General features: G+C 42.4%; 1 pseudogene; it reads right to left on the minus strand.

Moving 5' to 3' along the window:
* Positions 1–24,306: 24,306 nt before the first annotated feature.
* Positions 24,307–39,360, minus strand: LOC104862494 (annotated as a pseudogene).
* Between the last annotated feature and the right edge of the window lie 32,729 nt (positions 39,361–72,089).

Genomic DNA, 72,089 nt, shown 5'->3' on the forward strand with positions numbered 1-72,089 from the left:
GGAATTTACAGCTCCCTCATACAATACAGATACACATCACCCCTCAAGGCAGTGAAATATTTGCTGCTTCAATGATGACAAGAGGCCCTGAGCCCACTCGGTTTGCAGAGAAGAGGGAGCTCATCAACAAAGCGGAGAACTGGAGCAGGAGGCGAGGCCCAAACCAGCTGGAGAAGTGGTGAGAGAAGCTGGAGTCTTTCTGTTGTGCCGTGATGAGGTCGACCAGTGTGGGGTTTTCTACCTGGTCACACATGCTGTTCATTGAAGAATTTCTGCTCCACCATCCTCAGTGGCAGTCTCAACTATCTCTTCTCGAATCTAAGAAGGAGTCACTACCACTGGAGGAAGGGCTTTCCAATGTTGAGTATGTCTAAGGCTTCACAAGTTTAATTTAGAATTTTCCCAACTGGCTTTTTTATTGGCCCCCAGAGTCGTACGCAGTCCTTCAGCCTCTGCTTAGAAATTCTTAATTCTGTCAGATAGCTGAAGATGCAGTCCCTCTCTTCCTGGATTTTCCTTATCCTCCCCATTTACAAGTTGTCTTTTTTGTTGAGTAAGTAAAATGCCATGGAATTTCTTCAGTTCACTTTTATTTATCACTTGACCCATAAATAGGATAGGTGGATCCTGAAACTTACTGGAAGGTGGGGGAAAGGGGAGAGGAAGGGAGAGGAGGGAAGAAAAGGAACGGAGGGGGGCAGAGGAGGAGAGAGGAGGGGAGGAAAAGAGAAGGGAAGGGTAGGGAAGGGAAGATAAAGGAAGTCAGCGGAGGGGAGGGGAGGGGAGCAGAGGGAAGGGAAGGGAAGAGGATTATGAGATTCTAATTTACTTCATCTGGGGAATTTCTTTGCTCTTGTACAAAAGCCAAGTAAAAAAGTGTTTTCACCTCTTTCCTTTTCCAACTGTCCAGTTGGATATCTTTCCAGGGATTTGGTGTCGGAAATCAAATCCTGTCCGTGGGAAGTATGACAAGATTCAGAATAATCTTGCCAATAGCAAAGCAGCAGGGTAAAGTTAGGACAGCTAAAAAGGGCAACATACATGAAGTTTGTAATAGACACACGGCATATTTAGAGCAGGAAAGGGCTTTCATCAATAGCAATTGATATGAATGAAGCAAAACAAAACAAAGAAAGAATAATAATAATGATGAACAACCAGGAAAACCCCAGGGAACTTTTCTTTTTGTAGATAACATTCAAGCAAAAGAACCTGTTTTATTTCACAGAGTGAATGTGTCTATATTTGCATGAAAATCATTACACCTAAAAAATGCTGCCAGTGAACAAACAAGCTTACCCAAACCAGAGAAAGAATCATGAAAAATGGAATCACCCCACTATTTTTGAAACATTTTACTCGATACAGAGGAAACAAGGGAGACATCTGCATAAACACACATTTGCCCAATGATAAAATTCATTGTTGCCTAAACAAATCCTATTGCGGTGATCTACTTCAGAGGATGCAGAAAGTCTTTAGCACTCACCTTAAGAGTTTAGACTAGAAAAGCTGGTCTTTACCAGGGACATAGACAGTGTATCATCAGATCAAATAAACAAGCAAGCAAAAAGAAGCAGGTCATTTTTCTCCTTTTGGCACTGTGCGGGACCATATGTTTCCAGAGATGGGAATTTAAAAATAGACTGTCACACAGCTCACATTGTAGCCCTGGGACGTGACGGGGGCAGAAAGGATTGCTTCACACATAATAATAGTGACACTTCACTTTTATAACCAGCCCTTTCTTTTTAGAGAAACCAAGTGTCCTCTTCAGTTAATATTATTAGTTTTTTTCTTTTTAAAAAGACTAATCTTCCAGACACCTTTGTAAGTGGAGCAGGAGATGGTATAATTCTCCCCATTTTACAGAGACAGTGGTGGGAGGACCCAAACTTAAGATCGCAGAGTGATTAGATTATTTTTTACTCTTCAAAAACACAAGGTTGCCAGCTGCAGGGATACCCTCGGCACACAAGTGCATAGGTTGTTGCTCAAAAAAAGAGAGAGTGTTGCTTCCCATTGCCTCTGTTTTGAAACACACTGGCTTTCATGGTAAGCTTTTCATCAGTTTCTAATTTTAAGGCAAAATGCTTATGAGCCGTGGTGACCTATATTTGCTGACATTTGAAATCAACATCTCACACCAGCAAATGCCTTAAATTTGCATTTGGTGCCACCTTACAAAATCATCATAATAATGTAATTTTTCACAGCTCCATAATTCCTTCCACTTAAAAAAGGTTTTACATTTGTCATTCCCATCAGCTCTGGGTAACAAGGTGTAATTTCAGCCAGCTAGAATTATAAGAGGCAACAGAGGCTCGTGGTGTGAGAGAACCTTCCCATCTGTTAGGTGCCACAGAAACTGACCACAACCCAGCTCTTCTCTCTGCATGTCTGGGATGCTTTCCTTTCAGCCACTCTGCCCGCTAGGTCTAAGTAATGTGTCAGACTCGGCTGTACAACATATCTGCTCAGGAGTGTCTTGTCCCTCCGATTTGGTGCTAGATAATCAGATTCTAATCAGCTGTGTAACCCTGAAGGGCAGACTCTGGATCTGGGGAGAACCAGGGAGTCAGTAAGGAGCTTCCTCATTGGGGAAGGAAAGCTCTTGGCATGTGGATGGGTCTGAGAAGATGGTTTAGACGTATGGTGATGTTGAGTGAATGGCTAAGCTAAACCCTATTCCAACCCGAGAGCTTCTGCTCTGCTTTGTGATGCTTTCCCAAATCCCCAAGTTTCCCCATGGCTTTCCCCGTTTAATGTACCTAATCTTGGTGAAATGTAATGCCTCTTACTGCTCCTTTGCTTGCACCCAGGCCACAGAATGTCATTAAAACCATAGCAGACCACGCTGACTAGTTTCCTTTAAATCTGTGATCATGAACTTCTGAAAGACTCTGCTGGAGGACCCTACAACCTTTCTAGAAAATTCTGTGTTCATCTCTGGATAAGCTCTTGCACATCTTTGACTCTCTCCTTAAATGCCCACTCTATTCTATGCTTTCTTTTTGTCAGCATGGTGATGCTTCTTTCTTACTACCAGACATTTCTTTCATCTTTCCCCCAACAACTCCTTAACCACCTGCACCTGTACTCACACTGCCTGCGTCTTATTACAGTGTGGGAAGTGCCATAGCTTCTAAGACCAACCCTTCTGTTTGTCTTGTGAATCCTCTCTCCTTTTCTGTAGTTCTCCACTGCAACATCAGGTTCTCTTCATCAAGTTCTATTCCATCTGTCCAATTAACATAGAAATATAATAACCACTTTTTTAAAATAATAAAAGCAACTTCTTCTTGACCCTACATGTTCCTCCAGCCACCACCCTGCTTCTTTTGATCCATCAGGAAAAAAAAACACTATAGAATAAAAGCTACATTTCTTGTGTCTACTTCTTCAGTTCCCAATTTCTCCTCAACTCTGCTCTTTCTTTTGACCTGTCACTCCATTTAAATAGCATTTAATAAGGTCACCAATGACCTCTATGTTTCCAAAGGCAAAGTGTAGTCAACTGACTATTCAGTATAGATTGGCACGGCTCTTACTGTAAACACTTTCTTTTCTAGGCTTCTGGGATTGCACACTCACTCAGTTTATGCTAACCTTTCTGTCTCCAATGTAGCCCTTCTCCCTTTACATCAAATTATGGAGTGCTCTGGGGTACTATCTCTATTCTATTTATACTCCCTGATGAACTCTCTGAATCCTATGGCTTACAAATACCATCTATATGCAGATAACTCCAAATCTCTGTCTTTAATGGATATATCCCCTGAGCTCCAGACTTTATAACTCTGCTTTATATATAATAGGCATTTCATATAAACCACGACCCAACTAAACCCTTGATTACTCTTTGTCTAACTCCTCCTTTACAAGAGTATTTATTCTCCATCCTCAATTCCTCCTGTCCATGTCTTTCCTGTCACAATAAGTGGTACCCAACCTTCTAGCTACTTGTTCAGGACAAATAACTATGAGTCATTTTAATTTCTTTCCCTCAAATCCCATTATGTATTCATCCATCAAGTTGTATGACTTTACATCTAAAAACTAGTCAATTTAGCCTGGTTTTCATCACTTCCTCTGGTAACTATCTTTTTCCTATCTATTCTGTCCACATTTTTGCCTCTTGTAGTCAGCTTTTCATGTAGCAGCTGGACTGATTTTTCTAAAGCCATAAATTGCAATGTCAACCTCCCACCATGAGCTATAATGCCCTACATGATCTAGCCCTAGCAACCCTCCTGGCATCACTTTCCTCCACCCTCTTTCTCATCTACAGTGTTCAGTAGTTTTCCTCTCCCTCACACTTGCCAATCCTTTCCAATCTGATGAACTTTGCACTTGCTTATCCTCCTGTTTGGATGCTTTTCTTCTAGATCTACAATGGCTGCTTCCTCTGAACAAAGGCCTCATTAGAAATGTCATTCTCTTACAGCAAATTCATGTGATCAGTGTTGTTTGTGTATCATGTCTTTAGGACCAAGTAAGTACCAACTCTCATTAGAGAAGTGGTTTTCAATAAGTTGGATTTTGGTGGATTTTGGTCAACTCTTATAGTGAGGCAATTTAAAAATTGAATTTGAAATTTGTTACTAAATTGTCTCTTGTGGTTGTGGAAGACATTCTTTGATGTGTCACTAAGTGGCCTTTCCCATAAAACCCCATATGGGGAATTCCTTTAGGTGTTAAGTGTTAAAAGTTTTGCTTCCCTTGAGGAATTAATAATGACACACTGATTTCTTTTGTTTTGATTTTGGCTTTACTAACATAAAGCTCAGAGACAAAATTTTAGCTGATTTACTGCAAATGCATAAGACTGTACAGACTTGTTTTCTGTCTAGACAATACTGTCGGATAGAACTTCCTACAATCAAGGCAACCGTCTCTATCCACAATGTTGAGTAAGTACCATTAGCTACATGTGACTGCAAAGCTCTTAAAATGTGGGTAGCAATCTGTGGAATTAATTTTAAATTTTATTTAATTTTCATTAATTTAAATTTAAATAAACACATGTGCCTGGTAGCTATCAGAGCAGAAAGAATGAGCCTGATATCCATGGGTCTATTCCTCCCCCATGAGTATATTTTTAAAATATTGGATTGATGTCCATTTTTATGTACTCTTTATTACTCATTATTGTATTTTCTATAAGATATCCCAATCCTTTGTAGCTGGAGGGGAATAAAAGAAAGCAACTAACCAAGCATATTTAAGCAAGCAATTGACTGCAGGCAATCAGCATGTTTATAGCTCGGGTAAAGTAGGCAGTTTATGAATCTTAAATTCAGTGAAGCTCTGTGGAAAGCCACCAGCATTGATGCTGAGCTCTAAATTCTAATCTTCACTTTGCTATTAATGATGTGGCTCTGAGTGGATCAGAGATTTAGTATGCTCATGTGTAAGATAAGACCTCTGCATGCGTCACCTGATGTCTTTGGCACAGAAAGTGCCAGATGTGCAGCCACTGTTCCCATTCCATGCCTTCTGAAGTTCAGAAGCCTAGCTGTTGGCAACCTACTTGAAATATAAGGCAGACAGAGCAGTCATCTCCACCAAACCTGTGCTCTAAGTTACTGGTCAATTAACTTAAAACCAATAGAAATAGTCCTATCTTCCGGAATTTGAATGCTTCTAAAAAAGAGTGGGATATCATGCTCTTTGACATAAAAAACACAACACTGAAACTACAACACTTGGGTTCTAGCCCTAGCTCAACTGTTAGTTTGTTGTATGACATTGATCAAAGTTCCTCTTCTTTCCAGTAAGATGATTGGACAGGATGACCTTTAATTTCCCATCTGATACTGGGCTTAGAACAGCTAACATTAACTGAGTGCTAAACAAAGTGTTGAGCTGCATTACCCTGCTCAGTCCAATGGAAGTTGAGAACAGTTTTACTTCCATTCCAAAGACAGAAGAAACTGAGCTGTTGTGTTTCCTGAAGACACACAATTGGTAAATGCTGGAGTCTCTATTCAGATCCCAGGATCTGGCTTTTGGATCTGCTGCGCCATTTCTAGAAAAAAAAAAATCTTTTTTTTTACAGGCCTGAGCACCATTTATTTTTGTCTGGTTAGATGAGAAGTTGCCCTGACTCTGTAAACTGTAGCTTTCCAAATTGTCTCGATCCTTGAAATGGCCAGGAAGCTCTCAATACAGGCGGAGTCAGTGGGTAGGATGTCACCAGGCAAGAACAGCGTCATTCACTTGCCCAGTGTGTTATACAAATAACATCACTTTCTAAGTGTGCTGTGGCATGAAAATTACTGACAAATATGTAGGCTTAGGTATACACCATGACTCATTAGTAGGGTTTAGCATGGATTTTTTTTCACAAGTCATAACACACACATCTCAGAAGAATCTGTCACAGAGGGATAATTTATCCCACAGATCTCAGATAATCCAGAGCCCCCCTCCTTCATCAGATTGGTAGTCAGAGCCATTTCCTTGGAAGAAAGGGCAAAGGAAACATAACTGGAATTTCGTCTTGGCTCTGAGGATGTCAGTAGCAATGGAACACCATGGTGGGAGAATCATCCCCTCCTGCTCCTTCAAAGGCCACAGGCTCATGAGAACCATCCAGCTTTCTCTGAGCCACAAGCCTGGAGGTCACAGAGGCATGCAGGACAGTGAGAGGAAGTGGAAACGTGCAAGCAGAGGTCTCAAAGCAATGTGCTCACCACCGGAAAAAAAAAATAAAAATAAACACATTCAGAAATAGTGTAACTGATATGCAAAAAAGATCAAAACAAAAGTTTTAAAATACCTCCGGTGGTAAATGAAGCAAGGTTGCAAATGCGTTGGGGGTGGTTAGGTGGACGCCACACTGTTGCCTGCCAGCCTTGGCAAACCCGGAACCCAAGCATATTTTGTGTGAAAATGCGGCTCTTCTGTAGGAATATTAAGAAGTGGAACTTGGCTGGGGATGTAGCACAGCGATACCACACCTGCTGGTAAGCATAAGGTCCTGAGTTTGGTCTCCAATATTAAATAAATAAATAAGGAGCTGAAATCATACAAACAGAGAGTAGAACAGTCAGAACCAGAGGCTGTGGCGTAGGGAGATTGGGAAGATGTTGGTCAAAGGATAGAGAATTTTAGTAAGAAATATGTTCAAGAATCCTGTTGCGCACCGTGGTGGCTATAGTTAGGGCCAATACATTTTAGTCTTTAAAATTGCTCTGAGAGTAGTTTTTCAGTGTTTTTGTCATAAAAAGGTGATGCACATATTAATTAACTTGATTTACCTGTCCCACAATGCATACATATACCAAAACACTAAATCATATGCCAAAAATATGTACAATTTTAATTTGCCAATTTAACAAATTATACATAAATAAAGCAAATGTAAGTGGTGAGTTTCCACTGTGGTTCAGAGGTTGATACCAGGACTCAGGAGCAACAACCTGAGAGACCCTCACCCCTATCTCTTTCCTCCCTACCTTGCTGTTCTTTAGGGTTCTGCCCCCTTTGGGGTCATGGATATTTGTGCCCAGGCAGGGCCCTGAGGCTTGGATAGGCCAGCACATGAGGCACCAGGAAGTCCACCCAATTTGGCTGAACTGCAAGGCTCAAGTTCTCTTTTGGAACAAATATTCCAGGGTTCAGGGCCAGGGCTGAGCAAACACAGGAAAGACAAACTCCCCAATCTTGCCATGTGAAATTTCCTTTCCCTTTAGTGTGTTGTAAAGAACTGTAGAAGTGCACTCTCTTTAAAGGAAAAAGATTTTATTTGAAACTGGTTCCTGAAATGGGAAACCAAAAGGTTAGTGATGGCTATGCTGGCTGGTTTTCACCTCTGTCTGCCAAGTTAACCAGTCCTAATAATAGTCTAAGGATTAGGGGACATTTCCAGCACCAGAGAGCTGTCTGTCAACAGCATAGGTACCAAAGAGAGCATTTTGTCTCTATAGATCCCATCGGTCTCATGTGCTTTACCAAGAAATACACAGCTATGAATGGGGGTTATGTGGTAGCAGGGTGGCCTGGGTTTTGGAAATTAATCATAGGTCTTGCATTCAAGTTTACAAAGCACTTTCACACCTTTATACAGTGAGACAGGCTGGGCAGAGACAATAATCAACATGTTGCACTGGAGAAAAGTGAGGTTCCATGATGACAGGGCCAGAGATGGAAATGTTCATTGTAGAGTCCTGAGGAATGGGAGAAGAATGAGGCTCCTTCGTTCTACTCTGAGGCGTTCCGTCCCCTCCTTATTCCTCCTCTTTTGCTAAAGAGGGGTGCATTTAGTACTTGAGTGATGGAACACAAGTTTTGTAGTTTTGAGCCAGTAGTTTTCTTCTGTGTGTCTTGCTTGTTTAATCACAAGAAGGAAAAATCCTACCCTAAACTCTTCTTGAACCTGATGTTTGATTGATTGCTACCAATAGATGCACCTGACCAATCCCCCCCCCACACACACTTTTTTGGTACTGGGGATCGAACTTGGGTCCTTGTGCTTGCAAGGCAGGAAGAAGAAACACTGAGCTAAATCTCTGGCCCACCAATCCCTTTCTAACACATGAAACCCAGCCCTGGACCAAGGCGGGAGATGATGGGTAAAGGCAACCTCACTTCTCCCATCACAGGTCGACCTCTGCGCCCAGAGAGCAATGTGGGTGACAAAACCATTGGACTTTTTTAAGACTGTGCAGTGAGGGTCCTCCCTCAGGGGTAATTTGGAAGGAAGAAGCCTTCATGAATTAATACCTTGAAGGACAGATCTGTGTTGAGGCATAAGGAACCAACAAGATAAAAGGCCAGAAATTTAAAAAATGTACAGACATTGTGAAGAATTCAGATAACACCATCATGGTGAAGCGGTGGAAATAATGTTGGGGAGGTGCTTTGGTATCTTTTAAAGTGGAGGGCTTTAAAAGACATGGAAACGCTGGAATTTGATCAGCGGAGTTGCTGGAGGTGTGTGAATGGGAGAATGATCTGAGAAGAAAGGGATTCTAGAAAGCTCCCTTTAGCTGGAATTACAAGATGGATAATGAAGGGAGGAACTGGCAAAAGATCACAGAGAGCAATGAGCTTGGCTATACTGTTTGCTGACCTGTGTGTCCTTGGTGAGGTCGACCGCAGATAGAGATACAATGAGGTGATTATCTCTTCTCTAATGTATGCACCTGTCCCGCCTGGCCTTCAGAGAGATCCTGAACGTGGCACGCAACGAGGGAGTATGGCATAGCTGGAATAAGCCGAAGACAGAGGTACAGAGAGCTAATAGTCAAGCGTTGAAGGGCAGAGTCTCCGAGGTCTCCAGTAACTTCCTCAAGGGAAGAAAAATACAAAGCCAGCTCTTCAACTTTGAGCTTGAAACCAAAATAAACAGTTTTGCAGAGTTGCCGAGTAACTGTGAAGGGCAAGGAAGAGTCAGTTTGCACAAGGTAACTGTGAGTAGAGGTGTCCCACCAGGTGCAAGCAGAAGCCAGCACAATCATTCCAGGGGCTGCTAGGGGAAGATGGGCCTTTTGATGGACAAGGGTTAACTCAGGCAGCAGGATGAAAACTGCCAAACTGAGACTAGGTTAGGGGGTTGGGAGAGAACCATCTGGGCTCTTAGCCAGCCCCGGGCTTCAAGTGGGAGCATTTCACAACCTCCTTTCTTCACGGGTTATATCCTTAGATTGAGTAAGCAGCAAGGGCATCTTGGGATAGTGGAAAGTGCATCGGAGTCAGGGCCCAAGCCCTGCACTACAGGCCTGCATCCACCACTGCCTGGTGTGTGACCTTTCCCCTGGGGACCAGGGTTAGACTAGACTGGATGACCTCTGGGATCCTTTCAGACCTCCAGCCTTGGGAAATGTGGGGCAGGCCCAGCTTGTCCTTTCAGATTATAATACAGAGATGACGGCTATTGTGAGTCAACTGACCTACACCCTAGAGCAACTGACTTCTGTGAGCAAGATTTAGCTCTGGCCAGCAATGGCAACACGGGGAATTTCAAATGAGGTCATCTTAGGGCAGAGATAATTGTGCATCTGTTGACCAGGGCTTGTGGATCAGATGAATCACAAATCTGGGACCCTTCAGAGTTCGTCCTGCTCACCAAATCATGGAGTTCTGTGTAACTAAGAGAATTCCCCTAATCAACATGGTGTCCGGGAGCAGCATCTTCACTTTGAGCCTAGGAGAGCATAAAGCTCAAATCATTTCCCTCCCACTGCATTGCCCCTCCTCTGGTTTTAGAAAATGGGAAAACACACACACACACACACACACACACACACACACACACACACACACACACACTATCTCTTTTACCAAGTAGACTCTCAGCGATAAATACGCTTGGATTCAGTTTCAGTTGTTCTCTTTGATGAATAAGAACATTCAGAAGGGGCTAAGGATTTGGCTCAGTGGTTCTGCCAACTGCCTTGCAAGCATAAGGGCCTGAGTTCAATCCTGGGTACCAAAAATGAAAAAAACATTGCAGGGGGTATTAGCTCATGAAAGCAAAGCTCACCAAGGTGGAGTTCCCTAGGACCTGCCTTGCAAGCATAAGGGCCTGAGTTCAATCCTGGGTACCAAAAATGAAAAAAAACATTGCAGGGGGTATTAGCTCATGAAAGCAAAGCTCACCAAGGTGGAGTTCCCTAGGGTGGCCCAGGCTGGGCTGTGTGTCCACGGAAAGACCTGCTCTATCCTCCTTCTGAAGAGGAGATCCATTCCTCCACAGCAGTTCGGGATTACCACAGAACACTTTGTCTTTCCTGAAGGGTTTAGAGAAACACTCCACTGAAACAACACTTCACAACATGACATGGTAAAAATGCATGGTTAATGTTTAATTTACAAATGTATTGCACTAAATGGCACATTTCCCTTAATCCCACTAAAATACTGTGCCGCACTTCAAACACATGTATCCCACCATCCTAGCCACTTGGTGAAGCATTTCTGGAGTCCTCTTTCATGAGACTCTTTAGTTACACCATCCTGGCTGCTTCAGTGTCCTGAACTGATTAAAAATATTCACATTTCCTGGTCATTTTTATTTTGGGGAAGGGCCAGAAGTCCCACAGCACCAGATCTGGTGAACGATGCAGATGAGGACCCACTGTAATGTGTTTAGTGGCCTGCCTTTCCATTGGATGGCTCGTAGCAGCAGTGTCCACTGTGTTTTCTGTTTTTATTTTTTTTTAACTACATCCAGTAAAGATGCTCAGTAAAGGGGACTTCCACGATTGTTTCAGAAGGTGATCATAATGATGGGATAAGTGTGTTCAAAGTGAGGAGGAATACTGGGGGGCATGGTTCGTGGCAATGTTTACTGTAATTAATTTTAAAATCACTTAATATCCACCATTGCATTCAATTGCAAGTTGTAAGCATGAGGATCTATTTCCAGATGATCAGTGAATCCAGAGGTAGATCAGTCATGGTCATGGCTTCCCATGAGAGAGCCAGACTGAGGGGGCAAGTAGCTGTACTATCCCGTGGAATGTGGGAATGACCAAAAACAGAGCAGACTGCAAAGGAGGAGGGGTAGAGCTCAGATGGGGGTCAGGGAAGGCTTTGATGGAAGAGACGATACGAGATAGAACAATTGCCAACGTCATGACTATTTTGATGACTATCACTAAAGCCAACTTTACTGAGGTTTCAAGTATTCCCAATACTGTTTTGCCCTTGCTTGTTATCTTAGTTCCTCTTTATGAGAATCTTCTTAACTAGTATCATTTTTGTAGATGAAGAAAGTAAAGCTCTGAGAGGTTAAGTAACTCTCCTCACACCACCCAGGAAGTAAATAACTGCAGTCCATGATTTCTGCGCAGGTATGGAGGTGGATAATCTTAGCAGGAAATAAAGAGGGACAAATTGACATGGAAGAGCAGAGCATAATTTTGATAGAATGAGAGAGCTGTGGGAGGGAAGGTCAGCAAGGGGCTTGATTTGTCCTGGAGCCTGGAGAGAGCCCAGAAGCACTTGAGTAGGACAGCGATGAAACCAGAAGCAGGCTCTTGGAAGAGAAACGACTGCAACCGCTGGATGGACTGCAGGGAGGACTGGGTGGAGATGGGCAGAGCTGAGGCCCACCTAGGTGGGCAATAACCTCAGTGAGAGGCAATAAAGCTGGAGCTGGGGGCACACATGGGAAGGAAGGACAGGGGAGCAGCCCAGTACCAATGGCTCAGTAATAAAAGAATAAGTGTGAAAGGACAGTCTGCGTTCTGGTGTTGTGACAGCTTTCCCGCCACTCGGGCCTCATGTCACGAGGCGGCTGCCACTCTTTCCTTGTTTTCCATGAGCAGTGCACCTTAAAATTAGAAGCCTTTGTGCCCATCCAATTTGTAATTTTTCTCAGTCATTCTTGTTTCCCTACTCCCCAAACCTCAAAAAAGCAGAATTAAATGAATCATAGAGTTGTTTTAATGGAATCAGGATCTGAAGGAGAATACCTGGGTGGAACCAGAGAGAGGATGCTCTGAGTCATCAGCCACCCTCGGAGATCAAGCATGAGATGGATCAGAGAGACAAAGAGGGAGGGTGAGGAACATGGGTGTCCAGTGACCGCGTGGTGTGGGGATGTCAGACTTGCCTCTCAGAAGCTCTCTGCTCCTAGAACCCTGGGGAGCCTCCTATGATGACTGCAGCCAAAGCCAAAGTGGACACTGCCAAGGTTTTTGACTCATCCAGAAGAGGTTAGACTCTGGTGACGATTTTCTTCCTTGGTACTTCCAGAGGGCAGCTTGGATGACAGAGCAGGACAGAGTGGTTTCCCCAGGGTTACCTTTCCCAGGGGGAGTGCCATTCCCATGGTACTGACAGAAGGGGGCTCTAGAGTCCGTAATCATACCTGTGAAGGCCAGGCTGGGCGTGTACCTGAGACTCCGCTCCCATTCTTGTAGTTTCTTACATTCACAAACACAGTACTTATTACATGCCAAGCACAATAAAAGTTTTTTTAATCTTACTTCATTCTTCCAACAGTCTTAGAAGGCAAACACATGACCCTGTTTTACAGATGAGAAAACTGAGGCACAGAAGATGTGACATCACAGGTCCCAAGACCTCACTGTAATCAGTAGGACCAAGATTTGGTCCCAGGCAGTTTGGCTACTGAGTCTAGACTCAACTCCTGGCCTCTGTCACTCCTTGTCTGAATTTTTTCTCTGAGAATCTGGTATTGCTTGTGAAAGGAAGATCAGAGCAATTCATTCCTAATGTTGGACACACTTCAGAATCTTGAACTCGCGCTTTGGAATTAGTCAGTGGTTAGGCTGTGACCTTGAAGTACACTGTTCTGTATGCTTTGGTGTGAGACAAGTTCACTGGGTTGCAGCAGTGGCCACATATCAACCCAACAACAAGTTGAATGGGTCTGCTGACCCATGGCAGGACCTACGTCTTCCATGGGGCACTCAGTGAGTCTCTATTAGTTGGCAACTTCTGTTTGATTAGGCTGTAAAAACAGTGCTTGGAAGGTTAAGTAACTTACACAAAGTCACATCGTACACAGTGGAGTTGGGCATTTGTCCCAGAGTCTACCGGTCCCCATGCTCACAGATACTACAGACAAGGTTAGGCTCTGCGTGTATCATGTATACTTGAGTTTGTTCAGTCCTGATATTCTGTACGAAAGTATGGGACATTCATCAGCCATCTCTCGAAGGCCAGCTCTGTGAGCACAGAGCTCCAGGGCTGGGTTCCTGGTAAGGTACTGCGTGACTTCAGTGGGCATTTGAGGAGTGAATGTATGGAGGAGTGACTGGGCTCTGTACAGCAAAGGAACAGAGATGGAAATATACAGAGGCAGAATGGGTGGGCTCAGTGGAGCATGACCAGTGCCCTGCTCGAGACAGCCCAGAGATAGAGATCTTCACTGAGAGTCAAGGCTTTGGCTCTTAGTTCAAATGTTGCAATATGGCGTATGATCTCCCTGTGACAAGTTAAGCACGTTCTGGTCTCTCCATTGCGAAGCCCACATTTGAGAACATCTGCTGAAGGCTGGCCTCCAGATTCTTGCTGCTAGAGCTTTAAGAGCTGAATCTAGTATCACCAAGTCTCAGGGAGGCTCCAGCCAGCCTTTTGCCTCTCTGGGTTGGAGTTTTCTCGTCTATCCAATTGGGGGTTTGATTAAGTCCCTCTCCAGTTATTATGTCCCCACTGAAATTTTCCTTTGCAGAGAGAACGTACAGGACTTGCCTCTCCTATGTCCTGTGCATCCGGGATCCTGTTATCAGCCAGCGAGATGTATCATTAGCAATTCCAATGGCAATACCTCTTGGTGCATTCTCAGATATTCGTGTTTTTTGTCCTGGTAAAATATTCATATTTTACTCAGTACTTAAAGACATCATTAATAATAAGATTTTAAGGCTTGGGACTGGTTTGTGGAAGAAAGATTAATTTTAATTACAGTTGACAAATGACAAGACTCCCTTGCCCTTTGTCTCATTTGATTCCTCTACTAGTAGGTCCTGTCACTTGCCAGGGCAGGTGGGAAGGGTGCTATGAGTATAAAATGAGGTTGGAGAAAGGCATGTGGTTGCAGCTCTGTCCTCATCTGGGGAACTTCTTTCTTGCCTTCTTTTTATACAGGAGCAGGTTGATGAGACATTTCCAGAACTTCTCTGGCTTTAACTTTCCCCAGATGTAGGTGTGATGAGCTATGTTCTACGGAGAACAGGACATCTGGAATCCACAGCAGTCGGTTCATAAGTAGCACCTCCAGTGTCTGCATTGCCAGCCTGTCCTGAGAGGGGCAGCACAGAAGTTAAGATTTTTTTTTTTTCATTTTCCTGACTAGGACACAGAGAGTCAGAGATGAAGTGACCGCACTATGGCACAGCCTGCAACTGGGTAGAATGGCGGAACTGGGCTTTAAACTGCAGACCAAGATGGCTGAACCTGCTCATGGGGTTCCTGGAACTTCTTGGTCTGGCTTTTCTTGAGATTCCCAGGAGGCTCAGGACCAGGCTAGTTCTCAGAGTGCCGTAGCTGAGCTCTGGGGTGCCTCCTCCACTCTTGCAAGACAGGGATACCCCAGCCCCACAAATGCAAGCCCCTCCAAAACTCTGCTACCTCCCTCTCCCCAGCTACCTTGCTCACAGCAGGCAGCACTCTGCTAGGTGTTCTCTAACCTTCCTAACTCCTTCTTGTCCTTTCCTCCCATCCCCTATAGGGGGCTGACCTTTACGGATGTGGTGGGTCCTCTTGTCCTCTAACTCTTGGCTGTGGTCAGTGAAGCACTAATTAGACAGTTGGATGTTGGGAGAGTGGTGGCTATTTCTTCCCCCAGGGCCCCTTTTGCTGGTTCAGGCTGGCAGTGGCTGCTCCCTCTGTGAAAGCCCGTAGCTGCTATTGGGCAGCACTTTCCTACAGGTTACTGGCACATTCCAGACTCTGGAGACTGCCTCTCTCTTTCTCCTTTCTGGCCAGTGAGGGGTAACAGCTCCCAGTTATTGTGAGCCTCAGTGCTCTGCACCTCTGTAAACCACTGAGGTCTTCTCTCTCCTCTTGCCTTCTTCCAGCATGTCCTCTGCTTCTTGCCAGACCATGGGTGACCCCTTTGCTTCTAGTCATTCATTTCCTAAGGACAATTATGACCCCACGTTTTACATCTGAAGGTCTCTCTATACTGCTTCTTGTGATTTTTAACCACAGACCCAATAGCAAGCTAGAGGGAGAAGTAAATGATTGTGGTTGCATGGGGGTGTTGTAAAGGGCACTGAGTTTTGCTCCCACTAAGAAGGTGAACTACTTACTATCTGTGTCATCTTAACAAGTTATTTGACCCTTCCATAGGTATGATTAAGAATAGTTTGTGCCTTGTCTTTCTTATGTGCCTCTTGGCAAGATCAAAAGAGGCTAAGCCAGAGCAAGTACTCTGGGACTGCTGACACATTTTCTGAGCTGTAGGTGTGACTGTTTTTGTTTTTATCATACACGACATTCAGACAAAATCCTCCAAAGGCCATGCACGGCATTTTCCAATGCACTCAGATTTCCCTGTCACCTCTGTTCCTCCTGGATCAGGAGATCTGGCATTTGTGGAATCCAAGATGAATGTCCAGGGAGGGTTGGCTAAGCATGGATCCACATGGCAGAGCTAAAAATACTCTTGACCTCAGCGGGAGCATCTCAGTCCCTGAAGGAAGTGGACCTCGGAGACAGAGGGTATATGAGGAGAATGACCTCCATCAGTGGGGTTAGGAGAAGGCAGGAAGAAGGTGGCTGTCACAAGGACTTCCTATTAAGGACCAGCACACTGGCAGCTCCCCCACCCCATTCTTGGTTTGTTTCTCTTCTGTGTGTGTTAGTTATAGTAGGAGGCAGGGGTGGGGTCAGGACTGACCTGAACCTTTTGTACTTTTCTGATAGAGTGAAGTCTATGTCTTAAAGCTCTTCCTCACGGCCAGGCCTCTTAGGAATTTCCCCAGTCTGCCAGTGGAAATGATAGACACCTAGATTCAGAAGGAGGTAATCTTAGAATCTTGATTTAGAGTCAAATGTAGAAGCTGACTTTAGCCCAAGGAAGCAGAATTCAAGAGCTTTGACTCCTTACCTTCAGGGATGGAGGTGGGAAGACTCTTACTGATAGGGAACTGTCCCAGTGACCATTGGTTTTCCAATTATAATTCAGAGACCTCCAGACTCCCATTACTTATAGATCAGTGGCATTGACATCAACTAGAAACTTACTCAAAATGCAAGATTTCAGGTCCTGTCCTAGACCTCTATATCAGAACCTGCATTTAATCTGATCCACAATGTGTTCATGTGCATATTAAAGTTTGAGAAGAATTATTCTAGAATTCCTCTGAAGTCTCTAAGGGGTCACCAATGGAAGGCTGCCACTTGTACAATGGAGTCCTATAAAAGGCTGCATCTGAAAAAGGTCTCCCTTTGCATTTAGAAAAATATAAAAAAAAAAATTGAAACTGAGATGATCTTTCCCTTTCTCTGGTAGAGAAGGAAATACTGCTGATATTCGAAGCCTGTCTCCCTTCCCAGGGCCAGGTGCCACATTGCCCTGCCTTGTGCATTAGCCCCATGGATACCTGTGTCCTTTGTGCCCAGCACAAGGCTCACACAGGGAAGGGCTGCTCCATCCGTGAAGGGTTGACTGTGTTAGGAGACTGATGGGACCTTAGATTATTACTAGCCTTGAGCTTAGACTCTTGGTAGGGCTGCTTGGTGAGATGCTGATGATATCAAAAAGCCCTGTTGTGATCTGGGAGTATAGGACTCAGCTTGGTTGGCTGAGTGGGGAGGGCAGAAGGGTGCAGAGCTTCTTCCTCTGTAGGTGGAATTATGCAGGGAGCTTAGTGTTTGTTGTATGAGGAACATCCTGGCAGGATCGGAAGGAGCGCCAGGAGCTGAGAAGAGATAAGCCTGCTTCCAGCTGGGATCTGGGCACAGCCCGGTGGCAGCAGGTTTCAGGATTTCCAGAGGGAGTGCTTGGCGGCTCTCAGCAATGTCTTTTGAGAGCTTCAGTTTGCTACCATTATAAATAACTGTGATTTGCATTCCTTTTGCATGCAAACCTGGAGGAGCTCACAGTGTTCACTATCAAATCCCTTTGGCCCAACCTCACATAAATTCCCTTGTAGGCGACATTCATGGCTTCCGTTTTATATAAGGGGAAACTGAGGCTCTAAGAAGCCATACATCAGGGATGAACTAAGACTGGCAAACTCAAATACCAAGTACCTGAGCACAGCCTTGGACCTCTCCAGATGCTGGCTTCAGAATCCTCTTGAGTAAATTCTATCCTATCCTCATCCTGCATCCCGCTCTGCTCAGATCACCCCCCCGACCCACTGCCTGCCCTGGACCCTCTGGGCCCTCTGATTTGGGGAGCATGTTCCCTTCTCTACTCTTCTTCCTCTACACTCCTGGATATGCATCTTTGCCTCTTCCTGTGTGACATAGCTGCCCTCCTTTCCGTAGATTTGAGTTATCTGGCCATATACTCTGCTGCCACCTGCCTAGCTTTCAAACCTTTTAAGACAGGAGTGTCTTAAAAGAGCTCCAGCTTCTTGGACCCCAGCACAGAGCTGTCATCTGTGTAATGATGAATTAACAGAAGATCAGAACATATGAGCTAGTGGTTGAAACAAGGAGAGATTCTGTATCTATAGAACTCATCAGTGAAAGGGCCATGCCGCTCAACCCTTGGGAGAGTGGAGGACCCACTCTAACGAGGTTTGAATTACAAGCTGCAGTTCCCTAAGACAGAACTTTCTGGAGTTAGAGAGGCCTTAAAGAATATAATCAGGCCTGGTTCATGATGACACAAGATACTTGGGCTCTCTAAATCTTAGTTTATTAAAATCCTGAAAATATGAGGACACTAAGATAATTTGCCACCTGGATTGATAAGAAGAAGAAATAAGGAGAGGTACGATTGAACTGTTTTTTATTGGAGGATTGGCACCTACAAGACCTTTGATGATTTTAAAAGAGTAGCTAGTAGGAGGAATTAACCTTTCTGTCCCAATCTTACCAAATAGTGCCTGAGGCAGAGGAGAGAAGGAGACAGGAAACCCCATTTTTAGAACTGATACTTTCTTTTGAAAATGTGAATACTCTGGATCTTAGGAAATGCTTATCTAGGATTCCAAACACAATGATTTACAGAAATAGTGAGTAATCCAGCCACAGTCCAACTCTTCCTTCATTCCAGTTATGTAACTAATTGGACAATAATTCAAGGGACTTAGGTCCTTGAGCCATGGTCTCCAGTCTGGAGATCTTCATCTGGGAAAGCCAGTGGAGTGTGCAACAGCAAGAAATAGGAAACAGAGTGAGCCACTCTCTTCCCTTCATTGAACTGGGAGCCCAGCACTGCTCTGGTGTGATCGGGATGCTCAAGGCAGCAGATCTTTCATTCTTACACCACGAGAGGCACCTGGATAGAGGCAGAGGTGTCTGACCACAGAGGGAGGCAGCTGAAGTTAGGAACGTCCGACCCTTTAGATACTGGAAGCCTGAGTTGTGAGGGAGCTCTTTGAGGGTGCCTCTCCCTTCTGCCTGTTCCATCTATTCTATGTCGTGATCTTCAATGTCGCTACTTATTAGTTGCTGCAAAGTGCACCCTTGGTAATTCTTTCCTTGGCACACACAAGAATCTGGACTATTTCGACCAATGCGGCTGTAACAAGTGTAGAGGAGAAGGACCAGCTGAGGTCTTCAGGGTTTTGCTTTAGCCTCTGCCTCTGCCTCTGACTATGGACCTTCCATTCCCTCATGGGAATTGGGCCTCTACTTCCTCGTCTGTCAAACGAGAGTACTGGACTGGATGCTTTGCAGAGTCAGAGAAGCTGAGAGATGGAAGGTCTTACTGCTTAGCAGAGGCAGGCAAGCAGTGCTGCCATCTTCTCTGTTCTGATTTTCCAAACCACCAACTCCCAGGACTCTTGATGATACCAGGGTTGGGTCGGTTTCCTCTTTTCCTCCTGATTGGCACCACTTTTCTAGGGTTCAGTCGTCCGAGTCCTTCTCGCATGGCTCCCTGTAAGAGTAAAATGTGGTAGGATCGAGTCCAGAATGTGTCCACCATACAAAGCCTGGCGAGGACCCTGTTCCCCTCCCTCCACTACTTCCTTTCCTACTCTTTGTTCCAGGCTTTCTTTTGGTTTCACCTTCTGAGCAAGCCTCCAGGGGAGGGCCTGGAAGGCTTAGAGAGAGCTGTTGCTCTCTGGGGACTCCAACGTGGGAGTACTGACGACAGAGACACTGCCCTGGAGCAACCTAAGCCAAGTGTGACAGTGAGACTTCTGAGCTGCATGGCTGACCTGGTCTGATGGGTTGAAGACAGGTAATTGGGCAGAAAGTCACGCACCTGGAAGATAAAGTGATAAGCTTGCAAAAGGAGTGGGGGCAGGGTAAGGCAGTGGGAAATGTGCAATGAAAATAGGTGCATGAGCTATGGAGAATTAGTTAAGGAGACGGGGAAGAGTTTAGGCATCTGTGTTGAAACCTTTCTCACGCCCATTCCTTCCCTCCATCTCCATCGCCACCACCCTCTCACTTCTCACTTTGGAGGTTGCAAAAGCCTCCCGACTGGTCTCCCTGCTCCAGTCTCCTCCTGCTCCAGTCCACCCCACCTGGCTCCCAACCTTCCTGTTTAGCCGTTTTCTTCCATGCTCTCATCTGAGCATGTAGCGCTGCAGTACGGGTGAACTACTGACTCTTGCTGGTCCTGTACTTTTCCATCTTCAGCCTTTGCTTGTTTTTTTTGTCCCCCCCCCCGCCGACACCCCACTCCTGTTCAACTCTCTCAGCCCAGCAAGTGCAAGTCCAACTTCCTCCTTTCAGGTCCACTTCAAATGATGCTCACCCTGTGACCTTTTTCCGATCCTACGATCCTACCTTCATCCCCTTTCCCTAGGGGAGTGACCTCATATTCCCTGGATGGAATGGTTTGGTTTTCTACTTTAGGGCATTTATTGCCACTTACTTGGTAGTATAGCAATTTATCTGTGTGTCTTACCTCCCCTGCTAGACTGGGATCACCTTGCAGTTAGGAAAACAGGATCACTTTCAAGTTCGTATTCCTCAGTACCTTTGCTGCCATTTAGTTATTTGATGCATTAATACATGAAGGACTGCTTGTTGAGACAGGAGACAGAGGAGCTCTGGCAGCTCGGCTTAGAATAAAATTAATACAGATTAAACTGATGGAGGTGTATCTTACGAGAAATGCAAATAAATACATTCAAAGAACTGTGGATCAGAAAGAAAAGAACTCAGCCAGGGAGTGCAACCCAGGGGACCTAGAAAGTAGGTACTAGGGAGATGGAGGTGTTTGTTTTATGCTTGGTAACTGGAGAAGTCAACAGAAGCTGGAAGGAGCCGCTTAGGGTGGGACCCAATGAATCATAAAGCTTCTCTTTAACCCTTAAATATCACTGCATATCTTCCCCAAGATAGAAGTCACAGGAAAGAAAAGTGCCCGAGACCTCAGTGAGCCTCAGGAGCACTGAATTAACTCACTTTAGTGTTTGCTTCAAGCCAGGCCAGTGAAGATTATCAGCAAAGGCAACATACAGTTCTTGCTCCCAAAAGTTCACAGCCCACTTGGAAAAAGATGACTGTGTTCCAAACAATCCAGACTCAGCACACTGTCAAATGTGCCTTCAGAATGTATAAAACATGGAAGGAAGAGAACACAAATATTCCAAACAGGGAAGTGGGAACAAGGATACACTGGGGGACAACATATGGAGAATAGGTTTTAGATGCAGCGACTTCACTTGTGGGCCAGGCTCTCTCCAGCCTCCAGAGTGGGCTGAGAGGAGCCACAGATTGAGTTAAAGTGGGAGGTTGGCCAAGGTGGACAGTAATGTTCTTTTGTGCTAAGACCACTGTGCACTGATGATGAGTGTCTGTATAGTAGAGTAACTGGGGAATCCCACACTGTTTATTATGTGTCTATCCGTGTGTGTGTGTGTGTGTGTGTGTGTGTGTGTGTGTGAGAGAGAGAGAGAGAGAGAGAGAGAGAGAGAGAGAAAGAGAGAGAGAGAGAAAGAGAGAGAGAGAGAGAGGGGGAGATTGAAAAAGGAAGGCTAAACAGAACCATAAAGCAGAAAACTCCTCTGAAGATAGATAGCAATTGTCTCTCATCTAAACCCAGTCCTACCTGTGGACTTGAAAGCAGGGGTGAGACCCGACGGCAGGAAAGGAAAGGAAGCCCTGTCTGGCTCACTCCCTTGGCTTAGGGAATGTGAAGGCTAACAAGAACGGGAGGACTGAGGACCTTGGCTCATTGGCAGACCTTGCTTATTCACCGCTCCATCTGCGTAGATAAACCGGAGCAGTCAGCAGTCAGAGTAGGCAGCTGCACTTACCGAGCTGCGTGGACAGACAGATTCTCCACAGGTAGCCCGGAGAAGCCCTCGAAGCTGCTCTCTTCCACTAGCACCCATACTCCTCGGGGCAGGGTGCGAGAGCATAGGGAACATGAGTGGGAGGGACTGTCAGAGAGGAAGGGGGTCCTGGGTGTCTACACCAAGGGACATAGAAATCATAAAGGGCTTATTGGGTACGAAAGAGTAACTGGTAAGACTGTACTGAAAACTGCATCTCTGACTTGAAGGCTGTGGTGTATTCTGTCTCATGGCAAAACTATAACGGAGGAGAGGGACAGAGCCTGCACATCTAGGGGGAAGAGCCTCTGAACCCCACAAACAGGTCGGAACTCAGTCTTTTAGTTCACTCATGCAAGCTTTTGGGGCCATAGGAAGTTCAGAGGGGAAATACGTTTTCTATGAGAAAGAATTTCCCAATATCCCTGAAATTTTCAAGTTGCCTTTGTCGCTGCAGTTGTTTGTTTAGTGTTATCCTCTTAAATCTCTTCGATGTTACATCTTTGGGCAGAGAATTAAAAGTCACTTTTTTTTTTTCCTGAAGGTTTTGAGTGGTGAAAACAAAACAAAAACAAACCAAACATTACAATTTATTTGTGTCACAAATTTTAGTTAATATTTTTGAAAGGATTAAAGTTTATTTTATTTTAGGTTTTGAAGGTGGTTAAACCAAGAGGTGTTTATGTTCTTTTGAAATAGAACTACTGTTGAGATAAAAAAAAAAAAAAACCCTAGGCTTATGTGGAAACTCCACTATTTCCAAGCCTTTTTCACTTTGGTCAAATTCATTTCTCTCTCCGAGTCTCAATTTCTTCATTTTTAAAATGGGAATATTAATACTATCAAATAAAACTGAACAAGACAGCTGAATCCCCTGACGCCTCAGAGCTTATAACAGAAAGGAGATAACATGTATTGAAGAGTTTACTACAGTGCCTGGCATGTAGTAGCTGCTTACTTTAGTACATTAGGAAGAGAACAGTCACTATCCAAAAATTTCAGAGAGCTGATTCATCCCAAGGTGGTATTAACCAGTCAGGAGACCTTGGGAATCTCGACACTGCTGGCTTTCCAGCATTGTGCCCTGACTGTTTGAGCTGCTTCTTCCCAGATATGTGGGGTTGCATTCTTATAGGATTTCTACAGATTAAAAAAAAACAACTCCTTTTCTCATGTAAATTCCATTCAGGCAGGGACAAGACCAAGGTCACCGGTCTGACCATATCCATGGAGTGGTTCTTCTCATGCCACGGATTAGTTTCAAGTTCCAAAACTAAATTTCTAATTGTTCTGTTTGTTGACTGATTTCTACTTACTAACCTTTCTCAGGGTGCTACTAAGCAGCTTTGCCGAAACAAATGAAAAATCAGATGAAAAAAATTTTTTAAAAAAATTTCTGGATGAAACTGCTTCCTTAGAAAGTGGAGATGGGGAAGTTACTGACTAGACATCATGGTCAGGGAAATTTCCACCTGCGAATGCGGGTTGATTTGAGGGATTGGTATAACTCACTTCCTCTGATGGTACATCAGAGGGAATATCGAAAGGACTGATTTGCGTCTCAGAGTCCCCAGTGGTTAGCTAGGTCCAAGGCAGAGGATTGTGGACAGAAAGGAGAATGAGCATTATATTTTTCGAGTTGATTTTACAGTTATCTGAACTGCGGTTGCTGCCCTGTAGGATCTGCTCTGCCTTGGAGGAAAGTGAGCTCTTGTCCGTTGGAGGGGATCCAGTGGACTGCTGCTGCTTGTGAAGTGCAGGCTTAGGTCAGCTTCATGGTCTCACATACCTTTAACAAGCCAATCCGGAATTAATGAGATCTGGTATTTAAATAATCCTCTTTGAATCCATTTGTGCATCTGTGCCACCAGCCAGTTACTATGCATTCAGCTCATTAGATTTGCTATCTGCTATGCAAAATAGCAGTTCCTTTTATTTGCTCTCAAATTAACTCCCCCAAACTGGGGTTGAAGGAGGCCAGGATAGTTCTGTTTTTCTGAGATTTGCTGATTAAGTGCAGAGTTCTACACTATAAACCCTGTCATATCACCTCTCAGCGAGCGCTCTTTTGACGGGGGGAATCTAGCTTTGTTAAATCTAACTTTATACCAATAGGCGTCCAGAGTATTTGTGATTTGAATAGTTTTCTGTCCTTCTCTGGTCTTCCTGTCTCTACACATTTTTCTTTTGTTTTTTAAAATGAAAGAATTCTTTTTTATTCAGAGTCGGTACAAATACAGGTACCTTCATAAGTGTAATGTTACTGGAGAGAGAAAAGTTGAGTGGGCACAGAGAACAAGTCCTGCCCATCTTTCCTCACAGGACAGTGGGTGTTATCCAAGCCAGTGTTTACATTCTCTGATTCCATCAACAACTAATAGAAATAAAATGGTAGCAAAAAGAAGACAGAAAACATCCAGGGAGTTGAAATGAATACACCTGCACCTCTCTACTGTTGCTTTCAGGACCATGTCTTATAGTTGATACAAGGCATTTTAGAAAAATCAGTGATGTGAAAATGGCTGGGAATGATCAAGAGGTCTTCACTTTCACATTGGGCCTCCTTCTTGCTGCTTTGTTCTTTGAACTCTTTCATAGACTTAAAGTATAGTCTCTGCTTTTCTAGCAGTTCCAAGTACTGGTCATTCAACTGGACTCTTTTCATTTTCTTCTCTTGCTGCTTCTTCTCCATCTTCATCAAACTTTGCTTAATTCCTTCTAAGATCTGTTCCATCTGACATAAAAACTCATCCTGGGCAGAAGAAGAGGGTATGACTTATGAGAAGTTCTCATGAACTGAATTGAGTAGACTAATCTCTTTTGCCAAATATACCTTTTTGTCATCCTGGGTATTATATAAAGTGAAGAAATACTTTGTGTCTTTGTTCACTGCTGAAATCTAGTGGTAGAGTTTTATGAATCTCTTCTGATACTATATTGACTAAGCTTGGCTGGGTACTTCATCAATCTTTCAAAGAAAACTTGCTATTTCTTGATTTCTTCAAGCCTGTAGTAAAGTTTCTCTTTCTCCACATCAGACTGCCTGTCTTGGTCTTCACTGTGAGTCATCATAGAGGTCAGCGCACCATGCAGCTCTTACTGAAGAGAGTCTTTTCATCTGGTGCTCTCTCAGCTTTCAGGTTTTAAATTTCCTGCTGCAGCCATGTTATGTCTTCTTAGCAATGTGCTTTAAACTCCTCCTTCTGACTTTTCAGATTTTTAATTCATGGCTGCAAGTGCTCTCAAGTTCCGCAGAATGCTTGGATCTGCTTCAGATTCTCTCTTCTCAAAGGTCGCTTGCTCTTTGTCCAGTTTCTCACTATGACTCTTCAGCTCTGTTAGTGTTTTCTCTCTTTCATTATATCTGGCTTGGAGGTTGGTATGATTTGCTTGCAACTCTTCCAGATGTTTGGTCTTTTGTAGAATCTGCTTGTTCAAGGAAATAATTTTCTGATTATGTAGCTGAGCGATTCCTAATTTTTTTGGACTTTCTCCAGCTGACAGCTCAGGCTGCTTCTGAATACTTGGATACCATCTGCTTGATCTCAGCAGAGCAAGGCCCATGATCTGGCCTCGGTGCTCGAGGTGAGACGGCTCTCCTCATTTGTCATGGCACTCATCTTGATCATCAGTGACGGAATACACTGCTCTTCAGCTGCTTGAAGCTCATCCTCCTCATAGATACCTGCTCTTTCTGCAGTTGACAGTCCTGCAGGAAGTGGTGTTATCTTGTCCTCAGACTTCTCTGTTTTATTCTGGTGGCCAAATCTGTATCTCCTGCCATATTGCAAAACTCTAGCGCAGACTTGAGATGCTTCCTTAAGCAGCTCTTCGGACCCTGTTGGCATTTATACTTCCAATGGGGCTTACAAATATCTGAGAGGTTAACAACTATCCTGATGGTCTTGTCCTTTCTCCTTACGAAGTAACCACCCTCAGGGAGACTGTAGGTTTCTGGAACTGGGATATATGGTAGGAACGGATGAGATCACCCATCTCTTCTTCTATTTCTATAGCTCATTTCACCAGCCACCGCACAACAGGAAATACATGAATAAAATCCATCCTTTGGATCTGATGGGGTTCCAGCTAGTACGGACATGTCATCCTTGGAAGGATGGAGACAAACTTTTCTGACAGAGCTATTTTTGACCCATTGTAGGATTTTCCTGAAAGAGCGAATTAACATCTATATCAAAGGTATAAGTGGTGATGCACCAAGTCATTCATCCCTCCTACTACCTTGTCAAAAGGTGACAAGCCTTTAATTCTTGCCCTAAAATACCCACCTGAAACCAAGAGTTCCAGAATTTCAGTCAACTTGATATTTCATTCTTTGCCTTCTCTCTTGTTCCTACCTCCAGGAGATTCTGGCCCTCCTGCCCCTTGGGCTGCCCCGTGATCTGCCTGGGTTGATCTGGAGTGGCAGCAAAGCCCTCTGAGTGTCCAGTGGAAGCTGTCCCTGCAGGGAAACTGCCACCAGAGTGGAGTGCAAAGTAGAAACTTCCTTTGCCTCCAGTGCAGGCTCTAGGGCACTAAATTTTTCTTGAAGGAAAGCCTGTGACTAGAATTGCTACATTTTTTTTTTCCTGAGTCCACACATTGCTTTCTTGTGAACAGGGGCCACACTTTTTCTGTCAGGGCCTAAATATTTTTTCTGATGAAGCCCAATAGTCTGGTGAGTGTTGGAGTCTTAAACTATCCCTGGGGTTCAGATTTGTCCATGCTGATCTCAGTCTCTGCCTTGTCCTTAGTAGCTGTGTGATGGTCTACATCACTAATTTAATTTTTATTTGCATAATATGGACAGCAATACTTAAAAAAAATAAGACCAGAAAAAAAAAAGGATGAGACACGTGGTTCATAATCCAGAAACAGTACCTATTGGGAAGGGAAATTAAATAAATGCATTTCTTATTTGTGATATACTAGAAACCATCATTTTATAGAGATTGGAGTATATTTAACCTAAGAAAACTGCTTTACATTTGCCCAAACTGAAGTTGAATTGCTATCGTTTTCCCCACTTCTGAGGTCTTTATGTTCCTGAAATTTAAAATCAGGTTACTCCCATTTGAATTCTACTCTCTCTGATTTATTAGCTTTTCAGTCATTGCTTATTTACATCTCTAAATCTATTTCCTCAACTGTAGCATTGAGATAATAGAAATACTTGACCTGGAACACAGGCTTTGGCCCTAAATTAACTAGAATTCAAGACCTGGTTCCATCCATTTCTAGCTTTGTGACCACAGACAAGTTACTGAACGTTTCTCAATTTCCTCACGTGCAGAAAGAAAGAAAATATGCTTGCCTTGAAGTCTTTGTCATAATTCAATGGGTTAATTATGTACCGTTTTTAAAGTTGCCCCTGGTAATTTACCACAGGTTACTTAAAACAATTAGCTGTGTTCCTCCTCAAGTCGTAGAACTGTGTAGATGCTTTGCAACTTCGAAAAAGATGTGGAGTTTAAGTGATTATTGTTTACTCACATTGTATGATGGAAAGATTTGAAGTCCAGTTGGGATTCCAGTGCTGTCAGCTTTGGAAAGTCACTGCTCCTTGGGACTTGGGTTCCTTGTGCCCAAGGGAAGTGACAGACCTCTCCTTTTTGTCTCACCAGGTGCCTTAGGCATCATTGCTGATGAGACCATTGATGTAGCCTGAAAATGAGTCACTAAGATGCCTACAAGTCTTCAATGACATTTACAAAAGTGGGTATCTCATGACTTTGTATTCCCCCCAGCATGTCTTTCAAGAAAATGTGAAATAAGATTCAAGTCAGGATCAGTAAGATCAAGAATTATGATTTCGGGAGATCATTATGTTAATATCCGTTATTCAAGAAGGTTGGTATGTATATTTCTATATTGTGTCTGTGTTCCTTTTCAAAGTTGACATAGTACCATGCCAACCAATTCTTCAGCCTTTTCATGTAAAAAATCTAATCAGATGCCTTAGATCTCTGAATATGGAAATCTTTGTGTTTCAATGTCCCCTGCTTAGACCCTAGTCCTACTTTTGTGAAGAGCATTGGTTTGTTAAAATCCTTTTCATTTTTCCCCCTCATAATAGGCCATGTTTTATCTGTAGTAACACTCTCTATAGTGAATTCCAAACATGGAAGTGAGATTTAGCAACTTATAATTTCCAGGTAGCCCTTCATTTGGATAGAATCCCATTGTTAGTGTAACGGTCCCTTTGGTTCAGTGGTCATTTAAAATAACAGGTCATGCATTCTAGACAAGGGCTCCACAATTTTCCTCATGACTTACTCTAGAATTCTGGAGTAAATACCACCTGGTCTAGGTGATTTATTTACTTAGTTCTTCCACAGTATTTAGTTGGAGAGAAGGACATGGCGCGGTGTCCTGATTTGAGAGAGGAGCAACTTGAAAAATTGTTCCAGGTCTTCTGCTAACTTGTTGGATGGATCTGAGTGTATTATTTTGTGACTCAGTACCCCCATCTGAGACTTGAAGGGGTGAGGTGAAGTTATCTATGATGTCTCTTGGAACTTTGTCATTTTCTGATTCTAAAATGTGCTAGTATTTATAGGTCTTCCTGGCATTTATAGGTTTTCTTGGCATGTTCGTTGATGGACAAGGATATGGGGAACTGAAGCACCTGAGAACAGACCTCCTTCTTCTTTTTAGCACTCAGAAACTTCCCTTCACATTCACTGTGGGAAAAATATCCCTGATTAAGCATGCTAGACCGTGGATTTCAGCAAGTTTCTTGGTAACTTACATCAGATAAGAGCTCAAAGGAGATGATGGGAAGTCATTTGTATTGATTTTCTCTTAGTCAAATAAATTGAAGAAATACCCATTAATGAAATTTGGAGTTAAAACAAAAAGGCGAGAGACTGCCTTGTATAATTCAGAGAGCTGGCATTAGCATCGGGCCTCTTTATGAAGACCTTGTGCAGAGGGAAGAGAAGGGCACAAGATCTACTGCTGGGCTCCGTCTTCATGCCATGCTCCAGCTGGTGCCTGGACTTGCCTGATTCTCTCTTTGGGACTTGATTTCTTTCATCTGTTAATGAGCATCTTGCGTGTACGGTGATACACCATCGATATTATTAAACTTGGATTTTCACAAGAGGGCAGGTGGGCACCAAAGAGGCCCTTGGCCACAACGTGCGACAATATAACAGGGCATTAGTGTTTGAAAGGGCAGAAGGGAAGTGAGGCAGAAAGTGTGCCTGAGGCAGGTAGAAGCAGGGGATCGTCATACACAGAAATCACAAGCGATGGTACTGAGAGTGCCATTGAAAGGTAATAAAGAGCCTCCCGCCAGTTTTGCAGAGACGCGTGACTGACTCTGCATGACACGGGAATTGTTCCACGTGTCTCGCAGCATTCCTGCCTGCAAAGCTCCCTGCCACGTGGGGATCTAGGGAGGAGGAAGAAGTTGCTGTGGTGAGAACACACAGAGGGGAACCTCTGGGCCCTGTGGAACCTCAGCTGTGTCATCCGTCGAAGGGCGAATCCGGGCACCTCTGCCCCCACACAGTGTGACCTGCTGAGCTCTCCCCTGGCTCCCCTCTGGAGCAGCCCCGGGCAGCCGTGTGGGAGAAGGAAAGTGTCTCGGTGCAACCTTGGTTTCACTTCCTGCCTTAAACCCGGAGAGTCATTATATAAATATCACCCTCAGCAGCTGCTACTCTCACCCTTCTTCTCACTATTACTCCTAAGGCCCAGCTCACAGGCAGGGCGCCTGCAGCCTCTCACTTTCCCTGGTCCCACCCCACTTGCACTAGGCCTCACCAGGTGGGCGCCTGGGGCCGAAATGAATCACAGCCTCTCTCTGGCCCTCCATCCAGCCATGCCCAGCAGGCTTTGCCTCGCTGAGCAGGGAGGTCGTCCTGACCGGTGGCTCACGTTAATCAAATTAAACCCCATTCACAGACGTGACAGGCCGTCAGCCCATCCGCAGAGGCCACAAACAGCACCTTCGGCATTCATGCTGCTAGAGGTGAGGCAGAGGAGAACCCTGCGTGTCTGTGTATGTTCTGTCCTCGGAATGAGCTCAGGTCACTCAAACTTTCCCATGTGCCCCGGGACCGAAAGGAATAGAGTCCTCTGAGAGGCCAAAACTGTATGCCAGTCTCCACTCCACCACAAGTGAATAAAAAATCCTACTGATCTTCAACTATAGGAGCTCCCTCCCAGAGCACTGGTTCATTTTTTTGGTGTGTTTATTAATAAGGCTTCTTTTAAAAAGCAAACGAAGTGGGTATATTGGTTAACCTCCTTGGTCTTCCATATTTTCTTTATAGTAATGAAAGCAGTGCTGCTTCCTTGTAGTGGTCACTGCAAAGAAGCTCTGGGACATCTGATGTTGCCCTGTCCCCCTCCTGGGCACAGTGCTGGAGTTGTAATAATGCGAGTGTACGTACATGCATGTGTATTTGTCTGACAGAGGTGAACAAAGAGCTGGTGTTTCTCTTATAGTCCCTCATTATCTCAACAGTGTTACAACTGTGCTCATTTTGGAAACAGAAAAGCTCAGGAGAGAGTAGTAAGATGGCTTCACTGAGCCCCAGAAACCAGAAACTGTCGGTGGAAGGTAGAATTTGGGAATCTCAACATCTTCACCGCTACTCAACAGGTCAAAGGTTGTCAGCATGGTATGTGCATTCTTGCCCTTGATCCACCTGACTAGATATTTGTGACTTAGGAAATGAGAGTAGCCAGGTTACATGCTCTTGGCATTTCCTTTTTCCCAAACACCTAAGACAAATACCAAGTGAGGGGAGAACACAGGTGAGAGAGTTAACGGGGTTCATCCTGGGTCCAGGAACTTACTCTTTCAACCCTCTCCCAAGAGTGCTTGCCTGAGTGCTCTCTGTCAGTCTTTTCTTCACCCCTATGTCCCATGATCAGCCATTCACCTCAGGCAGCTACTAGATTGGCTGTGCAGGGAAGAGGAAGGACAGGGGCTAGTGGTCTGATCAGAGTTTGAATTCCATTGTCAGTTTTCTGAGACCATGAACCTTATGCCCCTTTGAGCCCAATGAGGCAAACTGGTTTGTAAAAATGAGGCTTATGGTGAACACGAAAGCTCCTTCCATCTGTAGTGTCAGGCAGAAAAGGAATTTCTGTGATGTGCAAAACACTGATCTACCAATTGTAAAAGAGAAGCTTGTACTTACACTCCGTCAGGCTGCTGGCTTAATGCTGAACCCTGTAGTGCAGTGCTCAGAAAGAACCTCCTAACTAGTTTCTAAGAAACCTGGATTTCAGGACAGTGTGAGTCACTGACATGCTGTGTGACCATGAGCAGTTTTCTATCCCACAAAGGATGAGTTAAGACCAATTCTCTCCAAGGCATCTTCTACCCTGGACACTCCATGAAGTAAGCTAAAATCAAGAAACATTAGAAGCATATTAAGATACCTAGCAAGAGTCAGTATGTACAATGTGCTGCTTCCTTTTTGTACAGCAAGGACACAGGTACATTTCAGACAGCATCAGCATTCCAAGGAGCAGTTCCTGAATCTGTCAACACTGGTCTTTGGGGACACTCTGCTTAGCTTCTTTCACCTCAGGAGAGAGGCAGAGAGGAAGCTCTTCAACAAGACAACTGGGAATGAACTTGTGAATAAACACGCTGGAGATGGAATATTTGTCTTGGTCTTGTTTATTAGCTGCTCCTCCCACCTTACTCTGAGTAAGGTAGTTTCTCTAACCTTAATCTGTTTCTCAGATCTTCCTACAAGTCTAAATAGGGGAAATAGAAAGTGAACGAACAGCAGTGAGCCCTGGCATGATGATTTATGGCTCAGGATTTGAACCAGCTCAGCCAGTGACTGGCTGGGTTAAAATCACACATTTATTCATTTACTCATTGGCACTAATGCAGCACCTTCTGTGTGTTAGACATTGGAGATGAGATGGCCATAGTTCACTCGGTGAGGTGCTTTTAGAGTGCAAGTGTCTTGTCCTTATGTATTCACTGCCAGAAACCGGCCCCTCCCCACAGGAGCAAAGAGACTATTGGGATCTCTGTGCAACTTGGACTTTTGCTCCAAAAAATGTTTCTGGGGACTTGAACCAAATCAGCTCCAATATCCACCCTTCCTTAAGGGCTCTGTTCTATTGTTACCTGGTGCCCTGCAGTGTGGAAAGGGTGCATACCGAGTTGAAGCAAAGTGAATAGAACAATCGCACTAGCAGAGGTGACATGAAACCACAAAGCCTCCAGGGAGCATATGAACCAGCAAGTCCCTCTCACTAGAGAGAACTCTGAGAGGAAGCCCGGGCTTAGGCTCGGCATAAACAATAGCCGGGCTTTGGGTTGGGCTGGATCCAGGAGGATTCTTCCAGTAGAGATGAGATTGACCCTGAGACATGCAGGACAGTGTCCCTGCTGTCCCCCTGGTCCAGGCTGAGAATGAGGCCCTGTACCTGATTGCACTTGAGACAGCAAACTGGAATCTCTTGTCTCCTGCCACTATTCCTCCTCTTACACTTTACCGGCATCACTGAAACGCTCATGGAGTGGCACATTCTACCTTGCACATCACTGTGATTATTAAATATGAAAACTATCATGTATTTTGTACGTGGAAAATAGAATTTATATACATGGAGGAAGAAAAGATAAATGAATAGGATCACTTAAACAGATAGCTGTATGCCCTGCCCAGAATAAGCACATTGTAAAAAATCAACCCATGAGGGGAGGAGGGGCTGAAGGGAGGGCAGGGGTAAGGGGAAAAAATGAGAATCAAGACTTGTCATGTAGAGGTACAAGATCCCAACAATGAATGTAACTGTACTGTATCCATAAAATGTACCAATAAACTCAAAGCTGGAAAAAAAAAACAACCCATGTAAACTTTGAAGTAGGGACTTCATTACTCCCATTCTACAGATGAGGAAACTGAATAGCAGGGCATGTGATTTGATTAAGATTGGTGCATCAATAAGTAGCACGCCAAGGTAGCTGGACTGCAGAATCTGCCCTCTTAACTGATATGGTCTTTTGCTTCCCTGCAAGGAAAAAAGTTTTCTTATTCCTGAAATTCTACTTTTCTATTTCCTGAGTACTGGGTGCATGTGGAAGAAGGCATGATTCAGGCTCTCAAGAAGCAGAAGCAAATAAGGAAATACTTCAAGGAATAAGGAAATAGATGCTAGAAGTATGACTGGTACAAAAGCAATGTACAGAAGATTACGAGGGGGAAAAGAAGAGTGTGCCAGAGACTGGACAGCCAGGGTATGGATAAAATAATCAAGGTGAGATTGAAAAGGTGTCTTAGAACATGACAGTGAAGGTCTTGCATGCCAGGCTAAAGAGAAGAGGCCTCATCCGGGAGCTGGAGGGAAATTAGGGAAGGTTTTAGAGCAGGTAAATAGCTCAGCAAAGTGGAATTTTAAGAGCATTAAATTAGAAGAAAGCTATTCATCTTGGACTCTTACCACCATCTGAGGACTGATAAAGATGAAGGTAAATCAAAGGTAAGTTTCCCTCATCTGGGAAAAGGTGAGATGCAATTTCATGGATTTTGTGTGTTGTTAACACTCAAAATGGTGAAGAATAGGAGTCACAGAAGTCTGGGTTGAAGGGAGCCTTATGAGGGACCCTTCTCTTCCAAACTTGACTCTTTTGCCTCATTTTTAGAGTGGTAGCCTTGCTTCTGGGGAATTTCTTCAGTCATGGAAAATTTTTTATCTGATGAAGCAGCCCACCACCATTGGAGAGCTCCTACTGTTAGAATGAGTATTTATCTCTCATTTTTTCCTTTATTATTTAGCTACAAGTGCTCAGAGTTTGTTTAAGCCAAATCTAAGAATGTCTTTTTTTTTTTCATCACCATATTGAGTAATCTCCAGAGGCCTCCAAACTTTCCTAGCTGTCAGCAAGAGAACTTTGTAAGGATCTAAAAAGGCTGGAACAGGGAGGCTCATTGCTTGCAGAATAGATGAACACCTCGACTGGGGTATACAGAGCTAGATTAGGGGAAGGAAACCCAGCCAGGTGAGTGGCACCTGATGCTTAAAGATGAAAGGTAGGAAGGAACTGCTATATACGTGTGACCATCAGCTCAGCCTGAGAATAGGCTTTCAGTAATAACTTTGTTAGTAAAGAAACAGGAGAAGTAGCCTAAATCAACTAATGGATATTAATTAATCATCCTTAACTATTTAAAATAAATAACTGAGAGACCTCACGGATCATTCCTGCAGTCAGTACATTCTTGGCACCAGGCGATGGGATCATAAATGGATTAGATGTGGTTCCTGCCTATGAGGCACTTGTACTCTCAGGGTACAGATTAAAAGGTAAGCTATATATAATTACCATATATTATAATTACATATAATCTGCAATGTACACACCAGAGGAGGCTACCAATTTATTTAAGCTCCATGGAATCAGGGCTATATCTGTTTCTGTTTACAACATTGGGTCTCTGGCACCTAGAAGGAAGTCTGGCACCTTCTCAATAAATATTTATTGAATGAGTGAATAAGTGATTGATAGTGCCAAATCTGAAACCAGAAACAGGTTCTTCTGAGCTTCAAACCAATATTTTCCTCAGCATAACCTGGAGATCCCCATTTCCTAATGACGCCCGTGTGAGGGTTGTTTTGACAGGTAGGTATTATGTAATTGAGGGTACCAACAGTGTCGTCTACTGTTTTCTACGCCGATACTGCCTACTCCAATGCTGGCTCTTGGCCCCACGACAAGAGTCCCTGATCCCATCAACAGGAAGCTGATTTGGAGGGAGATGCCCTTGTCATGAACCCGGCTCTTCTCCCTATCAAGCGAACGTGGGAAAGTCACTTCTTCTTTTCGGACTTCAATTTCTCGTCTGTTAAAGAAAGAGAATGATTTCATCCCGGGAAAGAGCTTGGCGTTGTTGTTGGCCGGCCTCCTCCCTGAAGCAGCTCAGCCTTTTCAGAGCAGTCAGACTCCAGAGTTAGCTGGAGGGAGCAGTTGTCCATCAGAGGAGTATCTGAACCTGTGAACTTTGGGCTTAAAAGTAAGAGTTCAGCTCTCTTTGGTGTTGCAGCGGTGGCCGAGGGTGGCTGCTGTTCACTGTGTACCACCGGAAACCCCAAATTGGGTTTGCATCTATCTGACCAAGGTACCTTCCCCATCCCCACCTCCAGATGTTCCGTGGAGGTCTGAGGTGAGGAGGAGGTGGAGTTAACAGGGCTTAGTGTTTCTCTGATAGGGGCAACTTTGTGCACCCACATGCAGGAGAGAGCTGGGAGTGGGAGGTTGGCAGCCTGTTTCTGTGCATATGGGGCTGACAGCTACAGGTTGCTTGAGCCAGAGAGAAAATGCTCTGTAATCACAAGACAGAGGCTTCCCCATCTCTCTGAGAAACTTGAGAGGCCATTTGTCTTTCAGAAAACTGTCAAGTACTCCCCCATCAGTAATAGTTTGGTGACTTCTGCATACTCGCCTGTCTGCTTTTTAATAAGCAGGGCTCTGCACTGATGGTACATGTGCAAGGTCTGACCTTTTCATAGGAAAAAACATTCATAACTGAAGCCTATATATAGAAGCTTCAGACTGGAGCAGATAAAGATGTAGGTCATATGACTTTTTTGTGTGTGAAGCATAATGCAAGAGGGACGCGCAGACAGTTCAAAACTCATGAAATACTGCCACTGGCTCGAACCTCCCTAATATTTATCAAAGCCTTTAAACAATGACTATTTTCAACTGGGAATTATTATGCCACCTTCTTTGCTGCACATAGGAATCTTCCCTGCCAGAGTGGGGGATCTGCTTAATTTCAGAGTGCATTTTAGCCTCCAGTTCATTCTTACCCATTCCTGTTACAGGAACAAAGAACGCTTGCTATCAAAATCCACTAGATAGTCAAGTATTTAAAATGATAAGGGGCCCAGGGATTTAGCTCAGTAGTCCCGGAGTCTGCCTTGCAAGCACAAGGACCTGAGTTCAATCCCCAGAACCAAAAAATAAAAATAAAAAAATAAAATAAGTAACTAAACATACGATTGATACCACTTCTCAGAGGCAAACATTTCTCCAGGATCATTTCTGCTGGACTGAACATAAACCAAAGGCTGGCACCCCTGGAAGTTGCTTCCTTTCAAACAACCTCCTCAGCACCCTTTTCATATTCTTTGTACTACCAAGACTCATATCATCCTAGTCACCATGGTCCTCTATCATCACCTTTATTCTCTCTTCTGGGGACACCTATTTCTGGCCATCTCTGCACATCCAATCATATTATGAAATGTATGATTCAGTGCAGGAATCTCCATGAATCTTTGCTTCCTCCTTTCCCCACCCTTCACAAGATCTGTGTTTCTTACGAGCCGATCGTAGTTTGCTTTGGACTGTACTTCTGGTGTTTGTGTCTTATATTCCATACTGATAGACCACAAACTCTTTCTTTTTTCTTTTATTGAGTTTATTGGTACATTTTAGGTATACAGTACAGTTACATTCATTATTGGGATCTTGTACCTCTACATGACAGGTGGTCTTGGTTCTCATTTTTTCCCCTTGTCCCTGCCCTCCCTTCACCCCCTCCTCCACTCCCCATTTACAAACTTTATTTCCATTTTTTCATTTTCTCATATTTTTCCCTTATTACCTTTCCCCTACCCTTCCCACTTTTCCTACTCCTTTAGTCCCTTTTTTTCCCATTTCACACATTTGCCCATCAGTTGGAGATTGGACAAAGAAGATGTGGTTTTTCTATAAAATGGAATACTACTCAACCATAAAGAATAATTGATGAGAAATTAGACTCATTCATAGTTTCTCTGGTATGAATAAACTGTAATAATACATAAGATCCTAATGAGATAACTGACCATGAACTCTTTGAGGAAAGAGCAAGAGTAGCGTATGAAGTGTTTTATATATAGGAAGCATCTTTAAAGTGCATTCCTTACAAAAATGTTTACCGCATAAAAGGATTTGGCTTGACAATGCACTATTAGTGATTTGCTAAGAGTTTGTCACTGTGCTATAGGTAACCTCTTTTAATTTCACCAATAAACCCTTGAGGTTACTATCATTGTTGTCACCTCCAAGAGCTGAAAGAAATAAGGCTCAGAGAAGTTCAAAGCCTCCTCACCCAGTGTCATACAGCTAACAGAACAATAAGCCAGGATTCAAACTGACTGTCTGGCCAACGGGAATGCTGGGAGACGACTTGCTCCAGTTCACAAGCGCTCACTGTGAAACTTCAGAAATTTTGTCAATTGTTTGGAAAGCATTATTAAATTTAAATCACATAAACATACAATGAATTTTTTAAAATGATGATAATAAATATTTAACGACTTCCTACTTATTTCTTTTTTGATGTTTTATCAAATACATTCTTGATGTTATTTGTTTTATAATTATGTTAGAAATATTATATGATGATGTGGTGGTGCGTATCTCTTCCAAATTGCATTTTTAGTAATGTTACTTTGGCAGCTTGCAATTGGCCATGGTGCAAATATTTTACCCAGGATATTGACAAACAACAAATGAGGGCTTTCTTACCCTCATTGATTGTGGTTGATTGTTCAGCATATATAGGCTCAACGCTGCTCTGACCTCAAAGTCAGTTTAGGTCTTCGGTTCAGGTCCAAGACCCACATAGACCCTCCTGTTTCCAGGCTGAACCTTCCCCCACTGGGTCCTAACTTTGGACCATCAAGGAGAAACTTCTCTCAATAATAGAAAATCAACCTTTGCAGATACCTTTGGGCTTTGGGGCGGAATGAAAATAATTCTAGTAGTTATTTTATGCCTACACCCATATATCCTATTTCTCCACCACAAATCTATATACTTCATCACATCGTGACATAGAATATATGATGGGACACTTACAGAGTAAAATAGGGATTCCAACACGTGGATATGTAAATCTACTTGCCCAAATTCACATTAGTGCAATAACTGATTCTTTTACCCACATATCTTTAGAACCTGGATTCCCCATCCACTGTTTCTGCACTGTACATTGTATGTGGTTCATGAAATAAGATCCGAATTTGGAATCAAAGGTCAGAGATCTCAATATTAGTTTAGGGCTTCAGTTTCCTCATCTGTGCCAAAAGGAATTTGACCGAGGTGTTCTTTAATATCCTTCTAATATCCACCATTCGCTTCTCTTCTCTGAAACTCAGTTCCTCTATCTATAAACAATGGGACATTGAACTTGGTGAAGTTCCTAACATCCTCACAGCTCTAAAGGCTGCGAATCCATGTGAAAAGCCATGCTTTCTACTCGCTGTGCTATCCCCATAAGACAGCATCATGTTTTGCCACCAGAAAAAATGCCAAGATGTGCAGAGCAGACTCGGGGATGGAGTAGCCAGGAGCTCACCTGCCTCAAGGAAGCCTGTGCAAATTGAAGGGAAGCGTACAGGTGGGAAGAGCTCCTCTGCTCTTTCCCTAGACAATCTAGAAGGCTAAAGGAGTGAGGGTGAAATCTGTACAGGGGCTTTGAAGACTCGCTGAGTCTTCAGTGAAGGTACAAGGCGTATGACGGGTGACTCTTGCTGCTGGACTGAGAGGATAGAGGAGCGATAATGCCGCCTAAGGGGAGGAGTCATGCAGAAGCCTCAGATTTTTATGGTGGGCAAAGCACAGCAGATCAGACAGAGCATTTCCCTCCCTACCCTTGACTTATTTGTTGACCCTGAACCGACAGATTGTTTGCATCATTTTTTTTTTTTTTGGTATTGGGGATCGAACCCCGGTCCTTGTGATTATGAGGCAGGCAGCAGAACCACTTAGCTTAATCCCTGGCCCCAGATTATTTACATCTTCATGGAAAATTAGAAGCACCCCCAACTCTTCATCCTCATTCTCTTAGTTCCTTATGATTTCCCAATGCCAAAGCACTGTGGCATCCATAATCTCTTCTGACCCACAAGATGATGATGAAATAGGCATTATTACTTCTATTTTGCAGAGAAAGATTTGGAGATGCAGTCAGGGAATTGATGGGACTTGCTCCAAATTACTTGAGTATGGAGTGAAGACTAAGCTTGTTTGCTTTTTCATTTTTTATTTATTTTATTTATTTATTTTTGCAGTACAAGGGATTGAGGGCAAGACTTTACACTGAGCTAAATCTCTGGCCCTTTGTACACTTATTTTTTTTTTTTTGGACAGGGCCTTGCTATGTCAGTAAATTGCCTACACCACAACCAAATGTGTGATCTTCCTTTCCTCAGCCTCCAAGTTTTAAGTCTAGGACCCCCCAGTAACCTTCACGTGGTGATGTCAAAACTGTTTGCTGAGAAGTTCCTGAGCTGTTTGTTGCACAACTGAAAACCCATAGGACTACACCAGAGAAAGGAGGAACTGATAAATTCTTAGACTCAGCGAATCCTGGAAGTAGAAGGAATCTTACACATTCCTAGACTGAGTCCCTTCGATATGCAGAAGGGAAAAATGGAACCGACGGGATGGGTGGCACAGGGTTGGGGACTCCACTGTGACTCTCACATGCTTCTGCTGCCTTCGCCTTCTTGGCATTTGCTCAACCATGGTTCATCTCTGCGCACTTTTCGCCACCAGCAGCATTGAGTGTTAACTACTTTAAACACCTGGTCATCGTCATAGGGACAATGTAACATTTTCTACCAGCATAGGCACGGACTGAAGAGTCCTGGATGGAAGGCGGCCAGAATGCTCCCATCTCGGCAGTCACTGTGTATTTGATTACTCTGCACCAGCAATTAGATTTATTGCTGGTGAGACCAGTGATGCACTATCTTCTGACATCAGCCAACTAATTTATTTTGCCATAGCTTGGTATGTGTGAATGTTGAGTAGGTGATTAAAAAAATAGAGATGCCCCTGTCACCTAGAACCTTAGAATCAGTCTTTACCAAGCCTAAGGACTTTCTTAAATCCAAATAAAATACTTAGCCCAAATATAGCCAGATAGAATTTATTTTAGAAATCACTGATTTATAACCCAATCGTGGAGACTGGAAAAAATGTAAGAGGAACAGGTGTCTTATTTGGAAATTACCTGTCCTGGGTTTATTTCCACTCCTTTTATTAAATTGACCTTTCATTTGTGACACCTCATGTCCCTTCTCTCAGTCACATTATCCCTATCTACCAACTGAGAGTGGCGAAGGAGAAGACTTTTAGGGCAGCATCTATTTGGACAGGCTCCTTATTAGATTATACTTTCATCAGTGTCATCTTGCTATATAGCTCAGTTTCTCTACATAGTCTTTCTGTGCTTGGAAGATTCAGTTTGGCCAGTGGTCTCATAGGAGGCCTCTCTGCTTCTAAAAATATAAAGAACTCATTGAAAGCTAAGATGATCTATTATCAGCTTAATCCGTGTGGAGTTAACTTTAGAATTAGCAGTACAGCAAACTTCAAGATTTGGTATGGCTTCAGCTTTTTCTCTTTCATTTGCAACATTCTGCTTGAAATACATTTCCAGGCCAGATGGACAAGGCAGCTACCACAACCCTGAGAAGTAAAGATGAAATTAGGGAGAAAGCCCCCAAGGCTAAAAGCAAGTGAAACATTTTATTTTAAAAGTCATGGATTAAAAAAAAAAAAAATCTCAAGATTGAGCTAGCAGACAACTTGGGCCTGAAACTTAAGTTTCTTCACTTGTTTCCTCAACTGATATTTCCCAGATACCTATACAGTGCCAGGCACTTTGCCATCCTGTAGGAAAACAGGGATAAATTTAATCCCTCCTCGATCATAAGGAGCTTAGAGTCTTACAGAGATGATTTGAAATGTACATAGATTTATGTAGCTTATGGCAAAGGCTTCCGTGCCATAGGAAAACTCTGGGCTGTTCAAAAGAAACTGAGATTCCTTTTCATGGAGAAAGCTTCCAAGAAGGAGGACATCTTGATTCGTGGTGATGGTCAGGAAGAATTTTGACTGAGTATTAATGATCGAGAGATTGGGAAATTTACTTCTCTGTGATTCAGGTTTTCATCTGTAAAATGAGATGGTAGTGTCAACCTCATAGACTTTTCATAAGTAATATGTGAATTCTTATGTATTAAAGATCTCAGAAAAGTACCTGGGACATTGTAAATGCTCAAAAACATCAATCATCATTTTTATTCTTAACATCTGAGTGAAATTACCAAAAAGTTTCATGTAATCTCAAAAGAACCATGGAAGAAAGCTCATGCTTGTGGAATTCCTTTGTATTCTTTGCTGGAGCTCATACTGAATAGACCACAAATGTGCTTTACATTCTCTCCCTCTCCCCCAACAACTTGTCTTTCTATGTCTTTCAGTCTCACACACACACACACACACACACACACCCCTCTGTAGAAGATGGACTGTTTATCAAAAGCCCCAGGTGTAGGAGTATTTCAAATGATTTTTGGAAACTGAAATGATTTCAGAGATAATAGGCATCAAGAATGTGGGTGAAAAATACAAACAATAAGCAAGTTCATTTCGAAATCTTTACTTTTAGGAGAAGTGGGTTTTTCATTTTTATTGCTTTTTTTTCCAAAAGCATCATCATTTATGTGGTTTGAAAATGATCGTTCCTCTGGAAATTAGACATCACAATACAGAACACAGAGATGTAGCTGATTAAGTGTATGAAAGATTCAATCTCTTTTAAGCAAGGCTGTGTCCTCTTTCAGGCATAGCAGCCTACAAGAAAGAATTTGCTTTGAGTCAGATATTTTACATAAACCAAAGAGGTTACCCCTAAGATGAACTGTCTGGCTTATTGTTCCCCACCCCCACGGTGTCCCACATACCATCACAGGAAGGCATTAGCAGTTTCAGGACTTAAACTTTCTCTCAAATTTTTCTTTTCTTGAACCAAGCAGGTTTCTACATTAAAGAATAGTTGTCACTGTGTCCACTGTAATGAATGATTTGGGGCATGTTGTCCAAGTGAGTGTGGCAAGTGAGTGGGGAAAGACTTTCCTTCCTGGATTTATCTGTATTTTTGCCTCTTTGTTCATTGGTGAGTAAGGAGAGAAGTTGCCAGGAGCTGGCCAAGGTTGAGGTTTTCAGGGATTATCTAGTTCAGCATCATCTGCCTCCTTCATTGTATAGCTGCAACAGCTGAAGGCCACAGAGAGAAAGGGATTCCCCTACGATCAAAAAGGGGTTAAGACCCAGAACATTTAAATCATACATAGTCCAAGACTACAGTGCTAGGACAAAAGATTAAAACTCTAACCTCTATTATGGCCTCCACACCCAGTGTGCTCATAAAATAATCAAAGTATAATGATGTGATATAATAATATCTGACCTGACAGGATTGTTTGGGGGGATATGTAAGACAATAAAAGTGAAATATTCATGTAAAATCATAAAGCACTAGATGGTTGATAAAGACTGTAGAACATCTACTCAAGTCAAGAGAAAATGAGAATCATTTTCTTCTTGCAAATAAAACAGAATTACAGAATCCCAAAGCCATTTTAATTGTTGATTTGCCTATATTCCTTCCTTCGTGATGAAGTTTCCTTTGCATAATTCAGTACTAAGAAGTTTCCTGTCATTCTAGCACTAAAGATAACTTGTCTCAGTCTATCATACAGCTAGGAATCTGTAACCAGGCACGTGCTGTGACCGATGTCAAATGTGGAAACACCAAGTTTTTCTGTGGCATTTGTTGACCTATACCCAGGGCAGGAAGTCAACTTTGACCCGAGTATCCCTGATGAAACATTACACTTTAGAGTGAATGAGACTGGAATACATGGCTGAATTCAGTAAGAAGATATGGCAGGCTGGAGAAGGGAGGTAATGTGGCTCAGGGTACTTTCAAGATTTAAGACAAATATAGTCACTTGTCTGATGGAAGATACAGTTCATACTTGTGGAATCAGGGTCAGATTTGTTTGGATCCAAGGAGAAAGTTCTAATAAGACAGAGTATGGTTAAGAACTTTCAAAAAATCTAAACTGATAAAACACCAATCCAGGCTGCCACTGGAGGCATGAGCATCCATCAAAGAAACCTTCCAAGAGGCCAGGGAAGGGATGCAACAGAAATCCAGAAGGTACTGTGGATTGGGAAAATGCCTTCCTTGGCCTACCACATCTCCCAAATCTCAAAGTCCTTTCTCTAAAAAGGAAGGATGTTATAAGAACCACAGGAGGAAGAATGAAAAATCCTTGGGAGACCTCACCCCTCCTAATAGGGGTAATAGGAAAATAATAAGATTCTACAAGCATGGAAGTGGAAGGGTAGTAAATTTCCAATGCAATAGCAGGCACTGTCTCTGGTCCTGTAATTAGTCAATATGAGAAGGTCTTTGTTTCCCAATGGATTGGAGAAATTATTTTTTTTAACGCAAAGGCTTCCGTAGCTGCAGTGATGTGATCCCGATTGTGCGGCTGGAACTGTTCAATGTTAGACAGCACTGGGTTTGGAGGAACTCACTGCCTGGCCTAGCACATGCAGCCCTGGCAGGGCCTCAGAAGTAGGGATTTGTGGCACCGGCGTGGTTGTAAGAATCTCTTTTGGAATTTGTGCGGCTGCCTTGAGAGACCAGTGGGATCATTGGCGAACTCCTCACTGTCAATCAAAATGGGCACCATGGAATGCTTATCCCAGAGGTCCAAATTCTAGGGCAAATGTAGAGGAAGAGTCCATTGCATAGCCTTCTCTGCTTACAATTGTATATGCAGGCTCTGAGCTGAATGGGATGGAGCAGAGCAACCTGTTTTATTCAGAATAAAACTTCTTTTTGCTAACTTATGTGACTGTCATAACTGGTTAACCATTTTTACTGAACCTAATTTCTGCTTTGGGAAGTAATGATCCACAGTGAGTACTTTGATTAAAACTTTTGGGGGTAATTCCATAGATTCGACAGGTGCTGACATATGACCCACAGAATGTTAAAACCAGAATCAATACTGAATTCATTGCCATTCCTCCATTTAAAAAAATAATAAACAAAGCAGAGGCCTGGAAGGGTCATGCCAATGTAATAACCAAGAGCCACTGATTCTGAGATTCTGATCTGCAAGAATCTGAAATTTAAAAATGTCAACAAATGACTGAATAACATTAGGTCACGGATTACGAGGCAATATATACAAAGTTAGACAGCAGTTACAAGAATCCTGTACTTGGAATCAACAGAACTGGGAACTAAGATAAGATCTCGGGCTTTTTCATTGTTGCTGGTTAGGCCCATTCTTCTACTTTTATTAGCATTAGGTCTCCTCATCTCTAAAATGAGGAAGATAATGCTTGTGTGATTGAACTCACAAGTTCTGGTAAGAAGCAAGAGAAAGAAAGGATGTGAAAGTGGTTTATAAATTTTACTGTGCTCTATAAGTGGTAGGGATTCTTCTTCCTCCTAAAGTGTTGATGCTACAGACAGCATCGGGAGGATGTGTACATGTCCCATTGCTTTTCTGTCCATGAGGGTACTTTGCATGAATCTGTCCACAGAGCCTATCTTTTAACCACTTTCACGACTGAGTGAGGATGTGTTACTTCAATGTGGATGCACTCAGCAAAGCCAGCTGCTCCCTATAATGGGACACTGGATTTCTGACCCTACACTCACGCACAGCTAAGGCGATTGGCAAAGAAAAGTAGAAAGTCACCAACTTGTCACATCCTCAGCAAGTTTTTAGATATTTAATTCTTCATGCTCAAATGCTAGTAAAATAAACAAACCATAAGAAAAAATAAAGCCTCCTAAATTTTATATTAGCAGAACTAAAAATAAAGAAGATGCAAAAGAAGAATCTGGTAATAATAGCTCCAGAAAGGAAAAGAGAGAAGGGCAGACAGAACCGGCAGGTTGGTAAAGCCTTTGGTGTCTTATCTCTGGAATGTTATTGATGCTCTGAGTGTAGTGTGAGACCTTAAGTGAAATGAATTGGTGGTTTCAGTTCCGGATATGGTATGCAAAGAAAAAAAAAACACTTGCTCTTTGAAATTCAGCACTTCCTTGTCTGTGCTTCAGGAAGCCACACGCCTGATGCTGAGCGTGGAAACTGACTCATTTCTGGCCCTTTGAGATTAGCCTCACCAGCCCCCAGATTGTGTGCAGGATCTGGGCCTAGTGGGAAACCAGAGTGGGGTCTGGCCTAACCTGGAGAAGGGGAATCGGGTACAACACCACCGATGCATCTCTCTTTGAGGGTGTTTGGCTTTCCAGAAGGTTCTCTGGGCAATGGACCTTCAGGGCTAGCTATCTCTAAAGTGCTTCAGATTGCAGTTGGAAGAAGAAGATGAGTGGCCCTGATATGACAGAAACCAAAAATACTTCCCAACACCTTTTTCTTCAGAGTCACATTAAAGGAAGTTGGTCAACGGACCCATTTGGTGGAGCAATACGGTCCTGAGGTTTTAAATGTAAAGGATGTGTTTCCTCACTAACAAGCTCTAGGAAGCAATGCTCCATTCTTCTCCTTAACTCTCACAGCAGCCTGTTGCCACTCAAATATTGTGTTAGTGGGCAGGTGGGGAGAAAAAGTATGTAAGAGGCTGGATTCTACCCACTAAACTGAAGCATGAAGCCCACAATGACAGGAAGTTCAGATCTGAAAGTGAATGTTTCGACTTTGAGCCTTTAGACCTTGGATAAGTGAGTTCCAGATCTTCTGCAGAGCACCTCAGCAAGGGAAAGAATCACTGGAGCAGCCTCTGTGCTTAAGCTTTATCAACACATTGAGAGGTAGTTTGAGGGGAAACAAGGAAAAAAAATTTCCTGTGGATAATGAGAAGATGCTGCCTTAAATGAGAAGTCAGGTGAGAGACAGGATGACAATGTGAAAAGGATAGTGGGTCAATGAAGACTGAGTTTAATACCAGAATGTCTGAGTTTAATAACTCTGTGGTCTCTGGGCAGTCATCTTGCTGAGCCTCGTTTTCTTCATCTGCAAAATGTGAACACATAGTATAAAATGAGATCTCGTCAGTGAAAGTATTCACTTGATAAATGGTAAAAACTATGCCAAGCTTTGCCATAACTTAAATTACTTATAAAGTCTGGTTGTTTGTTTGTTTGTTTGTTTGCAGTACTGGGGATTGAACCAAAGCCCTACCCATGTTGCGTGCTCTACCATGTAGCTACATTCTCATGTCACATATAAACTCAGATATCAGTGACTCACTGGTGTTAGAAATGAAGTTCCAGACTTCATCATGGAAAAATCACTAATCTTCCCCAATTTTTTGAATCTGGAAACCTTGCATAAAACATACTAACAACTCCCATTTTTAATTTACTGGCTTGCTACTTCCAAAAAAGGATTTGAAGTAACTTATAATATTAGACATGATTATAACAGGACCATTAAAACATTGATAAAAATTTTATTAAGAACTTGTTGGGGAAAAGGAAAGAAAGGAATGGAATTAATATGAGAAAATGAACAAATGGAAATAAAATCTTTGTAAACAGGAAGGGGCAGAGGGGTTGAAGGGAGGGAAGGAGAATGGGGGAAAATAAGAACCAAGATAGATGACGTGAAGGTAGACATTTCCAATGATGAATTTCATTATATTGTATGCCTAAAATGTACCAATAAAATGAATTTGCAAAAGGAATGTTTTGGAAAAGGAAGACAGTAAGGGAGGAAAACACAGAGAAAGGATACTTTTCATGAAGCCAGTAGTGTGATTTTGAGCTTCCCAGCAGTTTAAAGAAAAAGAGAAATGTGTTCTCTACAGCCCTCTTCATCTAACAAGGGAGGAATAGTTAAGGATCAGTGTCACCCAAATCCTTCCTGACCCTAATCTTCCCAGGAGATATATCATGTGCATCTGTGTTAAAGGATAAAAAGTAAAATGGGCATGATCTAAAATGGAGATGCAGCAGAGATACTATTCCAGTCTAGCGACTCAGTGATAGTTCCCTTTGTGAATCGGTGCCTGCTTTCCAGAACTCAACAAGCAGCAAGATGATTAATAGAAGGAACAAGTTGCCTTAGAAAAATAGGGCAGTGAAAATCAGAGTGTGTGCTTTGGCTGAGCAGTGCTGTGGCCCTGGTACATATCAAGGCAAGTGCTTTTCTTCAGGGGGCTTCAAGCAGGCCAGGCAATATGCAACATACCTTGTACAAGGTCACTTGGTGTCTCTGAAACTGATTCTGCATCCTGAGTTCCTTAATATGATTTTTTAGGTCACAGTGTTCTAGGCAGAGCTCCCTGTTGATGTACATCTCTCATGCAAGATTTAGATCACCTCTTTTCGGGCAGAGCTCCATGGAAACACCGCCCATGATTTCTGAAATGGAGTCTGATTGGGTCTTTGTAATGCCTGGCTGGAATGGACAGCAATCTCCACAGCTGACACATCGCTGGACGGTTGGTAGGCCTGAGTCTACTAAAATCTAGTTCGGGTAGGTTATTATTATTCTAATGCCAAAGTAAGTTCTTGTTTACATAAAATGGCTAGAGAATAGACTATTCTAGGGAATGGAAAATTCTGGTTCATCTGGTTACCATCCATATCACTGACTGATTCTTGGTTTCCAAATAAGTAAATTACAACACACTTTGCTAAACATCAAAATGATACTGAGTATGACTTAAACATTCTTTGATGATTCATGAGGTACTTCAGGATCAATTAGCACCTATTATTATGACTAAGATCATTGAGAGTTTTTGCACTTCTCATTTTCAGGGAAGAAATGCAGAAGGTGAGGAAAACTGGGCTGAATCCATAGTAAACCCCCTACCAGGCCATTGGAGTTGCTGTTGCTAAGCAGTCAAATCATTTATCCTTGCCATCAGTTTGTTGACAAGTAGTTCAATAATAAACATAGCCATATTAGCATGGTGCCTTTTATAGAGTAAGTTATTGTACCAGTATTTTTTTCTCAAGAACATCAAAGAAAAAAATCAGTGGCATTTAACTACCCATTTTGATGCTCGAATAAATTCAATTCACAGAGCATTAGTTCTGGCATGAACCATAGAGGTAATGTGCCTAATCTCATCATGTCTTAAAAAACCCAGGCCTGAAGAGGAAAAGCATCTCCTCTACTGTCTCATGGCCATTAGAGCTTGATAGTGATAGTAGAACTCATATTTTCTGGGGTACATACCAGATCCCTCGGTAGCAAAATGATTCCTACCACATGCACAGAGTTTCTGCATGGTGGGAGACAGGCATGGCAGAGAAATGGGTTCTATTCTCAGGGACTGCAGGAACTTACTGTATCAGTCACGTTGGAAGGTCATCAAAGTCTTCCACTGTATGATAGCCCTGGCTTGGGCCCTGGATAGTTCGCAGGGTAAAGGACTGATACAGTCTGCAGGATTCCTTCAGAATGAAAACCTTTCAAGAGTGCTAAAGAGCCACATGACTCCCCACATCAGCGGGAGAAATTTTTTAAAAAGGCACCCAGACAGGTTTACATTTCCAGCTACTTTCTTTGCTTTCCCTATGTTCTGAAGCTTGAATGCTTCCTATCACTACCTCTTGAGTGCTTTGGAAGGTAACCCAGTATTCACTGAACTTCCAAGTTAGTTTACTGTAAACTCCTCCCTCTGAAGAAGGAAACTAATGATTTTAATGCTGATTGCATGCTTGAAAGGCAGGAGCTTCTCTGTTGGCTTAAAAGAATTTTCCTGTTCTTCCCTTCAGATTCTGACACGTCTATTTTCCTGTTACAGTCCTTGAGCTGTCCCTCCCGTCTTTGATCCTGGGACTGGAAATCTGCTGTTTGCGCCTGAGAGACCAGAGGGCTGGACTCTCTATCACTGTGCAGAGTGGAGACAGAAATCTTGCACGAAATCCCAGGGTCTGAGGGACCCAACTTCTCTCTAACTGTTCCCGGAAAAGGCATTCGATATCTAAACTTGTACATCACATTTCTTTAGCTCCAGGAAACTTCTTTCCAGAAATATCTGCATGTGTTCCTGTCTCTCTGTGTGTACATGTTTTTCCACTTTTTGCAAATGCCGTATGTTGATTATAAATAAACACTTGGTCTCAGAACCTCCTAGGACAGGATCATTAAGGTCATGTGTCTAACCCTCCTTGAGGCTTGAGTTACGGCCCTGCTCTTCCACCAGTGGTTAACCAGGTCAGAAAGGGAAGCAAGGCTCTCCTTACTTTCTACCTCATCTCCTCACAAGATGCTCTAGGGGCCTCCATTGCCTACCAGATGCCCTCTGAACTATAGAGATTGGCCCTCGAGAAGTAGAAACAGGGTCTGGCCCAAAATGGCATGGAATGTTTTTTTAATTAAATAATGAGGCAAGTTTCTAGTTGTGGGTGATTCCTGTTGTTTTCTATCTTCCAACATGGTTGAAAAAAAAAGAACTCTTTTCTTTCCCTTGCCCACCCTCTGCTGCGACCCAGCACTCTGCTTACCATCCCCACTGCCCTATGCTTTCACCCCTCCATGTACTTGCTCAAGCATTTTTGTAGCTCATGTGGCCAATCCCATGTCTACTGTTGATTACACTTTCTTCGTTATGCAGTCTTCCCTCCTTCTTCATCTGACCTTCCAACCTTCACTCACATGGACTTTTCTCCCTATGTCTCCATTTACTTGTCTATATTATCTGTGGTTAGGAACCATTTTTTTTCCCTCCCTGTATTCTCCATAGCAGCAAGCACAGGGCTTAGTGCGTAACTGGCCTCAAGACAGGCCTGGATTGAACTAAACTTTCAGGTAACCTCCCCTAGCCTAATAGACAGGAAATGCTGTGTCTTCACTGTCTTCCTTCACTGAAAGCTGAGTTTAGGGATTATTCTTGTCCTGACCTCTATCCTAAATCCTCACAAGTCTCTCCTGAATACTACACCCATAAGAGAATGGAGTAAGAAAAGGTGGCCACCAGAGCCATGGATCATAGCGGCGTGCAGATGCCTCCCTCCCATGGCCCTGGAAATTTACAGGAATGTATATCTGTGCTGTTGCTGAGCCGGATCAAAACCTGTTTTGCTGGAGACTTCTTCCCTCAGCAGGTGTGTTGGGGTATTGTAAATGTTGCCAAGTGGGATAGGAGGACACCTCGCCAGTGCCCAAGTGTTATTTATTTGAGTGAAGCAGACCTGCAAGTTGAGGGCTCTGTACACCTTTTGATCCTTAACTATAAGCCTAGGAGCCCTTTGAGTTATCTCAAGAAGCCAAGCCAAGAAGGCTTTCTCATTCTAATGGCAATAACCTACTGTGATTTATTGACTCTCCGATACTGGGACATAAAAGCCAAAAGTAACCTTAAACATCACTTTATCTGATTCTTCCTTTCAAAGACAATAACCAGTTCATCCGCAGTTCCCTTGCCTTTTGAAATGGGGGGATAAGCTCTATTTCATTCATTTAGCAATAAATTCATTTACATACCCATCCTTCCATCCAGTGATCTATCTACTGACTCATTCATTAAATATCTACTAATGCTAAATATCCAGTCATGCTTGGCTCTAAATATAAAAACATGAATAAGACATGGTCTTTGCTCTCCAAGAGCATATGTGTGTGTGTGTGTGTGTGTGTGTGTGTTTGTATACACACACACACACATACATACAATATGCACACAAAAATACTTCTGATTCAGGCTGATGTGTTATGATATAAGTGTGAACAAAGCATATTTATGAGCACACAGAAGACGGTCACTAATCTGTTCTGGAAGAGTGAGGGAAGACTTTGAAGAAGAGGCAACACAAAAACAAAACATCAAAGGAAAGGCGAGAGTTCCATAAAGAAAGAGGGAGGAAAGGGAGGAAATGAAAGAAAGAGGGAGGAGAAAGATTGTCCAAATGTCCTGAAAAGGGTGCAGTGTGGGGTGGAGGATGTGGATTAGGTGGGTTGAAGAGGATATGGAAGCCAGTTGTGGACATCTCCACAACCGTGCTGAGAGCTTGTGCTTGTGCTTGGTTCTGTCAAGAAGCTTTTAAAAGCCTTCAGAGAGGGCAGTGTCACATCAAATCTATGTTTTGTTAAAACCTCTTTGCCCCCAGTAAGAAGAGACAGAGACTGTTGGTGGAGTGGGAAGAGAAGATGCTTTTGCCACTGTCCCAGAAATTAAGGCAATCAAAGTAAGCTTTCACGCACAAATTAGATTATCTCACCTTCTGGTTTATAACTGCCTATTCTGCTTACCCCCTACCCCAAGCCCAGGTATTCTTCATCACAGAACTCTGTTTTGCTTTGTTTGTTTGTTTGCTTTTGAGGCAGCACCACTGGTTTATATGTCTATTCTGCTTACCCCCTACCCCAAGCCCAGGTATTCTTCATCACAGAACTCTGTTTTGCTTTGTTTGTTTGTTTGCTTTTGAGGCAGCACCATTTGCATACTGAATCATTTGTTTATCTGTTGGTGTGCTTATTGTCTGTCTCCAGTGAAAACATGAGAGCACCTTTAGAGGAAGGGATGTGTATCTTACTAATCATTGTATTTCTAGGAGGAGCACAGCACTTGGGACATAGCCTGTTCCCACTATGAGTGATTGGTGAAAGTTTGACCTGGTGAAGTGGTAAGCAGGATAGGGCGACAGAACAGATGCTTTCTCTCCAGATTCACTATGAGTAGATGGTAGCTGGTCTTCAGTGATGTGAGGATGAGCTTACATTCCTAACCGGCTCTATTTACTGTTATTCACATCTACGGATTTTTATGTGAGGCAGCCCTATTGCTCCTCTTGCCCTCCACTTTGTGTGGTTTCCACACACTGTCAGTCTCTGTAATGGAAACTTTCAGACAGCTCTGTTGTACGCTTCTTGTGTTCTAGTCTCACCTCTGCCACTGCCTAGTTGTGGGCCAGACAAGTCACTATTCTAGGGGCTTCAGTTTGCTGAACTGTAAAATGAGAGTGGCATCTGGGGATCTATATGGTGCTTTCTAACTTAAATGCTATGAGTCTCAATTTTATCTCACTAAAGTAAGAATTTTTCTCTGCTTTTAGTTTTAAAAATTATCCACAGGTTTTCATAAAATAATATTTTTTATGTTTCTTTGTTGTTTCAATTTCTAGCCATCAGTATGTTCACAGAATTCTAATCAGAGCGTATATATAGCATCATGTTCCACTCTTATCCTGAAGCATTATTTGTTATAGGCTTTTCGTGTTGACACAAAGTCTTCCCATTTATCATTTTAAAGGCTACATAATTTTCCATGGAGTTTATGTATCATAAATTATTCAGCCATCTCCGAATTGTTGGAAATTTGAATTCTTTCCAGGTTTTGTTCTTTTAAAGAGCTTTGAACCTATAGGGCTTTTTTTAAAAAAATTTTCATTTTTAGAGTTATTCTCCTTAGGGTAAACCCCTAGGAGTGGGATTACTAGATGAGTTTTATGGCTCTTGAAAAGTATTGCCAAATGGCTCTCCAAAAGGATTGTTTCAATTTGTGTTCCATGCACAAGTATGCCAGTTTCACAGAAACCTTGCCAGAGTGTTTTTAAAAATCAATTTCCTTTATTTTTTTCAAGTTGAACTTGTGTAAAATGGAGCTTCCTGATTGTCGTTGCTTTGGGATTATCATCTGTTGGGATAAAGTTATAATACAGTACTTGGCAAATAGAAGCACTCAATAATCAGTATAGCTATTCCTTGAAGAAGGAACTTAAGACGGACAAATATGCTTGTCCTACCCTTAAACTCGTTTTCTTTTTTTCGCTACCCTTTGTCTCCAGTTCAGCTTTGTGCAAATATTTACTCCTTTGCTCCAGTGTTACCTCTCAGAAAAATGCCACTGATCCTCCAAGGTGAACAAATTTCCTAGACTTAAAAGTCACAGGCCAAGATCTGTTTCCCTTGTGGATTCTGTCCTCTTTTCCAAATCTCCGTCAAAAGGGTGTTTCCTACAGATGGGTACTCACTTCCCTTCCCCGAGCTGTTAGGTTCATCTGAAGCTTGCGTCCCGGAGTTTTCTCCTCTTCTTTATTATCCCAAAGATAGCCTTTGGCTATTGGAAGATGATGATCATTCCCTGGTGAGTATTTTTTTTTTCTCTCCAAGTTGGATTTTCTTAAGCTATCCCTTAATCCTATTATGTTTTCATCTCATCACAATCCTGGTTTCTCTACTTTGACTGAGTTCTACTTTGTTTCTTCTCTCTGCATCAAGCTTATTCAGTTACCAAAATTTACTTGGTATCATTTGAGTGATAATCAGAATGCATCCAAGTGATATCAAATATATGTGGTCATCTAGCTTCTGCTGTCCACATGCTGAGTCCACTAGGTCGAAGAGGAGTTCGACCTCTCAAGGTTTTGGCTTTGGAAACTTCCTACAAATAAGGTACTTGATATCTCTGAGGATTGACTCCTTCAGGTAGATCCATTGGAAACCCTTTCATTAACCAACGCTACCTATGTTTCATTGGTAAAATGATGACTGTCTTACTAAGTAGAAGTTAGTTACCATATACCATGTAACAGAGATACCCTAGCATATCAGAGACTGAATGTTTGAGTCCTAGAAAGGAAAACAGTTCTAGGAAATGCAGGTGATGACAAGCCCCCCATCAGAACTAATGTATGGTTGCACCTAAAATGAAAATGAAGACTTCTAGATATCTATCAAGGAATCTGGTAGTCAGTGAGCTAGTGGAAGCCTAAGGAAAACCAATTTCCTAGCTAGAAAGAAAGGGAACTTCGGATTAGCCAGAGGACATGAATGGAGAAGACTCAGGACTTATCTTGTGACCTGGGTTACATCACTTAGCTGCTGTATGACTTAGTCTATTCCTGTGTAGAAATAGGTGGGGCTGGACTTTGTGTTTGGTCTGTAATGAAGCATCCAGCTCTTCTAAACTATGAGCCACATCACAACAAATCCTAATTAGTCCTTCTTGACTTTCCAAACATCTCTTACCCAACCAGGAAAAGACAGAAAAGAAGGCGATCTCATTGGCCACTGGGTAGGTGTTAAAGAGCCAATTGGACTTCTGTGTCCTGTGAGGCGACTGTGATGATCATACCGTTACTGCTAAAATCTGTTTCAGGCAGGATTTGTACTCAGCTTACTGGGCCTGGTGCTGTAGGCACTGTCTCTTACTTCCTCTCATTAAGGCAAACCATCACTTATTTTGTTTTGTTTTCCCCACATGTTTTGAGTTTGCTGCTTCCCAGCTCTTGTTATTAGAACAGATATAATTAATAACTCCTGGCACAGGGAACGGCCAGATTGGACAATCTGCCTTCTGCTTTCTTGAACTGTCTTCTGAGCAATCTGTAAGCCAGAATTTATAGCTTGCACTCAACACAATGGATTGTTTTGTAATCCCACGAAAGAATCAGGAATTAACCACACTGCCAACTTGAAAAACATACATTCTCTTTGTAGTTTCCAGTAGAAGTTTTGCTTAGACTCTTTCAGCTAAGAACTGGAAGCAGTCTGTAGCCGTCTAGTTCTTTCTTAAACTTCTGATGAGAAGGTGATTCTAGGGCTTTTTATAACTTTGTTTATCGTTCTAGAATTTTCAATTCTGGATTATCAGAACCTACTCAACTTCAGTAGTAGCCTAGACCCTTTTCTTAGAATTAAGACACAGACCCATTGTTCTCAGTTCCCTATTCTCTAGACAGAAGAAATTTTAGGAATCTTATTAATACGCTTTATTTTTATCTTTCAAGGATCCTACAATCCAAACATTAGAAGCCTCCACACTTATTATTAATTTGATCATACTCATTTAATTGATAGGCTCTAAGTTGAACAAATTGATTATTTAATAATATTTATTGTGCTACCACTTTTTGTTTATGCTTTGGAGGATATACATTTGAATAAAATAAGATGTGTGCTGAAATATAATTTATAAACAAGTAAATCGGTAATTATAATATAGAATTTAATCGATAACTTATAACAGTAGTATAAACAAGTGGTTCCACAACTTGACTGAACGTTGAATCCCAAAATATGAATGAAGAGCAAAATAAAAGATAGATTATAGGAAGTAGGGAGAAAGATCTTTCTCAAACGGGAAGGAAATTGAGAGATGGAGGGAGGGAGAAGAGGATGAAAAAAGACTTAATTAAGATACGTACATTACCCATTCCCCACAAAGAATTGTAATTATTATGAACTGCAAACATGTACTAATAAAAAAAATTTTTTAAAGAAAATGTTGATGGCTGTATTTTATTCACAGAAATTCCAATTTAGCTGGCTTGGAATGTGTCTTGAGCTTTGAAAATTTTAGAGGATTGCCACATGACTTTAATGTGTGGACCACTTTGGGGACCACTGGTATAAGGACTGAGAAATACAAGAAAGAGAGGGGGGAAAGAAAGGTAGATAGATATTTTAATAGGGAAACTCCAGAACTTTCCATGGCAGTGGTTAGTATACAATTCCACTAGTGAAGCATTTTACCAGTGAGGACTAAGTTCCTAGCTTTGAGCTTACATAGATTGGAACTGGAACCTCATCTCTGCATCTTAGTGGCTGTGAATCCTTGCATAAGTTCCTCACCGTGACTGAGGAGTTGCCATGAACAAGGGCCCAAAGTCTAGAGGAGTAAAGGGCAGAAGTCAGGGCAGGAAAGGAAAATGAGGGCTCTTCTGCAGAGAGAAGGTGGGGATGGATGTGCAAGAGAATATAGGCTTTCAGGGCATAAAGAGGTAGAGAAGGGATAGATGATCTAGATCTTGTAGAGGACAGAATAGATGTTCCCGGGACTGGGGATTTAGTTCAGTGGCACCACACCTGCCTCGCAAGCAAAAGGTCCTGAGTTCAATCCCCAGTATGGGTGGGGAAGAATAAAGAGAAAAGAAAAGAAAGTGTAGATATTCCCTGTACCAAAAGCAACACTGAAAAAAAAATGTTTCTTCTCCATCCAACCTTCTTACCCAAATAAAAGGCAGTTCTCTTGAGTTCCTCCTATGGAACTAGAACACAAACCAAGAAGCCATGCCCGAAGAGCCAGACTTGAGTCCTGTTCTGACTAACTGATCCTCTTGAGAAGAGTGCGTGAGCCTCTTCACCAGCTGATCAGTATGCTCAGCATTACTCAAGACGTTAGTCTCACTGAGAACAAAGGAAACTGAGAAAACTGCAAATCAAGTGCATAATGAAGAGTCAACAGAATTAAAAATTGAGTATGTAGGGACAATGCTGAGAATGAAATATCTTTATCTGAATAAACCCAGATCAGCCCAAATTAGCATTAATTGCTTTTAACGGCTCCATTGTAAGGTTTGTTTAAGGAAGGAGCAGTTATTATACTGAGAATATTGCTTCTGTTAAGAGGCCTCTGGCAGGACTCAGAGAAATAAACCTACATTTCCAAATGAAAACCTAGTTTTGTTAGATCATACAGAAGAATTACAATAAGAATATCACATGAATTGCACATATTTAGAGGGGAAGTTACAGTTACTTTGCAGAGCAGAATCGAGTTATAAAACGCAGAGCCTGGAAGAGCTTTTGGAGTTCATCGTGTCTAATGTTGTGTGTATACCTATGGGATGGCATGACCTCTTCAAGGTCACACAGTGAAATAAATGCTGAAGAAGGAAGGGAAATGAAGCCTTTTGTCTCTAGGTGCACATCTCCCATTAGAAGAAAAGAAATTTGGATTTGGTTTTTCCATTAGGAAGAGCTGTCTTGGGTGACAGGTTATTTTCCGACTGCTAAACCTCACCACGCCTCTGTGACATAGCCACAAAAACCTGCATTTTATAAATCACCCTTATTTTTCAGTCCATTTATTGTATTTTCATTTTCTTGCCTCATTTTCTTTTTTTGCACTAATCTCTCTTTGGCATAGTAGAAGACTCAGTACAAATTGTTAAAGTCCTTGTGTAACAAGGTAGGGTAAAAGGATATGAGCATCTTCATTTTTCTTGTCTTGTTCCATTTATTGCATGCATGCTATGGCATATATACCTATGCTTATTAATTGTTTTACTGTCTCCAGAAGGTATGCACTATTATCTTCATTTTACTATTATCTTCATTATGAGGAAACTGAGCATCATCGAAGTGAAGAAATTGCCTCAGCCTCATAACTAGAAGAAAAGAAGTTAAAGCCAGTTCTGGTTGACGAAGATAGATGATCTAGATCTTGTAGAGGACAGAATAGATGTTCCTGGGAATGGGGATTTAGTTCAGTGGCACCACACCTGCCTCGCAAGCAAAAGGTCCTGAGTTCAATCCCCAGTATGGGTGGGGGGGAATAAAGAGAAAAGAAAAGAAAGTGTAGCTATTCCCTGTACCAAAAGCAACACTGAAAAAAAAGTGTTTCTTCTCCATCCAACCTTCTTACCCAAATAAAAGGCAGTTCTCTTGAGTTCCTCCTATGGAACTAGAACACAAACCAAGAAGCCATGCCCGAAGAGCCAGACTTGAGTCCTGTTCTGACTAACTGATCCTCTTGAGAAGAGTGCGTGAGCCTCTTCACCAGCTGATCAGTATGCTCAGCATTACTCAAGACGTTAGTCTCACTGAGAACAAAGGAAACTGAGAAAACTGCAAATCAAGTGCATAATGAAGAGTCAACAGAATTAAAAATTGAGTATGTAGGGACAATGCTGAGAATGAAATATCTTTATCTGAATAAACCCAGATCAGCCCAAATTAGCATTAATTGCTTTTAACGGCTCCATTGTAAGGTTTGTTTAAGGAAGGAGCAGTTATTATACTGAGAATATTGCTTCTGTTAAGAGGCCTCTGGCAGGACTCAGAGAAATAAACCTACATTTCCAAATGAAAACCTAGTTTTGTTAGATCATACAGAAGAATTACAATAAGAATATCACATGAATTGCACATATTTAGAGGGGAAGTTACAGTTACTTTGCAGAGCAGAATCGAGTTATAAAACGTAGAGCCTGGAAGAGCTTTTGGAGTTCATCGTGTCTAATGTTGTGTGTATACCTATGGGATGGCATGACCTCTTCAAGGTCACACAGTGAAATAAATGCTGAAGAAGGAAGGGAAATGAAGCCTTTTGTCTCTAGGTGCACATCTCCCATTAGAAGAAAAGAAATTTGGATTTGGTTTTTCCATTAGGAAGAGCTGTCTTGGGTGACAGGTTATTTTCCGACTGCTAAACCTCACCACGCCTCTGTGACATAGCCACAAAAACCTGCATTTTATAAATCACCCTTATTTTTCAGTCCATTTATTGTATTTTCATTTTCTTGCCTCATTTTCTTTTTTTGCACTAATCTCTCTTTGGCATAGTAGAAGACTCAGTACAAATTGTTAAAGTCCTTGTGTAACAAGGTAGGGTAAAAGGATATGAGCATCTTCATTTTTCTTGTCTTGTTCCATTTATTGCATGCATGCTATGGCATATATACCTATGCTTATTAATTGTTTTACTGTCTCCAGAAGGTATGCACTATTATCTTCATTTTACTATTATCTTCATTATGAGGAAACTGAGCATCATCGAAGTGAAGAAATTGCCTCAGCCTCATAACTAGAAGAAAAGAAGTTAAAGCCAGTTCTGGTTGACGCCAGGTTCCTCCACAGACACTGACTTTCTCTCAATAGTTGTTACCCTGGAATTGTAAAGGTGTTCCAGGGTAGTGAATGACCTGGAATGACCTGACCACACTACTTCCCCATAATCCTCTGCTCTCTGTTCTTCAGAAATGACTAATTATTCCACTCAGAAAGACCTTAAATATTACTCCAAACAACTGACTTCCAAAGAATTGACGATTTTCCCTGTTTTTATTATTGGCGGAAAGAAATTCAACTAGTTATTTTTCTTTTTTGCTCTATTACTTTACAAGAATAAAAATAGTCATACTAAGATGTCAAAAATAAAGTTTTAAATGTGCAAATATGGAGAAAGACATTTCTTCTCTGAGAGAATCCAAAACAAATTTTAAACAGACTCATGCGCGCTCTTTGTATGGAATTCAGTGGCCACAACTCAAATGAAGCTGCTAACAGGACATTAATAAAAATGAAAGGGTATAAATATGGGATTGCAAAGTGAGTTTGCAAAGTGATTTTACAAAGTGGTTCAAATTAGGAGGACACTCTGTGAACCAAAATGTGCAGTGTCCTGTCCCTGTAATTCCGGCTAATGCCCTGGAGACAGGCCTGCTTTCCATTGTCTCTTCTTGGGTCAGATTGGAGAACTCATCCCAAACCAGCCCTTAGCCAGATACCACAAAAGAACTAAGGGAATGGTTCTATCCTTAGGGAGTTCCAGTGTACTCGATGAATTTGTTGTCTGGTTACAACAAAGCTTATGCCCAAGAAACTATTAAAGTTTGCAGTTCTAGGTAGGACAAATTTGTGGGCCCAATTAGTAAATGCTGTGAATCTCAAGTGCTGTGAAGTCTTGCAGTGAAGAAACTTGGGATAGCCTCGAGGGTACGAGTGCAAACTCTGATTCTAGGGAAAAGGGTTGCAGGGAGAGGAATAGACCAGCTCTACAGGTAATTGATGGTGATAAACATGGGTATTCATTAAGTGTCAGATTCTGAACTACACAGCTTACATATCCAAACTCTTATATAAGCAGTGGCAATGTTATGACCTAGGTATTGTCGCTTTTGAAGATAAAGAACCCCGGGTATAGCATTGCTTGACTCCAGTCACACAGCTAAAGGTAGGATTTAAACATCTGTATATCTCCTGACCAAGTCCATCTCCCTTTTAGCCATTAATAACAGATCTGGCACTGTCACCCACATGTACTTTCCTTTCAGTATGACACTTCCTTTAGCACAGAGAACCTCTGGGTGTATTAAAGGCTGGTTTGATATGTATTTTTCTGTGGGCTTGCTAGGAGTAGATCTCGGGATATGAAACATTGCTGAGTGTCAGTTATTGCCCACCTGGATCTTAAAGCATAATGGAGTGATTGACACATGGAAATAAAAATTATAATACAGTGTGGTTAGTCCTATGGGAGAAACAGAAACAAGTGTTGTGGGAGACTAGGACAGAACAAATACTTCTGCTTGGAGGGAATAAGGGGCAAACTCACAGAGATGGTGCAATGTGTTTTCCAACCAATGGAGGGCCAAAGTGCATCCTGGAAAAAGGGAACGGAACATGAAGAGGCCCCAACCTGTGGAAGAAATGTGCAGGAAGTTCAGAGTAACTATGTGATGACGACAGAAATGGAGGTTGAGATCAGACTGTGAAAAGTGCTGTATTCCTCGGACAAAGCCTCTGTCTCCATTCTACAGGCAACAGAACATCAACAGGAAAGGTTCAACAAGATGGTGTCTTCATTAGATTTGCTTTCTAAAAGGATGATCCAAGGACATGAGGAGGAACAGAGAACAGGATTTACAGGAGTCCTACTGAAAATGATTGAAGGCTTGGGTCATGGCACTATGGATGGACAGGCATGATGGCTACAATAGACATTCACTTCTGGAGTTGAATTCTTAGGGCTTGATAACTGGAATGTGGAGGGTGAAAGAAAGGAAGTGCCTGTGGAGAGCCATGATTTCTAGCTTAATGGCTGGAGTGCGTGCAAATACCATTAGCCAGGGCTGAACACAGTGACATCACGGTAGGAGGCGTGGAAAAGTAAATCATATTTTGAACTCCCTGTTTCAAGTTTCTTCAACAGGAAACGTCTCCTTGGAGAAAAAAGGAGGCATCTGAGGAGAAAAAGCTGGTGTCTGGAGGGGAAGCAGGAGCTTAAGACAGCTTCGGGACAATCCATATGTAGATGGTACTTAAAGCTCTAGAGCCAAGTGAGTGTCCCCAAGGAGTGCTAGGGAGGGGTAACAGATGGAATCTTGGAGAATCTCAACATTAAAGTGTGGAACTCTGAGATGGGGCAGGGGGAAAACAAAGACTTTTAGGATAAAGTTGTTAGTTTTTAGCACAAATGTTATTATGAGTGTGAGAAAAATGAAGACCACAAAAACGATCATTTCATCTGGCACCGAGGAAGTCAGCAGGGTGCTCCAAAAGAAAATTTTCATCAATGTGCGCGAGTGTGTGCTTGGGGTGTTATAAGCCAGGCTCTAGGGGCCTGGAGATAGTTGAGAAATTAGAGCATCAACATGGTGGTGTGTATTCAATAAATTGAGCTGTGAAGAAGACAAGGATTTGTCAGTTATGGGATGAAAAGTGTGTTCCATAACAGATACTGACAGGTTGAAAGAAAGTTGCTCAGGAAACAGGACAGAATGGGGATTCAAGTGACAGTGAGATTGACATGTGAAGCAAGTCCCCGAGGAAAGTTGAAGGAGAGGATCTTGTCCACAAGGGGCTGGGCCAACTGTGCTGAGCAGAGATGCCTTAACCTCTGGCCCAGGAGGGGGAAGAGATGGGGCCAGATGGGGAAAAGAGGGGCTTCATAATGTTCCTGGAAGAGAAGGCACAGAAGCTGAAAAGAAACTTAGTACCTGTTATGGTGTGATTTGTTTGTGTTCCCACAAAATTCATTCCTCAGGCTGAATCCCCAATATGGTGTTGGAGGTGAGGCTTTTGGAAGGTCATTAGGTCATGAGGGTAGAGCCTTCATGCATAGGATGAAAACTCTGATAAAAGAGACCTTAGGGAGCTCCCCAGGACTCTTTCCACCAGGTCAGCGCACAATGACAGGTTGGAAATCTACAACCAGCAACCCAATCATTCCGTCACTGTAATAGTGCACCTCTAACCTGCAGAACTGTTGCAGGTAGATTTTTCTTCTTTATAAGCCAACCAGGTTGTGATACTGTGTTACAGCACCCTGAACTAAGGCAGTGACATTCTGTTTTCAACCCATCACATACAGATGGGGCAGTGGAGATGCAGAGAAGTGTAATAATCTGATTTACGCTGTGATGCTAGTTATTTTTTTGTTTTTTGGTACTGGGGATTGAGCTCAGGCCCTTGCGCTTGCAAGGCAGGTGGCAGAACCACTGAGCTAAATCTCTAGCCCCAATGATACAAGTTAATAGTAAGACCATGGCTGGAAATCAAGTCTCCTAACTCTCGTTCCTGTGTTCTTTTAGTTCTGTGGCTGCATTTCATATCCTCATGGCCTGAAGTAGGTCCTTGAGATAAGGGAAGATGAACGCTGAGACATAGCAAAATTACTTCTTCACAACCAAGCATAAGTCCCTGGGAAAGAAGAGCCTGTGATACTATCCCTCTGCCTGTTACATGAGTTTAAATCATTTTATGCTCTTAAGGAGATGCCTTAAGCTCCTGGCCCTGCACCCTGCACAAAGAACCACATGAATGAAAACTCCAGAGTCCTCACAGCACTCCTAGCATAAGATCTGAATGCTCACATGAGCCTAGTTCCTTCCACCAGATCCTCCCTTGTCCCTTCCGCCTCCCTCCTTAGCTTCCAGCAGATCCTGACAGTTTCTGCCCAGTTCCCTCTTCAGTGAAGATTCCTGTGGCTCATCCTCCCTTTGGTCATGCTGAGTAAGGATCTGCAGGTCCTTCACAGATTCCAAGTCCCAGGGATGTCTTCAGGGCACTTTTTATTCTTTTTTATCTTTATTAAGTTTATAGGTGCATTTTAGGTACACAATACAGTTACGTTCCTCATTAGGATCTTGTACCTTTACATGATGTATCTTGATTCCTATTTTTTCCCCATTCCACAGCCCTCCCTTCACCCCCTCCACCCTTCCCTGTTTATAAATACATTGTTTCTCTTTTTCCTTTTTTCACATATTTTTCTTTTCCCTTTTTCCCTTTCCCCTACCCTTCCCACTTCTTCTACTCTTTTAGAATTTTTCTTCCTATTGCACAATATCAATTATACATTTTGATCCTTATTTACACTTTTAGTTTTTCACACCAGAGAAACTATTCAGTATTTACACATCTGTAACTTATTAATTTCACTTAAGAGTATGGCCTCAATATGCATCCACTTAGCTATAAATATCTCTAGTTTCTCATTCTCTATGGCTAAGTAGTACTCCATTTTATTAAAAAAAAAAACCCACATCTTCTTCATTCAGTCTCTAGTTAGTGGACAATTGGGCTATTTCCAAATTTTACCTATTACAAAGTGTGCCACTATAAACATGGATGAGTATATATTACTGTGGTATGATTCTTTTAATTCTTTTGGGAAGATACCCAGAAAAAGGATAGCTGGGTCACATGGGACCCCTAATAGTTATTTGAAGTATCTCCATATTGATTTCCACAGCTATTGTACCAGTCTACACTCCCATCAACAATGAAGAAGGGTTCCTATCTCCTCACAACCCCAACAGCTATTGGTTATTTGTTATTGGTTGAGTTTTTGACAGAGGCCATTCTTTCTGGGGTGAGACAGAATCTCAATGTTATTTTCATCTGCAACTCTTGAATGACCAGTGATGTTGAACATTTTTTTATTTTTATTGGCTGCTTTTTACTTATTTGAGAAATGTCTGTTCATTTCAGATGCCCATTTTTGAACTGGGTCTTTATATTTGCATGGGTCTGATTTTTTAAAATTCTTTATATATTTTAGATAGTAGACCTTTGTCTGAGAAATAGCTGGTAAAAATTTTTTCCCACCTTGTGGGTTGTCTCTTAGTTCTGCTTGTGATTTCTCTGACAATGCAGAAACTTTTTAAAAAGATGAGATCCCGATTGTTGATTCTTTGAGCTAGTTCCTATGCTACTGAGGATTTGTTCATAAAGTCTTTTCCTATGCCGATATCTTTAAGAGTTTTGACTAACTTATCTTCCAGCAGTTTAGTGTTTCTGTTTTAATATTTATGTCTTTAATCCACTTGGATTTTAGTTTAGTGCATGGTGAAAGATACAGGTGTAGTTTTAATCTTTTTATTCTTATTTTAAAATGTTTATTAGAACATATTTGCAGTACATAATGATCACATTCATTGTGGGGAGTTGATAACCTGTACATAACATATCTTAATTCTTTTTACCTCCATCTCCCTTCCATCTCTTGGTTACCATCCCAATTGCAAATGATCTATCTCCCTGATCCCTGTTATCCATCCTTCATTTTGCTTTTAAAATTATTTATACTTTGAGTTTCTCATAGAAGGAGAAACCATGTGTGTCTGAGTTATTGTGCCTAACAATGAGGTCCCATGACTCTCACTAATGTCACCTGGACTTCCTTGTGCAAGAGTTGGACAAATAAGTTCTTCCTTGTTAACTTCAAATTCTCTAGAGATTTACAGCTGTTTCAAATCGTTTTCTAAAATTATAAATCCAGTAGCTGTTTATTGAGCTCATAGTGCCTGGCGGGGGATGGAGCAATGAGTCAGACACAGTCTCTGTCTTCAAGGAGTTTCTGCCTAATATTAGGGAGTTAAACAGCAAATTAAAAAGAAAGCGTGAAAGTGCTTAGTGGGGTGCCTATCTTAATGGGTGAGAAATTGTTTTCATTTTTTACATGATACACAGAAATAACTGGGGGAAGGAAGAAAGATAGTTCTGATAACAAGGAGATTCTCAGATTTGGATAGAGGCTTGGGAAGGCTTTTAGGAAAGATATGAATGTGACACAAAGTAAGATTTGAGCAGGCAGAGGCGGGGCTGTTGGGGATGGGAGACTTTTCAGGTGGAGAGAACTTGTCTGGTAAGCCACTGTGTTTACAGGTGAAACCAATGGTTAGAAGAGTCCCCAGGCAGTTGAGTGTGGCTTATCTCATAGCCATGGAGTGTGAAAACAGATCTATGCCAAATGCTGTGATTCCCAAGGCAGCCCATCAGAAGCAGGACTAGTTCCCAAGAAGAAGGGCCAAGACGGCTTTGGGTGCCTTCGCCACCCCCATTCTGACTCATAGTGGGACTGAGCTGAGTTTTATTGCTTCATTTCCCTTGGTCAAACCAGGACTATTTGAATGCACCTGCCTCACTTCTGCAGCCCCTGCCTGGTGAAGGTGGCCGTTGTGAGGGGCAGGGACTATTTCCTAATTAAGTTCTTGTGGCCAAGGCCCCACGTGAGGGCTCTTGGCGGTCTCACTCAAATGAGGTAGGGGCCGGCTGATTGCTCAGCCACATGTGGAAGACAGCTTGGCTATTCCCCCCAGTGGTCTTCTGGTTTGGTTTTGAAGTTGCAAATTTCAGAGGCTGGTGTTACTCTTAAAAAAGATGAGGGCCAAGAGGGGTGGTGATGTGGCACTCCACCTGTCGGAGAGCAGCCAGGACGTGGTTGTGATGCTCTGCGTGTCACTCTCCTGCATCCTACTAGCTGCAGTCTACTCTTCCCCTTTGAAACCTTCATACAACAAATGGGATGATCTCAGATAAAAGACAAGAAGAAGAAAGCAATACAATTTACATGGTATCACCATGCCCCTGGAGGGCTCAGTGCTTTTCCACCTAAAGTGAATTTTGTCTGGGAACTCTTACTTCACCAAGCCAGGGGCACCTTGTTTATCTGCATGGGCCCAAGAGCTTGGCTTATCCATCCAGGGGCTGCTCCCACCAGCCACACCTGATGGTGGCCAACAAACCACAGAACCCTGAGATATGTTGTTATGACGTTGTCCCCAGAGGCTGCAAGATAGTGGGGCCAATCTTCTGAAGAGCAATTAGAGGAACAGCAATTAGGGGTGTTGACCTATTGATTCTCTTGGTCTCCAGGACAGATGATGATGATGGTGGTGGTGGTAGTGGTGGTGGTAGAGGTAATATGCCATCGATAACTTTCTGTAGTAGCGAGTCATATCACTACGAACCACTTTCACATTTATAAATTAATTTTCACTAAAAAGCATGCTGGAGATCACAGTCATCTTTGGAGTATCCCCACAAGTTTCACTACCTTGTACAGTAAAGTGGACTTAGTGTAGATTCATTGTTTAGAGCTGAACATGGACGAACTTCTGGGATTTGCATTGTGGTGTTGCCCTTACCAGCTGGGTGACCTTGGAGAAACCACTGCACTCTTCTGAGCTTCGGCTTCTTCGTATGTAAAAAGGTGTTAATAATAACTGTCTCAGAGGGTTATTGATGGGGTTTAAACGATTTCATGTAAATAAAAAGGACATCGTAAACTCAAAGGCAATATGCAAATATTAATTACCATCTATACAAGAATGGACTATTTGCAAAAATAAATGTAAATTTAGTTGTGAGATGGTGTGTGTGATGTGCCTGAGAGAACACTTTACTTGGAATCAAAAGAAATGGGTTCTATTTTGGCTCCTGCATGTCAGGTGGCAGTGAAAAGTGTGGCTTTCAGATAAGCAAACACAGCCATGCAAGTGATGCATTTGCCAGTAAAGAAACGGCTGCAACCACCCACCTGTCACCTTGTCACTTGGAACTGGTTGAATGATGACCCTAAAGAGGCTCACGTCTTAACCCCTGAAACTGAGAATATGCTGCCCTACACCGTAAAGGAACTTCGCGCATGTGATTAAAATGAAGAATCTTGAGGGGGGGAAATGATCCTAGATGTTCCAAATGAGCCCATATAATGGTTAGTCTTTATAAAAGGCATCATGGAAGAGTCAGTTATATGACAATAGAAGCAAGATATTTGAGTAACGTACTCAGAAGAATGAGGAACGGCCACGGGTCAAGGAAGACAAGCAAGTCTGGAAGTAGAAAAAAGCAAAGAAAGGTTTCTCATCCAGAGCTTCCAGGAGGAAATTTCCCTCCTGACAATTTGACTCAGAAGCCCAGAGGAACTCATTTTGGCTTCCAGAACTGTAAGAGAATAAATTTGTATTGTTCTAACTCACAACGTTTTGTGCTTCATGACAAAAGCAACCACAAACTCATAAAAGCCCCCTGTCGTGTGGTCCCCAGCCCTCAAGCACTCTGCCCCTGTTTTCTTCTCCCAGACTGTATCCAGCCTCCAAATAGGCTGGTCTGCCCCTCCTCGTCCAGTCCTCTTCTACTCATGCCCTTTTTTGGCAGCCAGCATGAAGCCGACCTTTCTGATTCTGCTTAGTTGATGCATTACCAGGACTTATAACTGATGTACTAACTCAACGTATTTCATGGGAAGCTGACTGCAACTCTTCCTGAAGCACTGAGGCTCAGAAAAAGCAACTTTAAATAAGTACAGCTATTTACCCTCCTGGACTCTCGATTTTCTCATCTGTCAATTGGAGATACAAATTTTTTCTCTGCCTACTTCATAACGTGGAGACTTGAGCAAAATGATAGCGACTAAAGCTCCTTGCCATCCATAAAACTTGACATACATGTGAACACTTATTTTTATCACCATCCTAATTAATTTTAAACAACAGGAATTTCCAACTTAATTTCTTCTAAATTTAACAAATGTGCTATGAAAACTGACAGACTTATTATAGACAGAGGAAAAGATTTTTGTAAAAGAGAATGTCCAGTTGAGTAATGGATGTTGAACATCTGGTTATCTGTGACCTTAATCTCTACTGGAATATGGGCTCAGTGCCATCAGCATATGGAATCATTGTTTACTGATACTGCCCACTTGAAAGTGGGAAGGTGTTCTTAATTTCACTTGTCTTTCTCTTTGTGAAACAAAAAAGAAATGAGACATTGCTAATTCGTAACAAGATTACCTGAAAACGGCGGCGGGGGGGAGGTTATAAATATCTTTTGCCCACAAGACTGCTAAGAACATAGGGGTTGTGCAAACCCATGCTTGCTGCAAACTGGAAATTCTTGCTAGTTGTAGGTTTTTCTCAAAAATATAAAACAGAAATTAGCAGACCTCACCCTCTGCCCTCCAGATGGTTTAAGCACTAAAACCTCAGTAATCTTTCACTTGATTAGGATCTCAAAAAAAAAAAAAAAAGACAAAGAAAGAAATCAAGTGAATTTGGTCAGAGGAGCAAAGAAGTATTAAAATGCAAGGGGAATGGGGTCATTGAAAGAAAAAAAAACACTTACCAACCAAGATGCATGATTACCTTCCCATACATACTGCTAAATTTGTACTATAAGCCCATGATGTGGCCAGGAGTCCCCATTGTAGAGATGAGGAGGCTGGTGTCAGAGAGCTCTGGTAACTGTCTTGAAGATCACAGTACCATGGTGCGGCAGAGCTGGCTTTCCAGACTTCTAGATCATCTTTTCACAAAGGAAGGAAAGTGAGAGGAATTGATTGCCCTGAGGTTATGTACTTACTTGAAACCCTTGTGAGTTCTAAAATTTAACTTAACTAAATTATTGCTTTTGACTCTCTTCTTTGAAAATAAAAGCTTTCAAACTTCTTGCAAGCTCAAGAGAGCTGAATAAGACCCCAGGGCTTTCTTCTTTATTTCCCAGTGTGGTATTTTGGTTCTGAGTATGTTGCAACCAGTGGCTTTCATAGAAGGCTAAAGTCCCTTCCTTGACTCTGCAAGAATTTGCTTTTTGATGGCCCACACTCATGGGAAATAATAAGCATGATATTTTCAAAATTCCTTCCTGTACCCAATGCAAGGAGTAAAACAAGTATTTTCATTGATGCCATGGTGCTAGATGCCAGGATCTGGCTTAGTTATTGTCTTCCTGCAGAATTATGAACCAGGAGAGGGACCAGATGATGTCCAAGGTCTGGATTTCTCATTCCTAGGAGATCAGGTTGATGGCGTTGGTTGAAATACCAAATACATGAGGTTGGTGAAGGAAAGTCCTAAATGAATTTTGGCTTTAGCTATCTGAAATCACAGAAGATTAAAAAGAATCCATCACCCTTTCCCAAGAGAATACACCTCATTTTCCTTTGAAAAGGATGATCCAACTAGACACTATGAGGCTGCAATAGACTAACTGCATGAAGATCGGTACAACTATGAGTATAGGTTGACAGAGGTACTGAAGGCAAAGCCTGAGTAGATCTGAGGGAAGAAATATAGAAGTAGAGAGAAAGTTAAAGGATGCTATGGACACTGATGCATGCCAGGATTTTGTAGACCAAAGCCAAGCTCCAGGAAGTAAAAGATCCAGACTCTGTTTCCGGGTGGATTGGTGTGCCTTGTACTCACCCTAGTCATTCGCCCTCTCTGTGTGACATCGCCCTCAACTTTGAAGCTATCTCATGAAGTCATTGTAAAAATTACAAGTCAGCATATGTGAATATTCTCAGAAAAATATGTAGTGTTCCAGAATGTAATCATCATCATCATCATCATCATCATCATCATCATCATCATCATCATCATCTGGTCTCTTTCTCCTTCCTGTATCCATACCCTGGTCTGTGATGTTGAAACCAGGTATGGGAGCGAGAAGGAGCAAGAGACTTACTCCAGTTGCTATTGCTGCATAATAAAGCACCCCAAAACTCAGTAGTTTAAGTTAGGAATTCAGGGTGGGATGGAAGATAGTGCTGGACAAATCTGCCTCAGAAACTCAGTAGTTTAAGTTAGGAATTCAGGGTGGGATGGAAGATAGTGCTGGACAAATCTGCCTCAGAGGCTCCTGAGTAGTTGCAGAGAATGGCTGGAGTAGGAAGAGTGCTGAAAGAAGCACTGGAGCAGCTAGGAGGTGGCCAGATATCTCCCAGGCCCCTCTCTGTGGCTTCGCCATGTGTGCCACATTGAGCTTTGTCACAGCATGGCAGCCTTGGAACAGATGGACTGCTTCCTGGACAGCTCAGTGCTTCATGTCTGAGCGTTGTCCAGGACACAAAAAGTATTACATTTATGTTATAACTTCAGCAATCACACAATTTTCATTTCATTATAGTAAAATGACTACAAGTGAGTCACCACCTTACCCAAATTCAAAGGGAGGAGACTTAGACCTCACCTTCCTAGAAGAGGAGCGGCAAGTTTCTAGCAGCGCATGTGGTATGGAAAGATTGCTGCAGCCATCGTCGAATTGCAGCCTGCCACAGGGAAGGAAGGCTGAAGTAATAAGAGGAGATTAGGGATCAGAAACCTTGAGAAGAGTGGTCGGTTACTTCTGCACCAAGGATGTTGATAATAAAACACAGTCGCACATTGACAGACAAGTCCCTTATAAAAAGAGGCAGAAAAAACATGTGTCACACCCTATTATCTAACAAAGGAGTGCCTTAAACTAGACATGGGGTAGAAGCATATTAGAGAAGGTTCTGAAATCATAGCAGGGCCAATCTATCAGTTTGGTGAAAGGTAACAAAGGGTGGTTGGGAAGCCAGCAGAAAGAGCTCTGTACACACTGCTAGAGTATACTTCACAGACTCGACATTTTGGAAAATTTAGATTTTCTTTCTCTTTTTCTTATCTTTCTCATTTTTCATCTTTGTTTTTTGTTTGTGTTTGTTTTTTGAAATAGGAACTCATTACATAGGTCTGGCTTACCTCAAACTCATGATCCTCCTGCCTCTGCCTCCTGAGGGCTGGGATTGGGGTGTGTGCTACCAGACCCAGTTTATAGGCTTAGATTTTCTCTACAGCTTAGTTAACTTGAAACATTCCTATGCTCCCTGCCCACTGCCCCATAACAGTTGAGCTAAACGTGAATGTGTTCTGAATAAACAAAACCACTTTCCATTTAATTGTCCTTCAATAAGCTCATTTATAACAAAAGACAAAGGGAATATTAATCTGTCCATTAGGTTGCTTCTTATTTCACATGTTTTTATTTTAATTTTTCTTAGCTAACCATTTATCTTTTGTTAGGTATCTTGCTATCTTCTGGTGCAAACAGACATTCAGAGAGGACCCTGTCCTCACCAGACAAGGACCCACTCAGTAAAAGGGTCTGATAAGACAAGGTGAAATCCAAGTGTGCCTGAGAGGAGAATCCCATGCCCAGATATCTACACTGAAGAAACTTCTGGCTGATGCTTCAGTTAGAAGATGCCATATGAGAAATAGTGTTTATTGGATTCTCCCCCTTTGCATTTAATTTCTTGTCATGCCCGATGGATTCATTCTGTTGGGCTTCCTGGGGTTGTAATCCTCATTGCTTTTTCCTAGGATATTGTTTAAAAATATTAGGAGTGCTGGTATGATATTCATGAACTTCCTAAGACACTCTTTGTCATGAAAGTACCTTATTTCTCCATCAGTTTTGAAAAATAGCTTTGCAGGATACATAAATCTGTGTTGGAGTTTGTTTTCTCTTAGGGCTTGAAAGACATTACTCCAAGCTCTTCTTGTTTTGAGGATTTGTGCTAAGAAGTCTGCAGTGATTCTGATGGCATTTCCTTTGTATGTGATTTGTTTCTTTTCTCTAACTGCTTGTAGGATTTTGTTCCTCTGCTGGGTTTCTGAAATCTTAACTATTATATGCCTATGTGTAGATTTGTTTTTGATCATGACTGGTTGGAGTCCTGTATGACTCACTTATCTTCTGTATGTCAAGTTCTTTTCCTCTACTTGGGAAGTTTTCTGCTATTACTTCTGTAAACATTTCTTTTTAATGTTGTCTGTACTCTCTCCTGTTTCTTCATTGACTCTGATCAGTCTTGTGCTATTCTTTGCATTGTCTAGCAGCTGCTGGATTGATTTCTCATGGTCTCTTACTATTTATAAGAAAATTTATTTTCCTGGTCACTAATTGCAGTCCTATCTTCTATATCTGAAATTCTGTCCTCACATTGGCTCATTCTGTTGGGTAAACTTTCAGTGAAGCTTTTAATCTCCTGTAAATATGTTTTCATCTGTTTTGTGGATTACATTTGTTTCCTATGTTGGGATTCCATCATGTTCCTTAGCTCCTTTATTTTTTTTAATCTGTGCTGGCTCTAGATTTATTTACTTATCCTTTTTAATTAAATTTATTGGTATGTTTAAGGTATACAATATAATGACGTTCATCATTGGAAATTTGCACCTTTACATAATCCATCTTGGTTCTTATTTTTTTCCTCTCCCCCTGCCCTCCCTTTAACCACTCCCTCCCTCCCTATCAGCAAAGACTTTGTTTCCATTTTTTAATTTTCTCATACTAATTCCACTCCCTTTTTTCTTTTCTCCTACCTTTCCCATTTCCCCTTGCTCTAGATGTATTAATCATGTCTTGCACTATGGACACAATCTCTGTTGTTAACTGAGAGATTATTTCTGATTTCATTTTTTCCATATCCTCTTTTATTGCCATTTCAGGAAGTCCAGGTGCTTCAGTATCAGATTGTTCCATCTTGTTTCCCTTTGGGGTTGCCTTAGGTGATCTGGAAGTCTGGTTTTGTGACTTATTTACATGTCTTCTCATTTCAACAGATGCAGCCTGCTGTGCCATTGTTGACTCAATTTTTTGCTCACCCAGCGGTCTTCAGTTCTCAGCAAGCCACCAAGCAGCCTTTATTCTGCTGCTTCCCACTACAACAATTCCTGGGTTCAGAATGGTGACCTTCTGGATCTCTGAGCTGACCTGTTATCTGGGCGGGCTTCTAGCTGGGGCCTGTGCTCACTTGGTATCTAGGCATGCCTCTGGCTAGGGCCTGCCCCCTTATGTGGCTATTGTCTGGGAGGGCCTTCGGCTGGGTGCTGTGTACCCCAGATCCTGGTGTTTGAGCAGGCTTCTGGAAAGGGTCTCCAAGCACTCACCACTGGCATTGGGGCG

Source organism: Fukomys damarensis, unplaced genomic scaffold (genome assembly GCF_012274545.1).
Source record: "Fukomys damarensis isolate Sample0158 unplaced genomic scaffold, DMR_v1.0_HiC HiC_scaffold_12, whole genome shotgun sequence".
Taxonomy (NCBI): domain Eukaryota; kingdom Metazoa; phylum Chordata; class Mammalia; order Rodentia; family Bathyergidae; genus Fukomys; species Fukomys damarensis.